Source organism: Erpetoichthys calabaricus, chromosome 6, assembly GCF_900747795.2.
Source record: "Erpetoichthys calabaricus chromosome 6, fErpCal1.3, whole genome shotgun sequence".
Lineage (NCBI taxonomy): Eukaryota > Metazoa > Chordata > Cladistia > Polypteriformes > Polypteridae > Erpetoichthys > Erpetoichthys calabaricus.
The window spans coordinates 115,191,216-115,263,304 of NC_041399.2; positions in this window are offsets into that span (position 1 = coordinate 115,191,216).

Sequence of the window (72,089 nt, forward strand, 5' to 3'; positions counted from 1 at the left end):
CTACAGCCAAATATTTCAAATTTTGATTCATCAGTCCAGAGCACCTGCTGCCATTTTTCTGCACCCCAGTTACTATGTTTTGGCGTTGGCCTTGTTTCCACGTCGGAGGTATGGCTTTTTGGCTGCAACTCTTCCATGAAGACCACTTCTGGCCAGACTTCTCCAGACAGTAGATGGGTGTACCTGGGTCCCACTGGTTTCTGCCAGCTCTGAGCTGATGGCACTGCTGGACATCTTCCGATTTCGAAGGGTAATAAGCTGGATGTGTCTTTCATCTACTGCACTAATGTCCTTGGCCGACCACTGTGTCTACGATCCTCAACGTTGCCCGTTTCTTTGTGCTTCTTCAAAAGAGCTTGAACAGCACATCTTGAAACCCCAGTCTGCTTTGAAATCTTTGTCTGGGAGAGACCTTGCTGATGCAATATAACTACCTTGTGTCTTGTTGCTGTGCTCAGTCTTTCCATGACATGAAACTGTCTTCCACAACCTCACCTTAGTAACAGAGTTTGGCTGTTCCACACCCAGTTTTAAGCCTCCTACACAGCTGTTTCCGTTTCAGTTAATGACTGTGTTTCAACCTACGTGTGACATTGATGATCATTAGCACCTGTTTGGTATAATTGGTTGATCATACACCTGACTATAATCCTACAAAATCCCTGACTTTGTGCAAGTGTACCTATAAGAATTGATGCTGGTTTGAAGGCAAAAGGTAGTAACACCAAATATTGATTTGATTTAGATTTTTCTTTTGTTTGCTTACTTTGCATTTTGTAAATTGATAACAATAAACAATCATTATTTATATTTCTGAAAGCATTCTTTGTTTACAGCATTTTTTCACACCTGCCTAAAACTTTTGCCCCCTACTCACTTCGCTTGCCCACCCCCCAACCAAACCCCCGCCCTCATCTCTGCCGCTCGTGTTGGGAAGGGGGGGACTGAACACACGCTAAGGTAATGCGAACGGATCAGCTGCTACCGAGAAGCGTGTTCTGCATATCGCACTGTGCGTTGATCATTTAAAAACCTGTACAGCAGCTGTCCTTTAAGCCAGCTGCTGCTTGTGCCTTGCTGCGTGATCTGCATGTCGCACTGTGCATCGATCATTTAAAAGCCTGTACAGAAGCTGTCCTTTTGTCTCACTTCCTTCTCTCGTGGGACGTTAAAGTGTCTTCGAGAAATTGTTTGTAAGTATTGCGTGATGTGCAAGTAGTCTCGCGGAACTTCAAAGTGTCTCTCTGAGATGATCATGTCTCGACCCAAGATTTTTTTATATAATAGATATATATATATTGTGAAGGACGGTTCAGTCCAGCCTGGACGTCCCTGAAAAGAAGAATGGAGGAAGGCAGCCTTTTCAGGGCACTGCCTCCCCTGGGATGCTAGGTGGCAGCTTCCCTGGACGGCAACGGTTCCCCCGATTCCCTCAGGGCATCCTGAGACATTGAGTTTGTTTCCTCAGCCCTGTTGGGTGCTGCCAGGGGGAGCTCACAAAGAACCTGGGGACTCCTAATGTTACTACAACCTGGAAGTACTTTGGAGTCACGAGGATGGAAGCCCGCAGTACTTCCGGGATACTTGAGGATGGAGGATGTGGTGTTTGACCCGGAAGAAGAGAAGGAACACTTCCGGGTCAGGGACTATTTAAAGGACTGCTGAAGACCCTGTAAGGAGAGCAGGAGTTGGGTGGTAGAGTGATGGAGCTGCTGGGTGGAGAGGAGGATTATAGTGATTATTGATTTATTGTATTATTATTGAGTATTGGAGAATTGTGGCGAGTGTGGTGCTTTGTGCAATTTATTGAAGAAAAATATTAAAATTCTTCTTGGTGCTTTTTACAAGTGTGTCTTGGATGTCTGTCTGGTGGGTTTCACGGGGCAACAGAGACCCCTAGCATCCACAATATATAAATAACCAAACACACTAAAAATAAAAGCAAAAAAGCACTGAAAACAAGTCAAGTATCTGGGGTGCATACATGAATCTTTGGTATTCTGTGAGTCAAACCTGGGCCACAAATTAAGTTACAGTGTAAAGAGTGTATTGTTACAATTCTTCCCGCTGCAGATTTGAATGTGAAGAAAATTAATCTTCAGACTCTTTTAGCATGTAATTACTGGAATATACAGGGTTGAATGCCAGCAGAGTCATATTTGACATCTTTCACACTACTACTTTACATAGTAGAACAAGTCAGTGCATAAGGAATCACTTAACATCATTGTTCCTACACTCTTCTGTTTCATCAGAATTACAAAAACAAAATGCAGTGCTTACCTGGGTGCATATAATATATCAAGGAAGGCAATATTGGTAGTCGTAGAATTTGCATAATACAATAATTTACAACACGCGTTTTACACAAATTCCACTAATTAACTGTTTTATGCATTTATTCTGCCAGGAGTATTCCTTCACACTGTCTCCCTTCGCAGCTACTGCTGAGTATTGCACATCATTTGGTGAATGTGTCATTAATCCTCATGTGCTACCACCATCTTCTCTTGCTTATCTGCTGTAAAGGTTGTTGCCCTTTGTTTCTAACACTTGCAGTCAAGATTTTTGTGAAATAATGAGACACTGACATTGCAGTGACTGAGGTGGTCTGAGCTTTGACATTGCAGCAACTTTTTACTTAAAAAACTTAACTACCAAGCAAAAATACTTTCAATTAAAGTTTTTTTTTTTTAGCATCTGTGCTTTATAATAAAGATTTAATTTAAATAGAGAATGGAGTTATGCCATCACTTACCTGTTCTACCTGTGAGGTTTGTCTTTGTTGAGACCGGAGGATTGCTGAATTAGATAAAAGAATATCAGTACTTTATCGCATTCAGGAGAATGAACAGCACCTTGATTCTGTAGTTGTGATGGATTCTGTGGATGTTGTTTCCAGAGATGAGTTTGATTCTACTGTTACCTGGCTTGGCCCTGACTCCAACTCTTTTTAGTGCCCAGAGGTTCCTCTGGCAAAGCCACATTAGTTCTGGAGTAAACTGGGATCTGGGCCCATACATTATCCAGTTTAACACCTTGCTTGCCTAACACTTTAATGATAGTAAGACACAGTAAGTTCTTCAGCCATCTGACCACTCCACTACAAGATAATCAACTGGAAAACAGATTAAGCACCCTGGACAAAGAGGCTTTACCTTCACCAACTAGTTCACCTGGCATTCTATTTCCTGGGGAATCGCAGATTTGATCACAAGGGGCAAGACGTTTCTCATGCCACTCCAGATCACAGGTACTGCTCCACTTGTGGCCATACAGTAGGTCACTCCAGTCTGTAGATAGGTACCTCTTACCTCCCTCAACCCTCTGCATCGTGTACCTCTCAGGTTCCCGTCTGGCCTGAAATGCAACTGCTAATTTCACGGATGCAAACCCAGTCTCCTACAATGCTGATAACTGCAGGCTCCATGATCAAGGCTATCAAATCTAGGCTAAGTGTGACTTTTTGTTTTACTGGTGCAAAAGTTAAAAATTAAATGCTAGAGCTTCCTTGTCTAAAAAGACAGTGGTACATGCAGGCGTTAATGACATTTTTCAGCATCAATCATCCATCCATTTTCCAACCCGCTGAATCCGAACACAGGGTCATGGGGGTCTAGAGCTAATGAAATGTGACTTTAAGAGTATTGGAAATGATAAAAATTAGCGGTAAGGAGATATTTCTCTTGAAGTCAATTCCTACATTGGGTCGTGGCTATGGATGTTTTAGTTGATTCCTCAGCCTACACAAATGGCTTCAAAAGCAAAGCAAAGACATATGCTTTGGTTTTGTGGACAATTTTAATCTGTTTTGGATACATTCCCGATTTTTTAAAAATGATGGTTTATACCCCTGTAGAAGCGGCAAGCGGATGCTGTCTGCAAACATACTTCATTCTATTCAAGTAAAACCGTGTTCTTGACAAGTGTGATGGATGGCCGGCGAGAGTTTCCGGCCCTCACCCCCAGGCCTCCAGGAAGAGCTCTCCTGACAGCATGGACGTGCCCCGAATTCCAGCAGGGCTTCATGGACTTTGTAGTTTTTATACACAGCCCTGCTGGATACCTTGGGGACCACTGGGAGTCGCTGTAGGGAGGTGCATGGACTCTTATGTGCCCTATAACCTGGAAGTACGTCCTGGTCACGTGAACAGGAGAAATGACGTACTTCCAGGTTGAAGAAAAGGAATTTTACCCTGACCCGGAAGTAATAAAGACTTGTGGACTCTTGGGAAGAAATAACTCCAGGTCAGGGAGTATATAAGGACTATGGGAAAACCCAGACACTGAGCTGAGCTGGGAGGTAGGGTGGCTAAGTGTCTGGGAGTGGAGGAATTGTGATTATTGTAGTTGATTGGTATTTATATGAGTAGTGTGGAGTGGAGGGTGCTTGGTGCACTGTATTATAAGAAAATAAAGAAGTCTTGGACTTTTACCTGGTGTTTGGAGTCGTACCTGAGGGTTCAAGAGGACGCTAAACTCCTCAACTGCTACACTGGCGTAGCTGGCAGGATTCTCTGGCCGTCCGTTGGCAGAAAACCTGTACTTAAAACAAATATTGTGTGGGCAGACAACCCTAGGAAGGTCATGCTTCAACACACGGAGGTGCAAACACTACTCACTACAGAGAGCGCTGCATTAGTGAACCTTGCTAGACCCCGGATTGCAATGGGGAAGAAGTCCGGGAAAAAGAATGGGCGTACTAATTGGGTGCAGACCCTAACCGAAGTCGAGAAGACCTGGACTTACCTGACTGGGAGTGAGGAGGAGCTGCATTAGTGAGCCTTTCTAGACCCCGGATTGCAATGGGGAAGAAGTCCGGGAAAAAGAATGGGCGTACTAATTGGGTGCAGACCGTAACCAAAGCCAAGAAGACCTGGACTTACATGACTGGGAGTGAGGAGGACCGGGCGCTGATAAAGGCTGAAAGAGCCCGAGCGACGCAACAGCAGGAACGCTGTCAGCCATCAGAAACGCCGGAATCCCTAAATAGATTGGGAACGCAGCTGCCAAGTTTGAAGGTATGTGCCGAGAAAACGACCGAAATGCCGGGGATTTTTATTTCCTGTTTTGCAGAGGCCTGCCTCCAGAAAGCAAACGGTGAGTCGGATGCCTGCCTCATACCTCGGCAAGATGGCCGCGATACCCAGAAGACAGGCCAGGCTAGGAGTCGGCAAGCGACGAGCCCATTCGAGGACAACAGCCATGTGACCTCGCACGATGGATGCCAGGACGGAGAAGGTCACTTTGGGTCCTTCGGTGAGGTCGTACGTTCCCCAACGGGTCCGAGCCTCCTAAAAGGGAAGGGGAAGGCAAGCGAAGCAGCACCGATACTACAAAAAGAGAAAGAGGAGCGGGATGTGACTGAATGGTCTGCCAACAAATTAGAAAAGGCAGATCGCAGTTGGCTGGTAGTGGCCACCCGATCCTCTTCGGACTCCAAGTCCCAGGAGCCTTTGCGTGACCCAGCAGAACACGTGCCAGGAGTGGACGTGCTCATTGGCTCCCGGCCGGCAGGTAAGGAGAAAGCGGAAGCAAAATTACCTCCGGCCGAATGAAATAACTTTGTGGACATGTGGGATCTCGAGAAGTTGCTCGAGCCCGTGAATCGTTTCTTTCAGGGATTTAAAGAGCTGAAGGAATGTGTGGAAGAGCTGGGAGCAACGGCCGAGGCGCCGCTGAAAGCATTAACAACGGACGGCCAGAGAATCCTGCCGACTACGCCAGTGTAGCAATTGAGGAGTTTAGCGTCCTCTTGAACCCTCAGGTACGACTCCAAACACCAGGTAAAAGTCCAAGGCTTCTTTATTTTCTTATAATATAGTGCACCAAGCACCCTCCACTCCACACTACTCATATAATCACAAACCAATCACAATACTCTCTCCTCCGCTCCCAGACACTTAGCCACCCTACCTCCCAGCTCAGCTCAGTGTCTGGGCTTTCCCAGAGTCCTTTTATACTCCCTGACCCAGAGGCGTTCCTCCTCAACAGTCCACAAGTCCTTATTACTTCCGGGTAAAAGTCCTTTTCTTCAACCTGGAAGTACGTAATTTCTCCTGCTCACGTGACCAGAATGTACTTCCAGGTTATAGGGCACATAAGAGTCCATGAGCCTCCCTACAGCGACTCCCGGTGGTCCCCAAGGTATCCAGCAGTGCTGTGCATAAAAACTACAAAGTCCATGAGGCCCTACTGGAATTCGGGGCACATCCATGGTGTCGGGAGAGCTCCTCCTGGCGGCCTGGGGGTGAGGGCCGGAATATGTAGCCGGCCATCCATCACACCTTCTTCAAAGACACTGCATAGAATTAATCACGGCATCCTTAAATCCCTGAATTATATTCCTCTTTAGTCTGTTTTGCAGCCTTTCAAAGATTCATTCTAATTTCTGTTAAACTCTCACCCCTTTACCTGTCCTAATGCAACTATTGAAATCTGAAAAATTTCAGAACTTTCTTATTAATAAAATTAACATGATAAGGACTATCACTCTTGACCCATCTGAGCCAAGGGTATGTCACAAGGTCTTGAACTGTTTTCAGCCTGTGCCTCTTGCCTTTTTTTTTTTTTTTTGCCTGACGCCTGTGGTGCTCCTTAGAAACTGACCACTAGCTCAGTGGACTTTATTCCATCATGATGGATGTAATACAACAGTTGCGCCTAGCATTCTCTCCATAATCATAACTAGTAAATGGTGTTGTTCCTTCTTATTTTAAGCATGCTTAGCCTCTTATAAAAACACCTAATTTAGATTCCTTAATTCCAAATAATTTTAGACCCATATGTAAATTGTCAATTTTATACTCGAAAAACATTCATTTTTTGTCAGTTTTCTTCATTCTTAACTAAATATTACATTTTCAAGGCTTTAGTAAAACTGAAGTTGTTATATTTGGTTCCCCAAATTCTATCAGCAATATCAATAATAATTTAGGACCTTGGTCAGCAAATGTGCACACCCATGTTAGTCGTAGTGTCGTCTTTGATCAATCTTTTGAATCTGACAAGCAAATTAACAGCGTGGTAAAAAGCAGCTTCTTGCCAAACTGAAATCTGTGCTTTTGTGTAAAAATTTAGAGATAGTTGTTCATGCATTTATTTATTCTAATCTTGATTATTGTGATTCGCTTTTTTTAGCATTAGTCAATCTTCTGTACTCAGTTTGCAGTTTGTCCAAAATAGAGCAGATTGTCTCCTAACTTGTACAAAGAAAATGGAAACTATTTCTCCACAGCTGGCCTCTCTTGTTTGACTGCCAGTAAAATACAAAATAGTAAGTAAGTAGGTAAGTAAGTAAGTAAGTAAAGTTTATTTATAAAGCGCCTTTCACAGACAAGAAGTCACAAAGTGCTGTACAATAAAAGAAAAGAAAAAGATGAAGCTAGGCAAGACATAGACACATTAAGATACACAATAGAGTAAAATCTAACAAATACATTAAGTAAATAGAAATAAAATACAAATAAAATTAATAACAATAAAACTAAAAACAAATAAAAACAAAAGCCTGTCTATCCTTTTGACCTTGATTTTGTCTGCTTCATAGACATTTTTATCTTCATGTCTATCTCTCATTATGTTCAATATCAGTGATTCTCAATCTGTGGCATGCGTACCATCGTTGCTACATGAAAATTACTGGGTGGTACACAAGAGAACATAAAAAAAATGGGGAGGGCTAAGGAGTAAAAGAAAGAGGGAGAGAGAGAGAGGAGCTCACTGTGCAAGACTGCAGTTATGTGCCAAGAAGAGCTTCTGAGGGTGCAGGTGCCTTTTACTTCAAAATTCTGTAAGGTTTAACTTAATAAAGCAGTAGAATCTTGCTAAATTCTCAAAGCAAAAAAAAAAACCAAACAAAACAAAGTGGAGATATTCACTTTTTAATAGAGCACCATATACTGTACAGCTGCAATAAAACAAGGGAATGTTACAAGGGAATATTATAAAAATGACTACACTTGTCAGTTCAGCTATTTATTTTCTGAGTGGCATATTTAGTTAAGGGTTGCTGGGAGTCAGTGCCTATCATGGCTGCAATTAAGAACAAGACAGAATTAAATTTTAGACATGCATCAACATCACACACATCCGGCTATATATTATTATAAAATAAAATGTATTTGATTAGTTCTTCAAAATTTCCATATTGACCAGATGTTTTTAATGTTTTGAAGCAGAAGGCAAATCCCTCTAACCATCCAACATGCAGTGTGTTAACGGAAGTACATAATCTCAAAAGACACGCCATTAGGAGAGGGGAGGTTGGGAGCATACGCTGATAGCGCGTTTCTGCACCCACCACACGATGAACCACCCAGATTGGAGTACAGGGAATGACACCTCAGCACCACACTGGAACAGTGTGAGGTTTTTTTATGGTGGCTGGAGTGCCAATCCTGCCACCAGTCCCCAACATTAGCAAAACCTAAATTTGTATCATTCTAAAACAAAGTAGTATTTATTAGTTTACGAGTATAAGAGCAAAAAGTTGACCAAAGCACATACAACACATATTTGAATAGCACAGGAGCAAACACAGTGCTGTCTCCATTTATGAGTAAGTTCTGCAGTCACAGTCTGTCCAATCCTTTGACAAATTCTGCACTAATACATAGGCATGAGCAACAACAAAATCTGATCTCTTATGCGAGATGCATTGAAAACAACGATAAAAAAGCTATTTCATGGGAATTCTGAAATAATCTTTAATTAACAAGTTTGATTTCACAAAGGTAGTCTTAAAGTTGGGATAAATCTAAAAAAGATAAGTACATTTAAAATTTGAAATAATTTGACCTGTATATTAAATATTACTCTTCAGCAAGTATTCTTAACCAGTGTGGCTGGGTAAAGGAAAGACATCTCCAATACTTTAGGTGTGCCAACCCAAGTCGTCCTGTATATTGTCCGGAGACAAAAAAAAAAAGCAAAACAAAACAAAAGTGCTCTTTGGTGTACTTCCCATTATGCAGTATAAATGAGGCAAAATGATAAGGTTGTTGGACTTGATAGTGTGGACACTTTTTGTGACTGAAGACAGAGAAGAAAATTAAAATTAGTCAAAACCTTTTATTAATACATACCAGGCAAGGGTAAAATGTCAGAGAAACACAGTCCTAGGACACCGCGCTTCATCTGCCTCGAGCGCAGATGTCCTTGTTCTTTTATACCTTTCTAATCTCCTGATCGTTGACCACGTAAGCAAAAATAGCATCCTGACTCATTGTACTTTTCCAATTTTGTAAAGTCATTACCCTAAAGGTATATTTTCTTGTCACACACATCATCAAAAGAAACTTCTAGAAAGTATACATGCTTTTTGTCACGTACGCAAAACACAAACAAGTTTCATCATTCTGTCCTATTTTCTATACACACATACATTTTGTTCAATTACATCTTTTTATGTTTTCACACTCCTCCCTTTTTGAACAAAAATGATGTGGGCCTATAAAATTCTATCTTGAAATGGTTGATGAAGGGGAAGGGGGAGAGAAAATGGAAGAAGCTATACGAGACATGCGCTCATCATGTAGCACATATGCCCTTTCCATAGAGGCGGTAAAGTACTTAGATATTATATAGCGAAACAAAGGGATAATACAACAACCAACCAGGAGGAGGAGACAAAATGTCACAACCAAAGAAATGAAAACAGATCTTATCCATTGTCCCCAGGATCCGAAGGAGGATGCAAACCACTGATCCCAGGGATTTGTAATGCCAGAATTAGTGGAAAGTTCTTTAGAGAGAGAGCAGTGAGGCCTGCCAATGCACGAGTTATTGATCCATCTGGCGCGGTATTATTTACAACAAGCATCACCAAACATAGCACAGACACCTCCCTTTTCGGCAAGTAACATGTCCAAGGCTAGACGATTTTGCCAAGTCATCAGAGAAGTACGATCAAGCTGTTCATGTATGCCTTCAATAGCGTCTTTGGTGAAGTTAAGGAAACGTTGTTGGTTATAATAAAGGTAATTAATCCAGTCTACATTCTTATTAATAGTAATTTGGGGTATGATAGATTCAAAACCGGCTGTGACTTGATCCCTAGCTTTAAATCTGTCTGGGACACCCCTAGGGACTCCAATAGCATCTATGTATACTCCAGGGCCATGTAAGGAGATATTAGTAGGCATATGGAAAAGAGAGCGGGTATGTATGTTGCATAGATAACCTTTAAGCACAACTTAAGACCAGTACTGGCAAACCCATCCAACATCAGAAATTGATCGAATCCCTTTTAGAAGTTATAACCAAACCATCGGAGCTAGCGATTGTTAAATGTCAAGCTCACAGAAAAGAGTATCTCGAACCAGGATCCAGGTGCCCAAAGGAATTGGTAAATCCTTGGAAAGGGGGCTAGTCCTCCAGGCTTGATTAACCTGCTGGTGGATTTCCTTCAACGAGGTTCGCAAACCTGCAAGACTAGAGAGAAAATCATTGGGAGAAAAGGTTTGTTAGTGTGTTTATGAGTCCAGACTCCATCAGAGAGGGACCCTTCTTTGGACCATTTTCTCCTTTCGATATCCGTGGCTGCATTCTGTAAAGAAATAATTTGATTATCAGGGTCCTGGTCATTTCTCTGTTGGAATAAAGAAATTGGTGTGTTATTATATGCAGCCTCTTTAGCAAAGTGGTCAGCTAAATCATTCCCTTTGCTAGCAGGATCCTGTTTTCTGTGCTCTTTAGTGTGAAAACATATAATTTCCTTCGTGAGTTTGAAACATAGGGGTATCCATGTGACGGGTGGGGGAAAAAAGAATAGATAGATTAGAACACTTTGAACTAGAGAGGGGTTTCTTGGAAGTAGTGAATAAATACAGAAGGCAGGGCAACCCCACGGGGTCAGAAATGTTAGATAATGGGAAAGGGACTGTAGCTAAATGGGGACGGGCTGCAGCGCACGCATAACAATGAGAACGATTAACTTGCTTAGCTGAATAGAGAACCCACTGCAACCATCTATTCTGATCCCCATAACCAGTTTCTACTGAAAAAGTGGATGAAAGGGTGGAAATATTCATAATCTTAACAGGAGAAAAATCTGAACCAAAAGTTGGGGAGATGGGTGTGTGTGCCAGAGAATGAGGGGTGTTAGTAACAGGATTGTCAATCTTAATTAGAAATCTCCCTAAAGGGTCTGTTCCAGATACATATGCCCCTAATACATAAATACCTGAGTTACAATGGTTGTCAGCACATACAATGAGAGGCATGTCCTTTTATGATAGAAAACCGATTTTTCAAACCGTATTTTTGGGCCTCAAAAGGTTGATAACCCCAGTCCTCAGTTCCAGTGTTAGCAAAAACCCATTGCCAGTTGTCGCAGTCACTTCCCCTCATACACACGTATTTGTCAGATCCGGTCCACTGGGCTTGTCGACCAGTCCCACAGTTGATAATAGAGCAGAAATCAAACTGCACTGATGTGGTGATTCCTAACGGGAAAGTCAAGGTGACCAGGGCAGTAGACAAGGGAAAAGAAAAACATAGTAGCACAGCAATCAAGGGTGCCATCTCTTGCAATGTGAGGCGTGAATCCAGGCAGGCAGTCCTTCAACTTTCACGGCGTGTGGTGTGGATAGAAGAATTTGGAATGACCCTCTCCACCTAGGCTGATGCCAGTGTTTCCTCCGAGTATCTCGAACCAGGATCCAGGTGCCCAAAGGAATTGGTAAATCCTTGGAAAGGGGGCTGGTCCTCCAGGCTTGATTAACCTGCTGGTGGATTTCCTTCAACGAGGTTCGCAAACCTGCAAGACTAGAGAGAAAATCATTGGGAGAAAAGGTTTGTTAGTGTGTTTATGAGTCCAGACTCCATCAGAGAGGGACCCTTCTTTGGACCATTTTCTCCTTTCGATATCCGTGGCTGCATTCTGTAAAGAAATAATTTGATTATCAGGGTCCTGGTCATTTCTCTGTTGGAATAAAGAAATTGGTGTGTTATTATATGCAGCCTCTTTAGCAAAGTGGTCAGCTAAATCATTCCCTTTGCTAGCAGGATCCTGTTTTCTGTGCTCTTTTCGGTTTATTTCCATACCACCCCGTTACTCGTCCCGTTAGCCTGTCCGCTCACATCCCCGGATTCCAGCTCAGGTGACTTCGTGTCCGATTCGGTTCAAGTCTCCATCACCTTAAGCAACCCGTTGAGATATGAGTATGACTAGACGGTCAACAGGAAACTCGCCCTCCCGTTATTTAGAAAATAAAAAATATTCGGAAATCCCCCGGTGCTTACCCCAGCCTGGAAGTGTGCAAGCTCTGTCTGGAAATCCGTTCAGTCACCGTGGATGTAGCAAAGAGGAGACCAGGGGCTCCTCACGCAAGAACTGTTTCAGGACAGGGCAGTCCTAACTTTTGCCGGAGCTGCATGCTCTGCTGCCGGATATCTCAAGTTAACGGCAGTCCGCTGTTAAGACGGATCACTGAAATGGTCTCGCTGGAGGAGTCGACCGGCCGTCTCTTGCCCCACGTCCGGGCGCCAAAAACTGTGGACACTTTTTGTGACTGAAGACAGAGAAGAAAATTAAAATTAGTCAAAACCTTTTATTAATACATACCAGGCAAGGGTAAAATGTCAGAGAAACACAGTCCTAGGACACCGCGCTTCATCTGCCTCGAGCGCAGATGTCCTTGTTCTTTTATACCTTTCTAATCTCCTGATCGTTGACCACGTAAGCAAAAATAGCATCCTGACTCATTGTACTTTTCCAATTTTGTAAAGTCATTACCCTAAAGGTATATTTTCTTGTCACACACATCATCAAAAGAAACTTCTAGAAAGTATACATGCTTTTTGTCACATACGCAAAACACAAACAAGTTTCATCATTCTGTCCTATTTTCTATACACACATACATTTTGTTCAATTACATCTTTTTATGTTTTCACAATAGCCAAGTCATATTTCTAGAGGAGCTTCATCCAGTGGGTCGCTCGAGCCAGTAATGATGCTTTTTTCTGGGATTCCCAGGTTTTACTCCAGCTGGACCAGGAGGGTTTAGGTCAGATGCACTCACTGAGCGGCTTCTCAGTATTATGGTGAAAGAAGAAGATGACAATGTTAGTGTTTGTGTCCACTCTTGTCTCGGTGGGTTATTACATACCTCGACTAAGCCTTTGAGGAGGTCCTCCAATGCATGACACCAGCTAATGTCTCTATGATAGCAGATATCATAAGCATGACAAAGTTATTTTCTGTCAAACCTGCTTTGAAAAGTATGTTTCTATAAAAGCAGGTTCAAACAATTTGTATATGTTTAAATTTTCTAAAATATTTTGATATGCATTGACTCACATGGCAATGCCATAGCATTGGTTGAATTTTTTAAAAATGTTTTAAGCAGCATATAAAGGACAGAATCTGTAAGTAAATAAATGTAGTACATACATTTAATAAGTTAAATCAGGTATTACATGATGATCATATCATTATTTATGAACCCCATGATGAAATCCCCAAAGAAAGTAAAAAGCCCCACTTTTTGTCATCACTGTGTGGAGAAATCCACTATCTGCTGCACATGAAATCCAAGGTCTGGACTATATATTTTTTGTAAAATGAAAGTAAAGCTGTAGGCCTACTAGGTTTTATTCCATATCAAACCCCACTATTATTAATACATTAAAAATAATTCACAGCAAAACACAAACATAAAAATTGAAAGGAACACACTAATGCAGAAAAACATTAATATAATGCATCATTAAATCCCCCAAATACAATATTGCCTTTAGTTTTACCTAATAACAATTTAGTACTTAAGCATTTTAGACAGGAAAAAGTGGTAGTACTTTAGAATATTTAAATTACTGGGGGTTGCATGCCAAGACAAAAGGGTGAGGTGCACAGCAGTGTTAGTGTAATTACTTGAAATATTGCACTTTTGTACTAAGGTGAGCATATGATTGGCAGTTTAAAAAATATTTTAAAAATTTAGTGAAGGAAAATGCTATTGATTTAAATACTTGATATTTTAGATTAGATTAGATTCAACTTTATTGCCTTTGAGCAGAGTACAAGTACCATGGCAATGAAATGCAGTTTTGCATCTGGCCAAAAGTGCAAATAGCAGTTAATTGTAAGTAATCAGATAACTATAAATACTGTATATGCAGCAGTGAGGGAATTGTACATACAAGAGTAAATGAAGAGTATATACACAATTACTAGTGACAGTTAAAATATGAATATAAATATACATGGTCCAAGGATGTACATGTATGGATTTAAGGTGAGGTGGGAAGGGTGAAAGTGACCTAGCATTTGAATTTTGGGTGACAGTTATAGGGTAGTTGTTCCTAAGCATGCTAGTGCTTGTCTTGTCTGAGAGCGAGCGTGTACTTACCATAACATATTGTAATACAATTGGTCAAAATGCTGTTGATGATGCAGTGGTAGAAGTTCATTATAATCTAATGAGATAATTGGACTTTTTGCAGCTTCCTCACAAAGTAATGATACTTCTGTGCCTTCTTGACTAGTGCTGAGGGTCAATTAAAGATGTGATTGCCCAGGAACGTAAAGTTGGAGACATACTTAACTATAGACAAATTGATGAAGATTGGGGTGCTCCTGCTGCCTAAGGGCTTCCTGTAGTCCATAGTGAGTTTCTTAGTCTTTGTGATGGTCAAGGCCAGGCTCTTAATTTATTGCTGGAACAACATGTCATTAGGTGCTAGACCTCTTCTCTGTAGGTTGACTCATCATTGTTACTGATGAAACCTTCTTTCTTGGGGCACACAGACCTGTCAGACACCAGAGTTCAGGATCAGGGTGGAGAATGTGTGGTGGTCTAACCTAACAGACTATGGTCCGTTTGTTAGAAAATTCAGAATCCAATTATAATTATACAGGGAGGTGTAAAAGCCAAACTCACTGAGCATTGTGAGCCTCCTCATGTAGGTGCCAGAGTTTTCCAGGTGGGTCAGAGCTGTGTGAAATGCTGTAGAGATAGCATCTTTGGTTGACCTGTTTGGATGATTTATTGAATTTATTAAAATCAAATAACATTCCATACAAGCAAGTCAAGTTTTACAAAACTAGGTTCAAAACAACTCGATCCCTACCCCTGAGAAAGAGAGCTAGGCCAACAGAATAAAACTTTAATAGTAGGAAAACTAAACAAACAAATGTTCTTGATCTATTCTGGTAATTTCACTGATTAGCTCTGATATCTTCTTGGTTTCCAATTTATTTTTGTGAGAAAGATATGAAATAATCTGTCCTCTTAAGAAAGCTTTCAGAGTTTTCCAGAGTATTCCTACAGAGACCTCTGAGGCTGTATCTGTCTATGAAAAAAATCTATTTGTTTGGATATAAATTCTGTACAGTTGTCGTCTGCTAATAAAAGTGGGTTAAAACGTATGTTAAGAGTATGTGGGGCATAATGATTTGAGCTCCATGATCAAAGGGGTGTGGTCGGAGGTAACAATAGTGTCGTACTTACAAGATTTAATCATAGGCAAAAAATTATTATCTATGAAGAAATAATCAATTCTTGAGTAGCAGTGATGCACTGGTGAGTAGAAGGAATATGCTTTTGAGTTTGAGTTTATAAATCTCCAGGGATCTGATAAGTTGTGATCAGTTACAAACTGTGTAATTGTCTTTGCAGTGTTAAGATTTTATCACCCCTGTGGCAGGAGACCTATCTAGGTCTGGATTTAAACCACAGTTAAAGTCCTCAGCCATTATAATTTTCTGTGTGTTCATATTGGGAATGGATGCAAATACATTTTGGATGAAGTACCTATCATCTACTGTACATTGGGTGCATAGATATTTATCAAATCACTTTACAGTTAAAAAAATTGCCCATGACATATCTCCCTTCAGAATCAGATATTACATCTGATACTACGAATGAGATTGCTCTATGTATAACAATTTCCACACCTCTAGTTTCCTTTGTGAAGCTGGAATGGAATATTTGGCCAGTCCAGACTCTGTGCAGCCGAAACTGATCCTTGCTTAATAAGTGAGTCTCCTATAAAACTACAATTTTAGCATTTAGACATGTTAGATGAAAAAATATTTTCTTTCTCTTTAATTTGTGATTGAGACCTTTAACATTCCAGCTTACAAAGTTAACTGTTTGGTCATAGAGACATTGCTTCTGAACGTTTGTTGTCATTTTGTAGTCTTTATTTAAGATAAGACAGCTTTGACCTTAATTTACCATTTTCCTAGGAATTATTGCCATAAACAACAACAACAACAACAACATTTATTTATATAGCACATTTTCATATAAATAATGCAGCTCAAAGTGTTTTACATGATGAAGAAAAGAGAAAAAAAGACAAAGTAAAAATTAAAATAAGACAACACTAATTAACATAGAGTAAGGTCCGATGGCCAGGGAGGACAGAAAAAACAAAAAAACTCCAGACAGCTGGAGAAAAAAAAAAAAATATCAGCAGGGGTTCCAGACCATGAGACCGCTCAGCTCCCTCTGGACATTCTACCTAACATAAATGAACAGTCCTCTTTGTATTTAGGGTTCTCATTGAAGGACTTTAAGATGATGGTCATGTAGACTTCTGACTTTTAATCCATCAATGTAGGAACATCATGGTGCTTTGATTAGGTGGTGGTGCACCACCACAGAAAACCGAGAAAAGAAACAGAAGAGAGAGTAGGGGTTAGTACGGATTTTAGAGCAACCATGAATAGTTATGATAATTAATTGAATATACAAAGCATCAGGATTAAACTAAATTGAAGTTATGAGAAAGCCATGTTAAAGTAATGCGTTTTTAGCAGTTTTTTAAAGTGCTCCACTGTATTAGACTGGCGAATTCCTATTGGCAGGCTATTCCAGATTTTAGGTGCATAACAGCAGAAGGCCGCCTCAAGACTTCTTTTAAGTTTAGCTCTTGGAATTCTAAGCAGACACTCATTTGAGGATCTAAGGTTCTGTTTTGGAGTATAAGGTGTCAGACATTCCGATATATAAGATGGAGAGAGATTATTTAAGGCTTTGTAAACAATAAGCAGTATTTTAAAGTCAATTCTGAATGACACAGGTAACCAGTGTAGTGACATCAAAACTGGAGAAATGTGCTCGGGTTTTCTTTTCTTAGTTAGGATTCTAGCAGCTGCATTCTGCACTAGTTGCAAACAATTTATGTCTTTTTTGGGTAGTCCTGAGAGGAGTGCGTTACAGTAATCTAGTCGACTTAAAACAAAAGCGTGAACTAATTTCTCAGCATTTTTCAGTGATATAAGAGGTCTAACTTTTGCTATGTTTCTTAAGTGAAAAAAAGCTGTCCTAGTGATCTGATTAATATGCGATTTAAAATTCAGGTTACAGTCAACAGTTACCCCTAAATTCTTTACCACCGTCTTGCCTTTTAATCCTAATGCCTCTAATGTGGTGCCTAAAAATTTTAAAGATGCTGTTGTGCAACCACTGCTGAAAAAAAACGGGTCTGGACCACTCTGTTATGTCTAACTTTAGGCCTATTTCCAAGCTACCTTTTTTGTCCAAACTCTTGGAAAAAGTCATCTATACCCAACTGAAGTCCTTTCTGGATGAACATGCAATTCTGGAAGTGTTCCAGTCTGGGTTTAAAACTCACCACAGCACTGAGTCCTCTTTGTTAAGGGTTTTTAATGATATTCTTTTGACAGTGGGCTCTGGTGACTGTGTACTACTTATGCTTTTGGATTTAACAGCTGCATTTGACACGATAGACCATGAGATCCTCATCTCTAGGCTGGAGCAGTGGGTGGGCATCACAGGTTTAGCTCTCCAATGGTTTAGGTCCTATCTTTCAGATAGAAGTTTTTGTGTCAGTATTGATGATTTTACTTCCACCTCTGTTGCCCTCCCCTGGGGGATACCACAGGGCTCCATCCTGGGACCTTTTCTGTTCTCCTTGTACCTGCTGCCACTCGGCGCTATTTTTCAGAAACACAGTATTTCCTTTCATCTTTATGCAGATGACTGTCAGGTGTATTTTCCTCTGAAGCGCAAAGGTCCATGTTCTGTCCAGCCCCTGCTTGATTGCCTTATTGACATAAGGAGTTGGATGGCATTACATTTTCTAAATTTTAATGAGAACAAAACAGAAGTCATGCTATTTAGGCCCAATAGCACCAGTGGGACCCCCTGCATCAACCTTTCCACTGTGGCTCAATTTGAGAAATCCATGATCACAAATTTAGGTGTAAAAATGGATTCCACTTTAAAACTTGATAGCCATGTGAACGCAGTGGTAAAATCTTGCTTTTTCCAGTTGAGGCGGCTGTCGAAAATCAAGCCTGTGTTGTCTAAGCGCAACCTTGAAACAGTGATACATGCTTTTATAACATCTCGTCTAGATTACTGCAATGCGCTTCATTTTGGAATTAGCCAAGCCTCCATGGCTCATCTACAGCTGGTGCAAAACACTGCTGCTCAATTTTTAACTGGCACAAGAAAGCATGAGCATGTTACCCCGATTTTGGCTTCCCTCCACTGGCTTCCAATTTGTTTTCGAATCCATTTTAAGATCCTTGTATTTGTTGTTAAATCTTTTAATGGGTGTGCCCCTCTTTATTTGTCGGAACTGCTGCACCCTTACGTACCGTCTCGCTCTCTCAGGTCAGCAGACCAGATGCTTTTACACGTTCCCAAGGCACGCTGCAAACTCCAAGGTGATCGAACTTTTTCAGTTGCAGCCCCAACACTCTAGAACGATTTGCCGTTGCACGTTAGGCAGGCTCCTTCGCTAGCTGCCTTTAAATCCTATTTAAAAACACATTTTTACTCTCTGGCTTTTAACCCTGTATAATGTGTTGGCTATTTGTATACTTTTTATACTTTCTATTAAGAATCTCTTCAGTTCTTATGTGTTTATGTGTTGTTTTTCTTTGTAAAGCACTTTGGTCAGCCTTGAGGCTATTTTTAAAGTGCTTTATAAATAAATAAAATTAAAATTAAATTAAATAATGCATCAAGTTTGTTTCTAATAACCTCATTATATCCATTATTGCAAATCACTAAAATTTCTGTTTTCTTTTTATTTAGCTTGAGAAAATTACAATTCATCCATTTAGAAACACAAATAAGACATTGTGTTGGTGAAACAACAGAGTCGGGGTCATCAGGCGCTATTGATAAATACAGCTGCGCGTCATCAGCATAGCTGTGGTAACCCACGTTATGCCCCGAGATAATCCGACCTAACGAAAGCATGTAGATCGAAAAGAGCAGCGGACCCAGGATAGAGCCTTGTGGAACACCATATAAAATATTGTTTCTTTGAGTTGTAATTACCACAACTAACAAAGAATTTTCTACCTGCCAGGTAGGATTCAAACCAATTTAAGACACTGCCAGAGAGGCCCACACATTGACTAAGGTGATTTCTAAGAATATTGTACTCAATGGTGTCAAATGCAGCACTCAGATCTAAGAGGATGAGAACAGATAAATGGCCTCTGTCTGCATTTACCCGCAGGTCATTTATTACTTTAACGAATGCAGTTTCTGTACTATGATTTGTTCTAAAACCCCACTGAAACTTATCAAGAATAGCATGTTTATTGAGGTGGTCATTTAGCTGCATAATGACTTCTCTAAAATGTTACTTAAGAAAGGCAGGTTAAAAATGGGTATAAAATTTTCAAAAGCAGAGGGGTCAAGATTATTTTTCTTGAGTAGGGGTTTAACTACAGCAGTCTTAAGACAGTCTGGGAAGACCCCCGTATCTAATGATGAGTTTACAATGTCAAGAATACTATCAATTAGCACGCCCGATACTTCTTTGAAGAAACTTGTTGGTATTGGGTCAAGGACGCAGGTGGAGGGTCTCAGTTGAGAAATTATTTTATGTAAATCAGGTAAATCTATCCTGGTGAAAGAGTTTAAAAAAAAAATAGAAATAGCCTCACAAGTTTCACTAGAAGCCTATTGTTGCATTGGCACTTATAGAGTTAAGTCCATAAATATTTGGACAGAGACAACTTTTTTCTAATTTTGGTTCTGTACATTACCACAATGAATTTTAAATGAAACAACTCAGATGCAGTTGAATTGCAGACTTTCAGCTTTAATTCAGTGGGGTGAACAAAACGATTGCATAAAAATGTGTGGCAACTAAAGCATTTTTTTTAACACAATCCCTTCATTTCAGGGGCTCAAAAGTAATTAGACAATTGACTCAAAGGCTATTTCATGGACAGGTGTCGGCAAGTCCGTCGTTATGTCATTATCAATGAAGCAGATAAAACGCCTGGAGTTGATCTGAGGTGTGGTGTTTGCATGTGGAAGATTTTGCTGTGAACAGACAACATGCGGTCAAAGGAGCTCTCCATGCAGGTGAAAGAAGCCATCCTTAAGCTGCGAAAACAGAAAAAAACTCATCCGAGAAATTGCTACAATATTACAAGTGGCAAAATCTACAGTTTGGTACATCCTCAGAAAGAAAGCAAGCACTGGTGAACTCAGCAACGAAAAAAGACCTGGACGTCCACGGAAGACAACAGTGGTGGATGATCGCAGAATCATTTCCATGGTGAAGAGAAACCCCTTCACAACAGCCAACCAAGTGAACAACACTCTCCAGGGGGTAGGCGTATTGATATCCAAGTCTACCATAAAGAGAAGACTGCATGAAAGTAAATACAGAGGGTACATTGCAAGGTGCAAGCCACTCATAAACCCCAAGAATAGAAAGGCTAGATTGGACTTTGCTAAAGAACATCTAAAAAAAGCCAGCACAGTTCTGGAAAAATATTCTTTGGACAGATGAAACCAAGATCAACCTCTACCAGAATGATGGCAAGAAAAAAGTGTGGAGAAGGTGTGAAACAGCTCATTATCCAAAGCATACCACATCATCTGTAAAACACGGTGGAGGCAGTATTATGGCTTGGGCGTGCATGGCTGCCAGTGGCACTGGGACACTAGTGTTTATTGATGATGTGACACAGGACAGAAGCAGCCGAATGAATTCTGAGGTGTTCAGAGACATACTGTGTGCTCAAATCATGCTAAATGCAGTCAAATTGATTGGGCGGCGTTTCATGATACAGATGGACAATGACCATACAGCCAAAGCAACCCAGGAGTTTATTAAAGCAAAGAAGTGGAAAATTCTTGAATGGCCAAGTCAGTCACCTGATCTTAACCCAATTGAGCATGCATTTCACTTGTTGAAGACTAAACTTCAGACAGAAAGGCCCACGGACAAACAACAACTGAAAGCCGCTGCAGTAAAGGCCTGGCAGAGCATTAAAGGAGGAAACCCAGCATCTGGTGATGTCCATGAGTTCAAGACTTCAGGCTGTCATTGCCAGCAAAGGGTTTTCAACCAAGTATTAGAAATGAACATTTTATTTCCAGTTATTTAATTTGTTCAGTTACTTTTGAGCCCCTGAAATGAAGGGATTGTGTTAAAAAATGCTTAAGTTTCCTCACATTTTTATGCAATCATTTTGTTCACCTCACTGAATTAAAGCTGAAAGTCTGCACTTCAACTGCATCTGAGTTGTTTCATTTAAAATTCATTGCGGTAATGAACAGAACCAAAATTAGAAAAAAGTTGTCTCTGTCCAAATATTTATGGACTTAACTGTAATTAAAAGGATTAAAAGGATAGATTAGAGATAGCTTGCTCTCTTTCTCTCCCCCCTAGTCCCCCTGTCCCACCATTTGTCCTCCCCACGTGAGGTTAGACCACACTTCACAAAGTCCCAGTCCTCTAACATACCTGGAGACACAAAACGTCCAAAACAAAACAAGGCCCCCAGCAGTGGCGTATAAGGATTAAAATAGAGATATCTATTGACAATACAGTCCAAATACTATAAGCATAAAATATAATCTTAAACAGTCTTGAGAGAGTAAACCCAGGGAATGATGTTGAACAGTTGCCCTGGATAAGCACAGTAAGCCCTAATACAATAAACCAAGGGTATGACATTAAACAGTCCCCTAAAAAAATTAGACATACATACACGCATATAATTGTAATTAAAACGTAAACAATAAGTGGCCGAGAAGGAAATAGAATGTATAATTACAGTACCAGTATCATTGCAAGCTGATCAAACAGCAGGTAAGATCTTCTTTGCCATGCCAGGACCGGATGCAACTCACAATTGTATTTCCAAAAAGTGTCAGGATCAGTTTTCATAGCTCCTTTTCTGCTTCCTCCGTAGAAGTAAAAATGTAGACCTTGCCTTGATTGTCCACTTTCAGTTTGGCAGGATATAAGAGGCAGTATCTGATCTCGGCTTTACATAAGCGCTGTTCAATGTTGTAAAATGTGGCACATTTAGCAGCTGTTGAGGGTGAGAAACCAGGGAAAATATGAATGGTTATTTTCAAATATGTTCTCTTGTTTCTGTGTGAGAAGTAATATTATATGTAATTTAAATTGTTATTTTTCAAAATACATGAGAGTCCTAGGTTTTGAGGTATTCAATCCACGTATGCAGTAAGCTGCTATCTTGGTGTCTGATTTGTAGTTTGTCTTGTCCATTACGGGACTTAGATGTCTGAAGTGGAACTCTGTTAGCAGCTCTGTTATTTTTTTCTCTTTTTTTTGTCATCCCAAGGTATCCTGTATTTACTCAACCCAAGGAGGTTCAATTACAGTTTATGCAAGCATATATAAACGCGAGTGGCAGAAAAGGGGCTCAGAAAGAAATGGAAAAGACAGTTAAAGCTTCATCCAAGCCTAGACAGGCATCAAGTCCAAGCTCAAGGTATGGCCTGCCAGAGACTGACCTGGATCAGATAGGTGAAAGCACAGATTTCTCGGGACTGACACTGCTGCATCGTCTCCAGCCGAAATCGAAAGTGGGAGTGAATGTGCAAGCGAGTCGGGCCAAGAGAACTTGTTAATTCCAGAAGATTAATTGAAACTGAAAATGGCCTTACTGTCTGCATTGTCATCTACTCCCCGCAAGCTGGGAACATTGATTCCAACTGGGCCTGCCACTTCACCCACAGAGCATGGAGGGGACCAAAACGATCTGTCCAAGCTGAAGGTAATGATCACTGCAATGGCCACCGCTCAAGACAAAAAACAGCTCAAGAATAATTTAAAGAAAGAAATAACTGATATAAGGAAAGAAATAAAGTACATACACAAGACAAATGAGAAGCTACTTCAGGATATTGAAGACCAGGAAACACATTTAAATAATCGCTTTGAGGCAACCTTTAACACTAGAATCCCTGAAGCCTACAAAAAAAATTGTAAACCCAGGCCACCTTAAATTCCTTCACACCTCTCCATCAGTGTCTTTTGTTTTGTAAATGTGTCGATCAGCACAAACAGCAAGCAGCCTGCTGTCCCATCCCCCCGCCCCTGATGCAGCTGAGGTCAGTCGCAAATTCTCACAGGTCAGGTCTCTTTATCTGGCAGTGAGGTGCCTGGAGTTGTATTGGGTAAATAATATATTGCTATTTGGAATATATCATCCCACATGTAACAAGGGTCTGGGTTGTTATGGAAATGTCCCTCAATAGTGATTGTGTTTACTTTTCTTGATGCCCCTCCTTAGGTTAGCTCTGAATAAGCTGCAGGCTTTTGCACTGCCAAATACAATGATGACATCACAGAACTGTTGAACCAGTGAATCCTTCAGTCCTTGAGAGGATCCCCACACTCCCCCAGGTTCCTGAACTGGATGAGTGTCCAACTCTCCACAAAGTCCAAACTGCCATCCAAGCCCTTACAAACAAGAAGGATGCTGGTGAAGACACTATACCTGGTGAAATATATAAATATGGGAACTTAATCTTTTTGTCAAATTGACAGATTTCTTCACTCTGTGCTGGAAGCTTGGGAATATTCCTGACTTGTGGAAACATTGTCACCATCTACAAGAAGAAGGGGATCGATCGGACTGTGGCAACAGTTGTGGTATCTCACTGTTGGACATTGCTAAGAAAATCCTTGGCTGTGTCATGCTTCTCCAGCTGCTTCATCATGTTGCAGACAGAGTACTCCCTGAGTCACAATCTGGATTTCATCCCATACGCAGTACAATTGACATGATCTTCGTCATCTGCCAACTCCTAGAGAAGGTTCGGGAACATCAGTGAGACATTAGCTTTACCTTCATTTAACTGCGGAAAGCATTTGACACAGTCAAACGTGAGATGCTTTGGGAAGTAAGTTTGGATGTCCCTCAAAATTCCTCGCTATGCTCCATCTCTTCCATGATGGAATGAGGATGAGGGTCCTTGTTGGTGGGGAAAAAAATCTGCTTCCTTCGAAATTGGTGTCAAGCAAGGCTGTGTCCTGGCTAAGGTGCTTTTCAACATTTACCTTCTCACTGTCACTCTTCTCTCCAGAAGTGCGTTGGATGCTACTGATGGAGTGTGGATCCGGTACCGACTGGATGGAGATTTGTTCAACCTCTGAAGATTATCAGCCCACTCAAAAACCTCCTCGACAATCATTTACGAGCTCCGGTATGTTGACAATGTTGCCTGTGTAGCTCTTCACCTGGAAAGCCTTCAAAGGACTATTGAGTCTTTACACTAAGCCTATTCTTGGATGGACCAGGAAATCAGCACCTCTTAACAGTGTTGCTATAAATGTGGTCTAAAGTATTCTCTGCTCTAGTGGGACAATTTTCAAGTTCACGTCTAGATGTACAGTTTTTTGTTTACTAATAGTTGGAATGTAGGCTGCAGTTATGACAGTTAAGGTGCTCTCTTGGAAGATAAAAAGGCCTGTATCTAATCATGAAGTACTCCAGATTGGCAGAACAGTGAACAGTGGCTCTCAGTTTGCATAGTGTATGTGCACCAGGTTTTATTTATATAGAAGCGTCTGCTTTCCTATCTACCCTGAAGACAAAATGGCCCTTTAGCACAATTATGCTCTCCAGAACACAGTTGTTAAGCCACATGTTCCATGAAAATCATGACTTTGTAATCCGTAATTTGTTTCTGAGAGGTTATCCAAAGTCAAAGCTCATCCATTTTATTGGCCAGGGGCTGGCAGGGAAAATGCTAAGTAGACATGGTCGATAAAAATTTAGCTCTAGCTTAGCTCTGATGCTTACTTTCCTACTTTACCTTTGTTTACACCTGCTTTGCTGTCTTCATGCTATTGCTGTCAAAAGAACAGATTTAGAACACTGCAGAGTCTTAGTGATCTCCTGTGGCAGCTGAACAAATTTATATACATTGTCAGTGCAACCCAATATCCAGGAGTGCTCATTGGCTGTATGAGATGTTCGCAAGGCTGTACTGAGTGAACAGACTAGAGACTAGTAAGTAAAGAAAACTACTAAATCGCAAGTTCTTAGGAAAATGCAATGCTTTGAATTGTACACACACAGCAATCATGATGTACAGTACAATAACATACTCATACTAATCAAGACATTACTTAATAAGGTAGTATATACAAATTCTAGGTGAAGCTAGATATTTGTGTAAACAAAGATTTTTAACCATGTAAATACTTGCTTTTAAAAATCTGAAGTATTGTACTTACTACTCGTCAGCTATCTGCGTCTTCTTTATTACATAAGCAGAGTAACAGCTGTTTATTTTTGGATATGTAATTTAGCCAATATAATGCCAAAAGCCCCTTAGTACATAAGGGGTTAACTAAATAAACTGCAGAGAGAGGCATTGATAGGCAATACATAAAAAAAGGTAAAGTCAAACTGTTGCAGAGAGAATTTGGTTCCTAAAGAGTTAAAAAACCAACTCACATAGGCAGCAGGAGGTACTGTTCATGCCAGTTTCATCTGTGCTGTGGGGCGTGATGAAGTAAATTTGCTCTGAAGAGCTACTGTCGTCCTTCTGTCTGTAAGTGTTAGTGTAGCATATTTTGCCTTTAAGGATGAAAGCGCAAACAAGCACAGGTGTACCTTTGATCGACAGACCAACTCTCTGCAACATTTTTTCCTTCAAACAGCTTTTTATGAAGTTATTAGCATATAAATGTGTGTCATTTTTTTCAAACAAAAGTTAATCTTTAATATGGAAAACATTATGCTATGGTAGTTTGCAATTAAATTTAAATGTACTTAATAGTTTAGCTCCAAAAAGCTCCACATGCTTTTTATGGGGATTATCATTTATAGTGTTGAGAGAATGTTGGTGTACCTCTCAAAATGCTGCATCATTTTATATATGCAAACATATTCACATCTAATCATTGATGCAAACATGTCAATAAACTGACCTGATATAATGAACAGCCCAGAAGGATTGCACACTTCGACTACTTATTTAATAAGATCTTTCTGGGGTGAAAAATGTAAGCACACCTCTAGTTTCTATATGCAGTGTTGCTCTGTTTGGCAGAAATAGCTGCTTAAAAATGTTTCTTTTAACTATATTTCATTTGCTTGCATTTAGTGAAATTTAACAATGTTTGAAGGGTTTATATTTTTTTAGAGTTTGTCTGCTACAAGACATATTTTCTGTTTACACTTCATTTTTTGAAAAATAACCCCACATTCTACTCAAATATTATGTGGTACCTTGTGGAGGTCCAGATTGATTCAATGACAACAAACTATCCAGATCCTGAAGTAGATCCAAACCAGAATGCATCCATTTAACAGCTGGTAATTTTTCTCACTTATAAACAGTTTATGTTTTAAATCAATTGTGAAATATTACAGTGTGGAAAAATAACTTCCACATTGTCTTGGCTGTCTAGAACACAAGGAAATCAATACTAAAACACAGTTACACTTTTATGTTATTTTTTGCGACCAGATGCTGATTCATTTGTGGTGTTCCATGTAGGCCAATTATGTGCACTGTCTTTCTGACAAGTGACACATGCGTCTTGACAGTGCTTGTGGCAAAAGACGCTTTTAGTTAAATTGAGGTGAACCTGGGATTGTGGTGACTGGAGATTGTTTGGAATGTATTTCAGTCAGTGAATGTACTGAAGTTGATGGGGAAGCCTGCTTTTTGTAGATTGGTTTTGACTGGTGATTTTCTCCATTTTTTGATAATGTGTTAAACTGCAGAAGAATTGCCTAGATTTAAATTTTTCAGAATTGCTTTGTTTTCCCACACATACCCGTGCTTCAATAATCTGTTGTCGATGTCTTGGAAGCTGTGTTTATCTTGACGTGTACAAACTGCGTTCACATTCAGGGATGATTAAGATGGGGTGTACTAGCTTTGTCCACACCAGGAAACTGCAGTTCTGTTGGCAGAATGATAGCAAAATGTGTTTCAGTGCTATTTGTTAGGTCACCTCACTCTATAGATATCAGTAAAATAAGTATCAGACTTTAAGCAAGGCAAAATATCACATGTATAATAGCACATCAATAGCCATGCTGTAAGATGTTGTACAGAATTTCACATTCCTGGGCATCACCATTTCCACCACTTTGTTATGGGAGATTAATATATTTATAATAGTCAAGAATGGTTAACAAAACATGTTCTTCCTGAAACAATAAAGAAGTTTGGGGAAACAATGACCATCATCTACAGGTCCATTATTGAAAGTGGTTTATCTTTTTCCATTACAGTTTGGTATGGTAATCTATTTGCAGAGCAAAAGAAGCAGTTAGAGATAGTGGTATGCACTGCTTTTAAAATCATTGGTCACTGCCAGCCAGCACACTGGGTTGAAATCCTTCTGTCAAATCATTGTCAGTATGGAATTTGCTTGTTCATCTAGTGTCTGCATGGGTTTTTCCCTAGATACTCCAACTTTGCTCCTACATCTTCACTAACGTGCAAGTTAGGTTAATTGACATTTTTTCACCGGGGTAAGTGTCTTGTCTGTGCAAGAGTGGGCCTTGCAATGGACTGTCTGTTTCCGGCCTTGTGCCAAGTGTTTGCTAGGGTAGGCTTCACCTCATGTGATTTGGATTAAACATGTTTTAGAGTTGTATGTTTTGTAATAAGTGTTCTTATGTATGACAAAAATGCATGTTAAATATTACATAGGAGGGATTTATAGCAGAGTAGTTATCAGCAGATTGTGACATGAAAGGGGTTGGCCAATGCCAAAACTGATTGCTGCATTGTGTTCATTTAAACATAACCTTCTGTCATTGCAAGTTACATTTGTTTTTTATTTAAAGTGATCTAATATTGAATCTAATCACTCTCATTTTTCTATTTTTATTTACCAGCCAAAAAACTACCAAATATTAAACCTGCTATAATGAACTTATCAACCATACCGTATATAATATTTCAAAAGAGTCAAGTCAACAATCTCTGAAGCCAATCCATAAACAGAAAGCTCTGCAACAGGAAAGAACAGATGTGATTCACTTATGAACTGTGCCCAGTCTGAAGATTCACCTCCAGCTATCCAAGAAAGGAGTGCTACTGACAAAGGTCAAGGATTTGTGTAGCTATAATTCAATGAATGCATAAGGCAGTTTATCATTTGAGTACAAGTGAGCAGAAAGAAAAGAGAAGGTGCCAGCTGAAAAAAACCTTTACAGAAACTAATGATACATCAAGCTAACCATTAGGGCATAGCACATTGGCTGCTCAGATACTAATGATGTGTAAAAATGAGCATGCTGGCTGCAATTCCTGTGAATAAGCTAAAGTCAGAACGACCTAACCTCAGAACTTTAAAGAGAGGGTGGAAAAAACAATAAAAAAAGATCATTATTTCTGAAATCACCAGAGGAAGAATTAGGGAAGAGAAATGTACAAGAGATAGGTACTGACTTGGAGGTTTTTAGTCTGTCATTATTTTCTATAGGACATTCACCATAATTCACTATAATAATAATACCATTCATTTAAATAAGAGGAAACCCTGTGCATATTGCCTCACTCAACTTGGTCAAGGAAGTATACCCTTAGGTCCATAAATATTTGGACAGAGACAACTTTTTTCTAATTTTGGTTCTGTACATTACCACAATGAATTTTAAATGAAACAACTCAGATGCAGTTGAAGTGCAGACTTTCAGCTTTAATTCAGTGGAGTGAAAAAAACGATTGCATAAAAATGTGAGGCAACTAAAGCATTTTTTTAACGCAATCCCTTCATTTCAGGGGCTCGAAAGTAATTGGACAAATTAAATAACTGGAAATAAAATGTTCATTTCTAATACTTGGTTGAAAACCCTTTGCTGGCAATGACAGCCTGAAGTCTTGAAATCATGGACATCACCAGATTCTGGGTTTCCTCCTTTTTAATGCTCTGCCAGGCCTTTACTGCAACGGCTTTTAGTTGCTGTTTGTTTGTGGGCCTTTCTGTCTGAAGTTTAGTCTTCAACAAGTGAAATGCATGCTCAGTTGGGTTAAGATCAGGTGACTGACTTGGCCATTCAAGAATTTTCCACTTCTTTGCTTTAATAAACTCTTAGGTTGCTTTGGCTGTATGTTTTGGGTCATTGTCCATCTGTATCATGAAATGCCGCCCAATCAATTTGACTGCATTTAGCATGATTTGAGCACACAGTATGTCTCTGAACACCTCAGAATTCATTCGGCTGCTTCTGTCCTGTGTCACATCATCAATAAACACTAGTGTCCCAGTGCCACTGGCAGCCATGCACGCCCAAGCCATAATACTGCCTCCACCGTGTTTTACAGATGATGTGGTATGCTTTGGATAATGAGCTGTTCCACGCCTTCTCCATACTTTTTTCTTGCCATCATTCTGGTAGAGGTTGATCTTGGTTTCATCTGTCCAAAGAATGTTTTTCCAGAACTGTGCTGGCTTTTTTAGATGTTCTTTAGCAAAGTCCAATCTAGCCTTTCTATTCTTGGGGTTTATGAGTGGCTTGCACCTTGCAGTGTACCCTCTGTATTTACTTTCATGCAGTCTTCTCTTTATGGTAGACTTGGATATCAATACGCCTACCCCCTGGAGAGTGTTGTTCACTTGGTTGGCTGTTGTGAAGGGGCTTCTCTTCACCATGGAAATGATTCTGCGATCATCCACCACTGTTGTCTTCCATGGACGTCCAGGTCTTTTTGCGTTGCTAAGTTCACCAGTGCTTGCTTTCTTTCTGAGGATGTACCAAACTGTAGATTTTGCCACTCGTAATATTGTAGCAATTTCTCAGATGGGTTTTTTCTGTTTTTGCAGCTTAAGGATGGCGTCTTTCACCTGCATGGAGAGCTCCTTTGACCACATGTTGTCTGTTCACAGCAAAGTCTTCCACATGCAAGCATCACACCTCAAATCAACTCCAGGCCTTTTATCTGCTTAATTGATAATGACATAACGACAGACTTGTCCACACCTGCCCATGAAATAGCGTTTGAGTCAGTTGTCCAATTACTTTTCAGCCCCTGAAATGAAAGGATTGTGTTAAAAAATGCTTTAGTTGCCTCACATTTTTATGCAATCGTTTTGTTCACCCCACTGAATTAAAGCTGAAAGTCTGCACTTCAACTGCATCTGAGTTGTTTCATTTAAAATTCATTGTGGTAATGTACAGAACCAAAATTAGAAAAAAGTTGCATCTGTCCAAATATTTATGGACCTAACTGTATAATATGCTTTCTTTGCATAAATTACACTAATTAAGAAATGCTCTTGAAATTGACCTGCAGATCCTTGCATATTTCCGAACTTCATTACCTCTAGTTTCTCATTTCTTCATATATTATATGCCTATGTAAAGTCACCATTTTGTTCAGCCTATCTATTGACTATCCTTATTGCCAAACGTGATAATATTTTCTCAGTGCTAGCTTCCCAGCTGTCTAATCATCCACCCACGACCATTAGTACTGTTCCTAATCTCTTGATATTCAGTTGTCTCTTGAAGACACACTTCTTTGCAAAGCATTTTGGGTTTCTTTAAGGCTTCTTAACCCACTGGTCTCTTCTTGAATATTTGCATAGTTGTTTGAGTGCTATTTGACAATAACCATACTTTTCGTGCATCACTATAAGTTTTGCTGCATTTTTAATAGTTACATTTATTTATTAGAATTGTGGGCAGCCAGTGCAAAAATCTGTCAGATGATCACATATCATGTTTTTCATTTTAACTGGTGTGCTAAGATTTTTTAACTGATAAACTGAATAGATAGATAGATAGATAGATAGATAGATAGATAGATAGATAGATAGATAGATAGATAGATAGATAGATAGATAGATAGATAGATAGATAGATAGATAGATAGATAGATAGATAGATAGATAGATACTTTATTAATCCCAAGGGGAAATTCACATTCTCCAGCAGCAGCATACTGATACAAAAAAACAATATTAAATTAAAGATTGGAGCAGGTTTTGCTGTTGATTGATGACATTTTGTCATGCACTGTTAGAATAAATAAACAGAAGACACAACGATTATGTGCTACCACACCTAGAGTAGCAGCAAAAATGATGAGACATGGCCGACTAACTGTACCTGCCTACTGGTCTCACACAGCAATACAAAAAAAAAATACAAATTGATAAGTGTAAGTGTAAATAAATTAATATTGTGATATGGACGCTATATAGTGCCCGACCCGACGCAGGCTCACACTGAGGCACGTGTAAAACACTAAGAAATTTTATTTTTTTTCACCTGTGGGGCACGTCTTCCCTGTGAACCCCACAGGCAGTACACAGTCCCAAAAGCACTTTAAGGCAGCACAAAACACTTTTCTGGCACCACCACCACCACCACCACCACCACTCCCACTCCCACTCCCACTCCCACTCCCACTCCCACTTCCACTCCCACTTCCACTTCCACTTCCACTTCCACTTCCACTTCCATCTAGCTTCATCCTCCACCTCCCGACTTTGGCCCTTGAGTAGTGGCTGCAGGCTCTTTTTGTAGGCCTCCCGGAAGTGCTCCAGGTGGTAATTGGCCTAATTAGGCTGCACTTCCGGGTGTGGCTGCATTCCAGCCCATAGAGGCTCGTTAAGCCGTGCAGCTCCTCCAGGTGGTGGCCACGAAGCCCAACAGGTGTGAGTCCTGAAGTCCCACACCTGTGGCCCCGATGTAACCGAGGAGGGCTGCCACTACGCATTCCGGGGGATGTAGAGTGCATCCCATGGTTGCTCCCCCGGATCCAGTGTTGAAGGGGCGTCCCGGCTGGGCATGGGACCCGGCTGCCTGTCATAATATATATTAAAAGGTAGAAAAACCAATACAAATCGTTATACAAATCTACAAACCCACCCATCCAGAAATATGTATTGATTTATACAAACAAGCAGTAATAATAAAAAAATGAAAGTCCAGCAACACTGTTTCAACTGGTTAGTACTTACAAACATCCCAGCAGAAAAATGGTCCAGTTTATGGTTAATGAATTATGAAAGGATGGTAGAGCGTACATTCAAATTTGATAAACAGACTGAATAGCCTAGCAGTAGATGTCTTCAGGCACTGTCCAAGCCCACTCCCAGCACCTCAACAAAGATCACAGATTTGGGATAACCTGAATGTCCTAAATAACTAGGTGCTCATCTTAGACTAAGTGATCATTTCTCTTGCTCCTTTTCCTCTAAATTGCCACTCTCCTTTTGAAAGAGAGCACTCTATGTAAACTTTACCATTTGCTACACTTGACCAATTCCATTCCAGTATTTTCAGTCTGCATCATCACCTTTACATCACCTGCATGTCCATAATTTCTCACTTATACCAGTCATTAAAGCAAATACAGTATGGTCCCAATATCCTCTGCACTCCCTTTTCGCCCACTTCATGATTTTTCCTACTTGTTAACTCAAAACTTGAAATCAGTGGCATCCTTATATGCAAGTCTGTCTAAGGCATCTTTTAGACCTCTAACTCATATTTTCAGTTTGGCAGTGAGACTTTCCTTCTTTTCCCCTCATCTTGTGGAATGTTACACTTAATAACATTTCTGCATACTTCAAAAACCCAAATTACCAGCACGCTCAGTTTAAATTTGTACATCAACTGTATCTCACTCCTCGTAAATTTAATGCTATGCATCTGGCTGCTGATCCCATCTGTCGCTTCTGTCCTTTAAATGCCCCTGGTATTTTTCCTCATGTATTTTGAGATGGTCCTTTAAATTCCATTTTCTGGACTGATGTATTTAATCTCCTGTCCGGTCTGTTAATGTTCCCCTTTTGATACTCTTATCCTGACTTTTATCCAGCACACGTCTGGGTACCAACTCAGCAAAACAAATTTTAGTCTCCCACTGGAAATTTCTAGACTCAATTTCTTTAAAAGTCCAGAAATCGTTTTTTAAATCTAATGTTACCTGAACCTTTGGCAGTCCAGATCATCCCCTCTTCTGATTCCAGAATGGACAGGCTGCTGTGTGTTTGCTGAAGAGCTGGTTGGCTTGGGGTCTGTGTAGTCCTACTAATGTTAATCCCTAATACTTCCCTGACTTCCGATTCTTTTCTCTCACCTTGAGCTCAGTGTGTCTGCTGGGCTTCTTTCAGTGGTCCACACAAGCATTAGAAACTTTCAATACTATAGGGGAAGGAGGTGGTCTTACTGTGGGTGTTGTCATTACCTACTGCTAAAACTACGTGTCTGTGGTTGCTGATTATTGTTTTTTTCTTATTAAGCTCAAAATAAAAAATCTGACCACAAAAAATAACACTTAAACAAAGAAAGATAAGGTTACAGCAACAGTAAGGGTTAAAAGGACACAGGCACTCATTACAACTTTAACTAAAAACAGAAAGCAGATGCAATGAGCAGTAATCAATATCTGACTGTAATGTGTGGTTCCAAAGGCTATAACTATACATATATTTTATATTTATAGATAGATGTACCTTGCATTTAGATACATAATAATGGAATTTTGCTTGCACTAGGAAAATAATATTATGTAATGCAGACACTATTTTAATGTCATTTCTACACATGTCCCTCTTTAAATATAAACACCCATAGAGGACCTCCATGACAAGACAGAGTTGAATGTAAGGTATAATTTTTTTTTTACTATCCTAGACTTAAAAATTGTATTCTCCATTGTTCAAAGGTTTTATTCTTTTGTTGCCTATTTTTTGTGCATGCATGGGAAAATTAGGCATTTTGTCAAGGCTACAAGATAAAAGAACCTACTTTTCAGAGATGTGTGACCCCTTCAACATACTTAAGGTGCTTTTATCCTCTTATTGCACGTCTTCTCTGTATGACTCAGTTAAGAGAAATCTAAAGAAATATAATGTGAGGTCAACACAGGCTCACAAACACACATATACTGTATTTACACCAAATGTAGATTGTTAAAGATTGAATTTAGAGGATAGAAATGATGTATTTCTGCTTTTAGTATTAAAATATATTTTCTAGAGGCAATATAATATTACTGAATAGTTTAGTTAAATAGTGTGGTGTCAGGGATAAAGCAATACACTGTAGAGTTGATAGTTCAATCCTAATTTCAGCTTCTCTGTGAAAAAGTCAGCTAATGTGACTGGGCTCACATTATAGAAATGTATAAACAGTTGTACTTTACTGTTCCTACAGTATTTAGAATTTTGTGATACAGTAGAAAAATATCCATCTATTTTTACAATAACATTATCCATTTCTGAGTCATAGGAATGGAGTTCATCGTGGCAGTGTCTGTCACAAAGCATTAACCAATACCAGTATATTACAGGGCATATTCAATCACACACCCACGTGGACACATACAGCCTTAGTTTAGAGGTTAGGTAAACGTAACATGCATGTCTTTGGGTTGTGAGAGGAAACCCTACACAGACACAAACAGATATGCATCTGCACAAACACAGTGACCTGGTTAGGATTCAAGCTCAGGGGGGTATTTTCCGTACGTGGATTACTCATTTAGCCGGATGTAATTGTTGACGATTTGGCATGATCCTGGATCTGTCGGTTTTTCGAAACTCTTGCTGGAAGTGTTGTCACAGCAGCACATCCAAATCCTCAAACCTGCTCGGAGCAGGTTTGTTCTGTGTAAACAATGATTAGCTTACACACTTAATCAGTGCTCGTGCATGGAATTTGTTCAGTCATGGCTTCACCGTTCATGAATGAGCAACCAATTGATATCGGTGCGCAAATTATAAAAAGAGAATTTCATATAGAGAGGGTTTTGCGCAATTGGCAAGATCCTTTATTGCTCCTGGAGGAAATTCTTTCCGAAAGATACCGCTTTAGCCGAGGGGGAATATTGTACCTCAAAAATTTATTACCACTTTATATTCGAAGTCAAACTCGGCGAAGTCGGACTCTCACAACCACACAGACAGTATGCATTGCTTTGAGTTTTTTTGCAAGCGGCACTTTTTTTTATATACTGTAGGCGATGCGGAAAATCTATCTAAAAGTGCAGTTTGCCAGGCAATTCGTAAAGTCTGTTTGGCTCTGAAATATTTCCTTCGGGTTTTCATAGTGTATCCTGGACACATGCGTGTGCAGACAATAAATGAGGCGTTTCATGCCATTGCAGGTAGGTAATACACAGGCAAAAACGCCCACAGTTCCATGAAGAATCCCACAATCAGCCTAACATTCTCATTACCCAGGATTTCCAAATATGATTGGGGCACATGGGACTGATCAGAGTGGAGTTTGATCAAACATTATTTGGAAAATGTACCTCTCCTCCTGATGAATAATCAGTCTTCATCAAATATTTGACCTTCGTCAATATCTCGTTGGTCAGACACAAGTTCTAGGGTTATGACATTCCCTGCAACTGACCCAACAAAAAAAGAGGGCTATATGGAACATACCAATGGCACATATTGAGGACAAATATATGCAATGACCATCCTTTACCTGAAATGAAGTGACCACTGCATCCTGCCACTGGTTCTGAGGAGGAGCTTCCCCCTGGAATGCCCTCAGAAACAGGGCAATGGGCATTTCGCTGGATAGCCAACTCTTCTGCAGGGGTTAGGTCTGGACCGCGTGGACCTTCACCAGTTTTTTGCTTGTCTGTCTTATTAGCTTTAAAATTAATGTTTTTTTATATTATATATGATTATTTATGTCAACAATTCTTTAAATAGTTATATACCTATATTTACCAGTTTGAAGTATATTTTTGTACTTCACTTTAATCTGTTCCCATGTTCTCCTTGTGCTCGCGTTTGATCTGGAATTATGACATACTAGCTGACGCCCACTGTAGCATACGGCGGTGTAAGTATAGGAACGGAAAACGGTGAGAAAGGAATTCAGAAATCAAGAAGAAATAAATACTTCTTGAAAGACGCAGTGTGCATGTAGAATTTCCAGCCAAGCAGGATTACATGTGAAAAATAAATCAGGCTTTCCAAATTTACGTACTATGGCCATGGCATCCTGATAGTTTTGTTGCATGTATCTTGGACTTCTTGGAAATGTGGACAGTAATATGATCATTTTGCCTACACGTATGTTGTTATTTTCAGCATTTGCTTGCAGTGTGTCTGATAGGCCTTTGTATTGTTCCACACACAGATCTTGTTAATGTAATCTGAGATAGTTGAGACGCGCACCCTCTGTTTTAACATACGCATCTACGACATACTGTTGGAATAGTTTGCCGCTGAAGTGCAAAATACTAAATGTATTCCTCATTGCTAATCTTCACGTGTAAAATTGGCATTGAGTAAGCCTTATTCGCTTGTTGCTTCTTTTATCAGGAACATGTTGTAAAAATTTGTGCCAGCCAATGTCTCCGTAAGGGAATAAAAGTGGGTAATAAAAGTGGGTAAACCATTGGATCGCAATTCATATTGAGCGTGGAAATCTGTTTACTGGTGTCCCAATGATCCTAGGAGCTCTGTTGTCCGGGGCTTTATGCCCCTGGTAGGGCCACCCAAGGCAAACTGGTCCTAGGTGAGGGATGAGACAAAGAGCGGTTAAACAAAAACCTCCTATGATGAAAAACAATTTTGGACGGTGTTTTCCCTTGCCCAGACGCGGGTCACCGGGGTCCCCCTCTGGAGCCAGGCCTGGAGGTGGGGCTCGATGGCGAGCGCCTGGTGGCCGGGCTTGCACCCATGGGGCTCGGCCGGGCACAGCCCGAAGAGGCAATGTGGGTCCCCCTTCCCATGGGCTCACCACCTATGGGAGGGGCCAAGGAGGTCGGGGTGCAGTGTGAGTTGGGTGGTGGCCGAAGGCGGGGACCTTGGCGGTCCGATCCTCGGCTACAGAAGCTGGCTCTTGGGACGTGGAATGTCCACCTCTCTGAAGGGGGAAGGAGCCTGAGCTAGTGCGCGAAGTTGAGAGGTTCCGGCTAGATATAGTCGGACTCACCTCGACGCACAGCTTGGACTCTGGAACCAATCTCCTTGAGAGGGGCTGGACTCTGTACCACTCTGGAGTTGGCCCTGGTGAGAGGCGCCGAGCGGGTGTGGGGTATACTTATTGCCCCCCGACTTGGAGCCTGTACATTGGGGTTTACCCCGGTGGACGAGAGGGTAGCCTCCCTTCGCCTTCGGGTGGGGGGACGGGTCCTAACTGTTGTTTGTGCGTATGCACCGAACAGCAGTTCAGAGTACCCACCCTTTTTGGAGTCCCTGGAGGGGGTGCTAGAGGGCATACCTTCTGGGGACTCCCTCATTCTGCTGGGAGACTTCAATGCTCACGTGGGCAATGACAGTGAGACCTGGAAGGGCGTGATTGGGAGGAATGGCCCCCCCGATCTGAACCCGAGCGGTGTTTTGTTATTGGACTTCTGTGCTTGTCACGGATTGTCCATAACGAACACCATGTTCAAGCATAGGGGTGTTCATATGTGCACTTGGCACCAGGACACCCTAGGCCTCAGTTCGATGATCGACTTTGTGGTCGTGTCGTCGGACTTGCGGCCACATGTCTTGGACACTCGGGTGAAGAGAGGGGCGGAGCTGTCAACTGATCACCACCTGGTGGTGAGTTGGCTTCGATGGTGGGGGAGGATGCCGGTCAGGCATGGTAGGCCGAAACGTGTTGTGAGGGTCTGCTGGGAACGTCTGGCAGAGCCCCCTGTCAGAAGAAGCTTCAACTCCCACCTCCGGCAGAACTTCGACCATGTCCCGAGGGAGGTGGGGGACATTGAGTCCGAATGGACCATGTTCCGTGCCTCTATTGTTGAGGCAGCTGACCGGAGATGTGGCCGTAAGGTGGTCGGTGCCTGTCGTGGCGGCAATCCCCGAACCCGTTGGTGGACACCGGCGGTGAAGGATGCCGTCAAGCAGAAGAAGGAATCCTACAGGACCCTTTTGTCCTGTGGGACCCTGGAGGCAGCTGATAGGTACCAGCAGGCCAAGCGGAATGCGGCTTTGGTGGTTGCTGAGGCAAAAACTCGGGCGTGGGAGGAGTTTGGGGAGGCCATGGAGAACGACTTTCGGACGGCTTCGAGGAGATTCTGGTCCACCATCCGGCGTCTCAGGAAGGGGAAGCAGTGCAGTGTCAACACTGTATATGGTGGGGATGGTGCGCTGCTGACCTCGACTCAGGACGTTGTGGGTCGGTGGGGGGAGTACTTCGAAGACCTCCTCAATCCCATTAACATGCCTTCCAATGAGGAAGCAGAGCCTGGGGACTCAGAGGTGGGCTCCCCCATCTCTGGGACTGAGGTCACCGAGGTGGTCAAAAAACTCCTTGGTGGCAGGGCCCCAGGGGTGGATGAGATACGCCCAGAGTTCCTCAAGGCTCTGGATGTTGTAGGACTGTCTTAGTTGACATGCCTCTGCAACATCGCATGGACATCAGGGACAGTGCCTCTGGATTGGCAGACCGGGGTGGTAGTCCCCCTCTTTATGAAGGGGGATCGGAGGGTGTGTTCCAACTACAGAGGGATCACACTCCTCAGCCTCCCTGGAAAAGTCTATTCAGGGGTCTTGGAGAGGAGGGTCCGTTGGATAGTCGAGCCTCGGATTCAGGAGGAACAGTGTGGTTTTCGTCCTGGTCGCGGAACAGTGGACCAGCTCTATACCCTTAGCAGGGTCCTGGACGGTGCATGGGAGTTTGCCCAACCAGTCTACATGTGTTTTGTGGACTTGGAAAAGGCATTCGACCGTGTCCCTCGGGGAATCCTGTGGGGGGTACTCCGAGAGTATGGGGTACCGGCCCCCCTGATAAGGGCTGTTCGGTCCCTGTACGATCGGTGCCAGAGCTTGGTCCGCATTGCCGGCAGTAAGTTGAACCCGTTTCCAGTGAGAGTTGGACTCCGCCAGGGCTGCCCTTTGTCACCGATTCTGTTCATAACTTTTATGGACAGAATTTCTAGGCGCAGCCAGGGCATTGAGGGGGTCAGGTTTGGTGGGCTCAGGATTGGGTCACTGCCTTTTGCAGATGATGTTGTCCTGTTTGCTTCATCAGGCCGTGATCTTCAGCTCTCTCTGGATCGGTTCGCAGCCGAGTGTGAAGCGGCTGGGATGAGAATCAGCACCTCCAAATCCGAGACCATGGTCCTCAGCCGGAAAAGGGTGGAGTGCCCTCTCAGGGTTGGTAGCGAGATCCTGCCCCAAGTGGAGGAGTTCAAGTATCTCGGGGTCTTGTTCACGAGTGAGTGAAGAATGGAGCGTGAGATCGACAGGCGGATCAGTGCGGCATCCGCAGTAATGCGGGCTCTGCATCGGTCTGTCGTGGTGAAAAAGGAGCTGAGCCGCAAGGCGAAGCTCTCAATTTACCAGTCAATCTATGTTCCTACCCTCACCTATGGTCATGAGCTATGGGTAGTGACCGAAAGAACGAGATCGCAAATACAAGCGGCTGAAATGAGTTTCCTCCGCAGGGTGTCTGGGCTTTCCCTTAAAGATAGGGTGAGAAGCTCAGTCATCCGGGAGGGGCTCAGAGTAGAGCCGCTGCTCCTCCGTATCGAGAGGAGTCAGATGAGGTGGCTCGGACATCTGATCAGGATGCCTCCTGGACGCCTCCCTGGTGAGGTGTTCCGGGCATGTCTAACCGGGAGGAGGCCCCGGGGAAGACCCAGGACACATTGGAGGGACTATGTCTCTCGACTGGCCTGGGAACGCCTTGGGATTCTCCCGGAAGAGCTAGAAGAAGTGGCCAGGGAGAGGGAAGTCTGGGCATCTCTGCTCAAGCTGCTGCCCCCGCGACCCGACCTCGGATAAGCGGGAGACAATGGATGGATGGATGGATGGATGGAGTTGCCTATGGGATAGATGCAAATGTCCCTTTCGGCAGGCGTTCGCCATCTTCTCCAACGAAAATAGCTGCAATGTCGGGGCATTGTATCGTTGTAAATCCTGCCTAGGGTTTTCCTTGAAAACCATTCGTACAGATGCTGTTGGATTGGACTGAGCAATTTCATACATGTGTTTGCATGATTTAGCGAAGGGGTTGATGGTTCTGAGCATGGAATCTAGCTGGAGAAGTACATTTTCACTGCATGCAGAGTTTGCTTTATTTTGCAAGCGTACTTCAGTAGCTTGCGCTGTGTCAAAAACATACAACTGTCCATATCCTGGAGAGGTAGAAGTGTTAGCGTATAGTGGAGAGATTTGGTGATAAATTTGCCTGTGTATTTTAAAACAGTATGGTCCGTGGCCAGAAGGTTGAGTTATCTGTGCACCCATGAAAGCAAACGCTAGAGAAGAGTTGTATTCTCAAATGTGATAACGATAATTTTTAGCTTCTAATGTTTGCTGTGTAAAAAGCTGTTGTAAAGACACAGGTGGCTCCCGCAAAGGTGGTAATGCTACTTTACCGCTGTGGCAGCACCTCGAGTACTTGTTGGATGTATTACGCTCAGCAGGCCAGTATAGTGCATGACATGGAAGAGGACGAATAGGAATCGAGAAATGCCGTGTCAGCTGCGTGTGGGCGGGACCGGTTTTGAAGTGGAAACAGGACGAACCAGAAGAGAAATATATATAAGAGATTAAATAATAAACAATCTGACACATAGGAAATGAAACGCTGCATTCAGTAAATACAATGCACACCACTTACGCGTTTAATTTGTCGGCCACTTTTTGCCAACCGACTCAGTATATATGGGCTTTTCAATCGGCGCACGCATTCATCTCGGATGTTTGGATCCAGTTAGACTAATCTACTACACGGCTGCATTTGAAAAACCGACTTATCCCGGATGAGTTTCACCGCCATTAACTCATCCAAGATGAAGCATCTGATCTTGGATGATTTAAGCGACGTATGGAAAATACCCCCCAGGATTCAAGTGCTGTAAGGATTTTTAGATAGGTGCTATATAAAATAAAGTTTGATAATTTATATATTGGAATCTTTGAAGGGTCAACAACCATCTCCATCCCACTTAACCAAAACTCTCTAATCACCACTGGTTCCTTCAAAGGTGCTCATTGAACAAACTGTACAATGTGTTTATCTTTTCTACTGAATGTATTTGAAGAAGGGGTATGCTATCAAGAAAACAGACATTATGGAATTGGTACATTTTCTTTTATTGAAAAATTGTACAAATGTAAAAAAAAAAACATTGAAAAAGAGACAAGATAGGCAAAAAAGACAGTAAGAAGACAATTACGAATGTTGGGGAGCTTTGATATTCAAACCCATATCAGGTAGATAATTAAAAAAATGCAATATTTTGAAAGGAATTGAAAGTGTGTAAATGAAAGAATAAACATAGAGCCCAAGGATTTGCACCAGTAAACGTGAATCTTGTCTAGGCATGGTGGTGACATATATATAAATGTATTATGCATTATAAACTGTCCTAATGAGGTGTAAAAGCTAAGTGTAACTCATACTCTTGCTTAATAATTGAAGCTATCCTTCTTGTGTTTTGCCTTGTCTCTTGGGCTGTTCTACTTTCAGGCTTCTATGCAGTCAATAAATATCACAAATGGAAAGAAATGTAATCTAAACTTATCAATAAAACTCTTCTAAGGCTTTATTTAAATTAATAATTGTTTGCAATCTGATCAAAATACATTAAGACACAATGCAGACAATTAAATACACATATACAGGTAGCTGACAAACCAAAGTAAATGAAGAAAACAAACGGTATTGAAAGTGAGTGATTCTGCACAGGTGGTGATTGGGATAATTAAGCAACTAACAATCCGTAATACTTACTTTTCTCCACAAATATCCTAAGCAGATCCAGCTGCTCATTATATGGGCTGTCATGGATTAGGGATTTTGAGAAAGTTGGGGCATGATAGGAAATAGCTTCAGTATAAACTGTTCATCTTACCTGTGCTTGTAAGACAAAAATGATAATGGTTGTGGCATTAAAGTCAGGGAAAAATTGTCACCAGCTAGAAGTGAGTCCTGTGGAAAGCTTATACTCCTTGAATGTGCCTTATGTGCACTGATTCAAGATGATCACTTGGCTACTGATATCAGTCAAATATCATATTATTATATATGTAGTGGTGATATTGCATGAAGATTAATGATATGTCCCAAGTTAATAGGAATATACAGTCATTCTGCAATGGATCACAGAAGTGTGCAGAAAACATCTACTGGATAAACACTTACTTTTAATTGCTGGATTATTTAAACTGTGATTGAAGCAAGAAATGTAACACCACAGGGAAGAGGGGTATATCAGAAACCTTGTTGGTAAGACTATATAGTTCATTTCCATCTGTGGGGAGCTGTTTGAATGGTCAAGTAGCCTTCTGGACAGTCAGCGTTTCATAACAACTAAGTTATAAGTATAACCATAAGTTATTTCTGAACCACTAAAAGCATCTAATGCACTTATTGTTTATAATAGTATGAAACTGTTGTTACAGGTGTTGATGTAAAGTTACTATGCATTAGTATTGGTAATGAAATACCATCTCTTGGGGTAGAAGGTGGGCTGATTGTTGGAGATGTTTCTTTTGTAAAACCATAGCTGCCCCTATAATGGAAGTACATTTTTTCAATCCTTGCAGGAGTATTCAGATTTTTGGAGTTTTATGTAACTGCTTGTTTAATATTTGTTTTGTTTTCTTCTCAGCTGTCCTAGGTAAGCCACGTTCTAATCTGGATTACTCCATGGGCAAAGATTACAAGATCAGTTAAAAATAAAAGTTGAAAAAATGCATATCATTTGTAGTGACCCATTCACTCAGTAGGAGATCAAATGGCACCACAGATGCTGGGTGGGGTTTGCGAAATGAAGAAAATGGGAAAGACATAGTAATGGCTAATCACAGTAATTAGTACAGTTAATTAAAAAGCAGTATGAGAAAGACAGTATGAGCCTCAGCAGCAGCTGTGAGAAGTGCTTAGTGTGAATGGCCTTCATTTATATCCTGAGATTGGCTGGGCTTCTGTAATATTGAGAGGGAGATTATTTCAAACTTTAGGTGCCCTATATCTACTGCGCCGCTGTTTCCTACCATTGGAGTTTTCAGCATGCCTGCATCTTCAGATCACAATGTGTGCCATGGAGTATAGGCACTTTAAGTAACTTTCTAAACTTCCTTGGAAACCAGAGAACTGACTTAACTAACAACTGGAGTTACAGTGCATCCAGAAAGTATTCACAGCGCATCACTTTTTCCACCTTTTGTTATGTTACAGCCTTATTCCAAAATGGATTAAATTCATTTTTTTTTCCTCAGAATTCTACACACAACACCCCATAATGACAACGTGAAAAAAGTTTACTTGAGGTTTTTGCAAATTTATTAAAAATAAAAAAACTTAGAAATCACATGTACATAAGTATTCACAGCCTTTGCTCAATACTTTGTCGATGCACCTTTGGTAGCAATTATAGCCTCAAGTCTTTTTGAATATGATGCCACAAGCTTGGCACACCTATCCTTGGCCAGTTTCGCCCATTCCTCTTTGCAGCACCTCTCAAGCTCCATCAGGTTGGATGGGAAGCGTCGGTGCACAGCCATTTTAAGATCTCTCCAGAGATGTTCAATCGGATTCAAGTCTGGGCTCTGGCTGGGTCACTCAAGGACATTCACAGAGTTGTCCTGAAGCCACTCCTTTGATATTTTGGCTGTGTGCTTAGGGTCGTTGTCCTGCTGAAAGATGAACCGTCGTCCCAGTCTGAGATCAAGAGCGCTCTGGAGCAGGTTTTCATCCAGGATGTCTCTGTACATTTCTACAGTCATCTTTCCCTTTATCCTGACTAGTCTCCCAGTTCCTGCCACTGGAAAACATCCCCACAGCATGATGCTGCCACCACCATGCTTTACTGTAGGGATGGTGCCAGGTTTCCTCCAAACGTGATGCCTGGCATTCACACCAAAGAGTTCAATCTTTGTCTCATCAGACCAGAGAATTTTCTTTCTCATGGTCTGAGAGTCCTTCAGGTGCCTTTTGGCAAACTCCAGGCGGGCTGCCATGTGCCTTTTACTAAGGAGTGGCTTCTGTCTGGCCACTCTACCATACAGGCCTGATTGGTGGATTGCTGTAGAGATGGTTGTCCTTTTGGAAGGTTCTCCTCTCTCCACAGAGGACCTCTGGAGCTCTGACAGAGTGACCATCGGGTTTCTTGGTCACCTCCCCTGACTAAGGCCCTTCTCCCCCGATCGCTCAGTTTAGATGGCCGGCCAGCTCTAGGAAGAGTCCTGGTGGTTTCGAACTTCTTCCACTTACGGATGATGGAGGCCACTGTGCTCATTGGGACCTTCAAAGCAGCAGAAATTTTTCTGTAACCTTCCCCAGATTTGTGCCTCGAGACAATCCAGTCTCGGAGGTCTACAGACAATTCCTTTGACTTCATGCTTGGTTTCTGCTCTGACATGAACTGTCAACTGTGGGACCTTCTATAGACAGGTGTGTGCCTTTCCAAATCATGTCCAACCAACTGAATTTACCACAGGTGGACTCCAATTAAGCTGCAGAAACATCTCAAAGATGATCAGGGGAAACAGGATGCACCTGAGCTCAATTTCGAGCTTCACGGCAAAGGCTGTGAATACTTATGTACATGTGCTTTCTCAATTTTTTTGTTTTTAATAAATTTGCAAAAACTTCAAGTTAACATTTTTCACGTTGTCATTATGGGGTGTTGTGTGCAGAATTCTGAGGAAAAAAATGAATTTAATCCATTTTGGAATAAGGCTGTAACATAACAAAATGTGGAAAAAGTGATGCGCTGTGAATACTTTGCGGATGCACTGTATATGGTTGTACTTTTAGTTCTATTAAGAGTATGGCCATTGTTGTTGAGTTTCAATAAACTGCAGAGTAGTAAGTGAATGATTTGAATAGCCTAACCAGCAAGCATTATATTGCTAATTGTATCTGAAAAAAATATGTGCAGTGCTTTTCTAGTTTTAAGATATTTTTAGTTTTATTTTTTATTTAGTTTTTCATTTTTTTTAGTTTTAGTTTTTTTGCCATTTTCTACTTTTAGTTTTAGCCCCTTTTTAATTTAGAATTAATTTTTCATCAGTCAAGTTTTAGTTTTTTTTTTTTATATATTTCATTAGTTTTTTATGAAAAATGTCCACACAGACACTATTTTGCAAGTGTAAAGCACTTTATAGTTGTCAAATTATATATCATTCCTGTTGTACCTATCAACTTAATCCATACAATTTCCTTGTCTGTGACAGAACTTCATTGTCTCCTGATATTGTGACTATTTGTTTTGTTTTTGAGATACCCTTTGTGAGTTGTAAGATTACTGCACACATACAGTATACTTGTATTTTATATTTATTTTTGATATCCTCTGATGTGGACTGTATGTCATCTGCCCGTTTCAAAACTTTGAAAGTGTATTTTTTAGGAAATTCTTACTTTGCTTTCTTTTTGAATGCTGTTAAAGTCACTGCCTGAACTGTGTTAATAACAGTAATAGCAGAGACTGAGATTTTTCCATGTATATAGTACACCTCTGCAATCATATCATTTTCATTAAATACTGACATCTGTTATAGTAACATCTCAGATCATTCACTTATTAAGCAATGTGCAAAACCTGGGGAGCTCTCTGTGACCCTAAACTGGGAGGATGTCATTTAACAACACATGTAGGAATAAACAGATTTTTGTAATTGAGAGTGCTTAATGACACACTTCTAATATCCAACTATTAAACAATATTTGACATTACGCACACTCCGTTCCCTTACACATGGGGAGAACATGCAGACTCTATATAGATACTGACCAGGTTATAAATTAAACTTGAACCCTGTTTAGTAATAATAATAATAATAATAATAATAATAATAATAATAATAAGAAGAAGAAGAAGAAGAAGAAGAAGAAGAAGAAGGTATTTTATTTATACAGCAATTTTCAAATTCTCAAAGCGATTCACAAATAGCCAAAGCAATACAATAGAAATAAAAGCAATGTTGATGTTATTAACAGAGGATACAAACATATTAAACTTTAATAATATTTGAAAGTCGATGTTTTGAATTAGATTAAGAAACAAGCGGGAAAAAAGATGAAAGCCATTAACAAATAGCAACACAATTTCTGTATGCTACTTTAAATATAAATGCTGATGTTACAATCACCCATGACAATAAGGATATGGAACATGAATAGGATAAAAGGGGATTTCATTATCAGCTTTATAGCCATACGCTGGACGAACATCGACCATTCAATGGCTATTCATTTGCTAGACCTCTGTGCCGTTGCAAAGAAAACACTCAGACAGAGATCACATGTTAAAAACTTTGCAATACTGTGTTATTATAAATATACTAAGATTTTTACAGTTCAGCCATGTGCTATTGATAGATTGTGTAACATCAAGAAGTTCATCATGATGGTGTGACAGGAATAAGCTCTGACACACTGCACCGTCCATGCTGAAAAATAAGCACTAATAACCTGACTAAAACTGAACATAAACATGTAACGTCGGATTGGTTGATAACATTGATTGCATGATACACATGTGATTAGTCAATGTAAAGGTGTTATCACTAAACAAGAAATATATTAGGGAAATAAGATGAAATGGCTGGAAGTCCTACCTTCTTTGGCATATAAAGACAGCATTTTTTTCAGTCTAAATCAGGGGTCTCCAACTCCAGTCCTGGAGAGGTACTGTGGCTGCAGGTTTTCATTGTAACTTTTTTTGTAATTAGTGACCAGATTTTGCTGCTAATTAACTATTTCCCTTTATTTTGATTGACTTTTCTTGAGACTCTGACTGCTGAATTGATTCTTTTTTCCTTAAACAGCACCTAAACATAAATTTGATGTGAAGTGAGCCAACAGATAACCAACTAGATTGGGGCCTCAAACTCCAACGTTCATTCAGTTTCTTAACTTGAAGTCAATTCTCGTTGCTAATTAAACCCGTTATTTAACTCCATGGTGCTCATTCTGCCATGGCAGACATTTCCAATACGGTTGATGTCAAAATGTTTTGTGGAGCTGAGTAGATCAATATTACTGAGGCCTTCACCTTTCTTTATTATCAGTTATTGTGTGATGGACACACGTTGTTGTTTATGTGTTGGTTCATTTTGTGTCTTAATATTGTTTGGTTGCTAATTAAGGAAAAAGAAATAATTAAGGGGCCTGAGTCTTAAGTTGTGCATCAATTGAAATTAAGGCAAGAGTTAATTAGCAGTAAAATCTGGTCACTAATTGAGAGAAGGGTTAGAATGAAAACCTGCAGCGACAGTAGCTCTCCAGGACTTGAGTTGGAGACTCCTGGTCTAAATACTAACTGAATTTGACACATGGGGTTGGCTATTTAAACTTGACAAACCCTCCATATCTTTAATTTTCAAACTAGATGTATTTTCCAAAGTAATGTGTGACTTGTTTTAATTTAAGTGCATTTTCATTGAAGTTCATGGTAAGTTACCTTCCTTTAGCTGACAATGCAACACATGTGACTGATGGTCAGTTATGGCCAATGAAATCCACAGAATAATTAATGGACAAGTGATGATGCTTTGGTATCCACTCTCAGTTCTAAAAGGGAAAGTTGACTGATGGATGAAATGACTAATGAAATCCACAGATTCAGATGCCAGCAGCAAGGGATAATTGCGTTCTAAGTAATATGCAATAAATATATTGGCATATACATTATACACAAAGAATAGTGTGGTGAACATCAAAGTTAAAATTAAAAAAACAGTTTTGCTTTCATTTGTATTTTCCCATTTTCATTTAGTTTTAATTTTCAGACAGTTTTTTATTTTAGTTTTAGTTAGTGACATGATTATATTTTGGTAAACAACATATTTGATTTTAGTTTTAGTTAACAGGAATAACACTAAAAATGCAAATACTCACTTTTCAAAATTCTACACCTTAAGAAGCTGTCTTTATTTGCAGTGTTTTTAAATTGAGAAAGTAGTTTTTAGAAAGTGCAAGAATGTGACAACTTAAATTTAAATATAAGTTAAAGACAACACCTACATTTTAGATGTATTCGGACAAACAAAATATTTAAGACTTTTGACTTATAGGATAAGTTCAGAATTTTCCAAGTCAAAGTAGTCATATATGCATTTGCCACAAAAATTGTGTTCTAAAATTGTGCGCTTTCTATAAATTAAAAAAAATATCTTTCCTACACTGGAACTATACATTGTAGTCTATAGGGCACAGAGGAAAAGAGCAAATACATCCATTTTTTAAGGTAAGACAGTTGTTGAGTATTGACCTGCGCCTTGCAATTGCATACACAATGTAAAATAATTTATACATTTCATTTCTGAAAAAAAAAAATAGTACCAGGAATATGCGATAAAATGATTAATTCCAGATCCCTTTTGATATAACAAACATAATTCGGAAACACGTAAAACGTGGATAAGTACTTTGCATATTTCATTTCAATAATGTAATTAATTACTTTTGAACTGAAAGAAGTATTATTTGGATTAAATGATAATTTCAGCTGAGAGTCAAAAGCATAAGAATGAAAGTTAATACTGTGTTTCCAAATTACACCTTGAACACGGAACTTATTAACAGAAAGACTCAATGTCCAAAAGAAATGAACAAATATTGTCTTCAGATTTTTACATTTATTGAAAACAATTAGATTTATAGTATATGAAGTAGGCCAACTAAGAACAGTACCTGATAGGCCAAATACATTCTGAAGACGATGTACAAGAATGCTATGATCAAGTGTATGAAAACTTGTAGTTAGGTTTAAAAAAAACAATTCTCTCATTTCCTACACTGAAGGAGATTAAAACATCATTTGCAACATACATCAGCTCCTATGATGTGACTCGGGTAAAATCTAGACTGGAATTTCTCATAAATATTACATTTTTTAAGATAATTTTAGGAAGAAAAGCTAAACTGGAAAGTAGATTATAATTTTTATGTACGTTCAGGCCAAACACTGATTTAGGTAGAAAACTATAATGATTTAAGAACTACATCCAGTACAGGTTGTACAAGTAACAGATCTTTTCAATATATTAGATGGGACTAAGTTTAAATAAAAAGTGTCAGGTTTAATACTGTAAATGAAAAAATATAATTGACTGTTATCAGTTCTAATAGAATTAAATGACTCAGGAAGTCTCAAAAAGAGTTGGGGAATGACCCTGTATAATGTCCGTGGACAACATGCAAAAAAATAGCGAGATATGGATCAAAAAACCAAAGTATTTGATACAGAGCAGTGAAAACAAGGTGTTTTTATAACAAAATGGTGGAAGTGATGTCATCATGGCTGACCGGAAGTGACGTCATCATGGTGCAACCCAGACATGACGTCATCATGGTAGAGCCAGAAGTGACGTCATTTCAGGGGAATTGGAAGTGACGTCACTGGAGGAATATGAATCTGGGGTTGTGGAATGGTAGTCATTTTGGATGACCAAAAGTACTCAAGGTAAGTTATTATTTTTCAACTTTAGTTCTGTTGATGGAGAGAGAGAGACATTAGTACATACAATTGACCCTTTGCCTCTTGTAACATCACTCACCTTAGGGCTTGCTGGCTGCCTCCTAAGCGCACGTGTGTGACACTGTTTAAATTTATTTAAGTGGTCAGTTCAAAGAGTGAACTTACTACTAGTTCCAAAATCTGTAATGTTATGTTGTTGATTTTATTATTAAATACTTTAATAAAGTCTTTCTACTGATATTAGGAAATATTACAGTATATCAGAAATTTCAGATTTCTTATTTGTCTGAGTAGTATATTATGACTAACTGTTTTGTCTGTTATTCAGAAATAGTAGTCAGAAGGTGCCTTGAAGAGAGCTTCCTTATAGATGTTTGTTCTTTCATCACATGCAGACTGATAAATTGGCAGCTTTGATTTCAATCTACAATCGAATGTATGTCTTTCGATTTAAGGCAACAGATGTATTCATTAAACAATGCAGAATCCCTTTTAACTTTGATTTGAGAGGAGCAGCTTTATTAGTACCCCTTTTGTATGCAGCTGTTTAATAGATGACTTGTATTATTATTAGTTTGTAAGTTGTAAATTAAAATATAATTTTTTTAGGCCTATAACAAAACGTTCAGCTCATAATAAACCTGTGTTTGCCTCCCTGCATTGGTTGTCAGTGAATTTTAGGATTGATTTTAATGTTCTACTAATTATCTATAAGGCTTTATTTGGTATCCCCCAGAGTATGCTAATGAGACGATGCACCCTTATGTAACTTAAATATCTCTCAGGTATCAGATAAGGCCTTTCTGATTGTCCCAAGGTCAAGGTAAAAGTCTAAAGAGGTAGGGCATTCACGATTAAGGCCAGGACTATGGAATAACCTGTCTTTTAGCGTTTTGATCATCCAGTTCATTTTCTGTTTCTAAGCCATATGTACAGGTGGTGCAGTGGTAGTGCTGCTGCTTTGCAGTAAGGAGACTGTGGAAGATTGTTGGTTCCTCCCTATGTGGATAACGCTTTGAGTACTGAGAAAAGCGCTATATAAATGTAATGAATTATTATTATTATTAAATACTTATCTCTCTATTGTATAAAAAATCCTGCAATGAGACGAGACTTTATGGAAGATTTTTTCAAGTCCTGCGAGTTGAGACCTTGGCCATGAGATTTTTTCAAGTCATTTCCTCCTCTCAATCAATTTCAACCACTCATACAGTAATATTACCTCTCATTCATGTGAATGCTTTTGACAGACACAGTTTCTGCTTTTTCAGCTCTTATAAATTTTAACGTTTTCTTCACTTTAAGTTCCCAATTAAAGAAGACGTATTATGTCCAAATCTTATTGACGAATTTCATCACGAAGGGTTATCAACAGAAAAAATTAGTACACGGGCAATCCTAGCACAGAGAAACGATGAAGTCAAATGAATTAACGCCAAAAATGGCGATCGTTTACATGGCAAATTGGTTAAATGCGTATCAATAGTCTATGCTGAAACAGTTGGTGGTGATCGTGTGGAAGATGAAAACATCAACTTACAATATCCCAAAGAATATTTACAACCGTTAACACCGTCTGGTCTTCCACCACACGAATTACTGTAGAAAGAAGGATGTATCCAAGAAAGGTAATGTAGTACATCTTCCGCAAATAACATTACACAACAATATGCCATTCGTATTAAAATGTTAACAGTTTCCCATTAGAATAGTTTTTGCAAAGACAATTAACAAATCTCACAGCCAAACATTCAAAAAAGTCGTTTTTATTTAATAGACAGAAAGAAACGAAATTCAATCACAGGGCAGTTATACATTGTGTTTTCACAATGAAAGTGCAAACACAGAATCAAAATTCAATGTGATATTGAAGAAAATTTAATTAAAAAAATTGTAAGTTTAAAAAGTTAATTTCAATGCCAAACAGAATGAAATCATATTATGTCACGAATCACTCTAATGCAACATGAAACATAATTTACTTTCAAATTGTTACATTTTACTCTTTTTTAATATTGTTAATTACTCACTGTAATGTAAAATAGTTCTATTATGCATATGTAACAATTTCCATGAAAATAAAAATCTGTTTAAATTGTACAACCGCATCCCCATATGCAAGCAGCAGTACCACAAAGAGGCTAGCGCGTAGTGCAGGCACAGGGGGTTGTCAAGCGAAGTGAGCAGGGGGCAAAGCCCCCTAATTTATATAAAATTTCTTTTAGTATTGCAAAGGTTTATCATTTTTACTTTATATACCATTTTACTGTTTTTGTGCAAACTGCTTGAAAGGTGTTATATGAAAAAATTTAGTATTATTATTTTTATTACTGATAGCAGTAGTAGCACTATGTCTCATATATTTGGTTTTAAATAGAACGTATAAAGGCAAGGGAAGGAGCAAAATAAAGGTAATCAACAAGCAGTACAGAATTCATTGAGTATATGAAGAGATTTAAGGGTTTTGGAATGCTTAGAATACAGTTTTGTATTTAATCTTTATTTTTATGTGCACTTATAATATATACCAGTGACTCATGAACAAAAACACTATTTCCTGTTTAGCTAAAAAGATGAATTTTGGCAGGGTGGTAGATCTAGAGCAGTAGGTGTCTACTAAGAAGGAGCATTCAATATATCAATATTTATGGGTAACCCCCCTAAATAGAAAAACTAAATACCCCAAATCTCTTGTTGATATTTGTCACTAATAATGCTCTAGTGACTGGAACTTTCTAACACAATGACAGCGATTTCACATAGAAATAGAACATTGACTTATGCAAATGAAGGATGTCTGAAGAAGAGCAGTGAAAGGAGCAAAGTTCGGCAAAGCTCAAGGAAGACATGTTAAGAAAGTGCTTGATAGGCACTGTGGCTGTAAATGTAGTCAATCAGGTTAGGAAAGTATTTAGTTTATACTGTATTATCCATCCATCCATCCATCCATGTTCCAACCCGCTGAATCCTAACACAGGGTCACGGGGGTCTGCTGGAGCCAATCCCAGCCAACACAGGGCACAAGGCAGGGAACCAATCCTGGGCAGGGTGCCAACCCACCGCAGGACACACACAAACACACCCACACACCAAGCACACACTAAGGCCAATTTAGAATCGTCAATCCACCTAACCTGCATGTCTTTGGACTGTGGGAGGAAACCGGAGCGCCCGGAGGAAACCCACGCAGACACGGGGAGAACATGCAAACTCCACGCAGGGAGGACCCGGGAATCGAACCCAGGTCCCCAGATCTCCCAACTACGAGGCAGCAGCGCTACCCACTGCGCCACCGTGCTGCCACTGTATTATCCTCTATTCTAATTTACAACCTTGTACAAATATGAAAGTGGGGACTACAATCCCCATCAGCCAGTGCACTGCTCCAGACAAACTTTATATAAGAACTTGTCATCAAAGATAGCAACTGCTGGATTTTTGTCTCAGCTACTTTGAGATAATAATTTCATTGTCTTGTTGCATTACATTGTTTGTCTTGGAGCAGTGTTTCTCAGCCTTTGTGGTTTTGGGACTCAATTTTACCTTTTTAATTTCCTTAATGACCCACAGGCAGCATTTGAAGAGAATGTGGGGGTCTTCCCAATTCATGAATATGAGTGCAATTAGAGGGTGGGGGAACCCTCCTGAAAGGAATGCAGTTAGAAATAGGGTCAAATATGTGACAATTAAGTGTTTTTTGAAGCTAAAAAAAACAAAGAGAAACAAACAGCAAATTAACCGATGGAACTGAGCCATGAATGAACAGAATGAAGTGCTAATTTTTATATAGCTGATGGAAATGCTGTTTTTCAGAAGATGATAAGAAGAGAAGAGGACGGTGCTTTTGAGTGAGTAAAAGTGATCAGTAGCGTTTGTTTTTTGGGTTGGTACAAATTTATTCAAATTCATTGTATACTGAAGCAGTGTAAATTTTAGACTTTGATGCTATTGAAGAGTCAAGATTTTTAGTTGCTTTTAGCTCTGAATGAATCAACATTTGTAATGTTACTGAAGACCACTATAACATGGAGTTCTGCTGCAATATTTTCCACACCAACCCCACCAAGGACTGTATGCAGCATGTTCAACAGTAAGCAGCTCAAGTTATCTAATATCTAATAACCCTGGTGTAAAAAAATATAAATATTGTATACAGAATAGTACTTAATTTTATAGCACTTCTGATACATTAGATTAACCATAGGCCTTACTGACTTAGAACATTATCCGGGTGAAGCCAGCTAACACAGCTAGTAAGACTTCACTGCTGTACCACTTTGTATTGAATTTTGGGTTGTAGTCTCCTCAATTTACAGCTTTCCCAAGAGCCTGCAGGCATTCTGTGGTTAGCAACAAATCTGGTTGCTACCTTGTGGACGTTAGACATTAGACGTGTGACGTCATCAGCGCACCCCAATTTAATCAACATCATGGTAAGTAGGTAAGTAGACTATTATCCCAGAGTGAATTTGTTTGCAGCAGGATAGTATAAAAAACAACTTATTGTTACACAAGTACAATAAAATAATACAAAAAATAACAGCTGACAACTGGTGCTATCATTAAGTATACACACTCATGATTAGTACAAAGATGAATAATTACCTTTAGCAGTACACAACATTATAATTCAGAATTTAGTATTTAGCAGCATCCCTACAATTAGCAGAATTCAAAATGTTTATAGTTCTTGGAATAAAAGAGTTCTTACGTCTGCTGCTCTTTACCCTCGGTAACCTAAATCTATACTTGATGCCAACAGATAGAAATTTAGAGAAAAAAGGTTGGCTACTTTCTGACAGAATTGACTCAGCCATCTTTTTAACCTGTTTACAATGCAGTTCAGTGACAGAGGTCTGCTGCAAACCAATCATTTTACTCCTAGTTTTTACAGTGTTGTTAAGTTTATATTCTTAATGCTCAGATTACCAAAACCAACAAATAAAAGCAAATGTGACATATTCAATAAAGGACTTTTCAGAAAGTGTCATTAGGGCTTTCTTCACTTCAAAACTATTAAGATTCCTATGAAAGGAAAGCCATGTCTGCGTCTTCTTACAATTTTCTTCTGTTATCAATGATTCTCTCTAGATATTTGTAGTGCTCTACCATCTCCACTGTCTCACCTTTAGAAAACACTGAGACAATGGGAGGAGCGTAGCACCTGAGGTCTACAACTATATCCTTTGTCTTAGAAATATTTCACTGTAAAAAGCTACATCATCACATCATTGAACAAACTCATTAACGACAGGTCTGTGGCTGTCCTCCTTATCTTAGAGACTCAAAATGACAGAGTCATCTGCTAAATTTTAGGATATATCTGTCCTTGTGTGTACTCCTGCAATCATTTGTATATAAGATAAACAAAAGAAGTGAAAAGCAGCACCAGGTACCAAAAGATACATTTAGAGTATGAGAAAAACAGCCATTAACACCCACTCTTTGTGTTCTGCTAGGTAAAAAGCCCAGGATCCACCTCACCAAGTGAGAGTTGCAAACAGAATTGATTAATCAGTTTATTAACTAAAATGTGGGGATGCATTGTATTTATAGTTGATGAGAAATCTTTAAACAGCAATCTTGCATGTTCTTTTTTGATCTTTCCAAATGTTCAAACACTAAATTCAGAAGTGTTGCTGTAGCATTCTCCACCCCTCTCTTTGTATGTATACAAATTGGTAAGGGTCCAGATTAGCTTGTGTTTTGTTAAGTATTTGTTTAATTAACTTCTCAGATGATTTCATGATATTAGAAGTTAAGGTCACCAGTCTGAAGTCAGTTAATGTTTTGGGTTGTGTTGTTTTTTTTAGTGGAATGCTAGACAAAGAAAGACTGACTTCTGGATCCAGTCCCGAGTCTGTTCTTTTGCTGAATTCCAAAGTAAAAATGTACGTCTCAAATCTTGAATAGAATTAACATTATTAAGGTAAGCACTACAGTCAGATTGATTGTTTAGAATATTATCAAACCCTAAAGCTGTAGATGTATCAAAATATTTCTTAACAATACGTTTCTCATTAGTTGTAGTGTGGACACTGCATTAAACTCTGCTTGAGGCAGTGCTACATTCTCAACCAGGTGAAGGCACTGCACCCTTTTCCAGCTGAGAACAATGACCTTGGACTTAAAGGTGCTGATCCTCATCATGGTTGTTTTATACTTTGCTGCAGACCAAGTGCACATCTTAGGTCACAGCATGATGAAGCCAATAGGACGATATCACTCTCCATAAGTAGAGATGTGATCCTGAGGACATTGAACTGGATACCCTCCTCCTCTTTGGCTGCACCTAGAAATTCTGTCCATAAATATTACAAAGGGCAGCCCTGGTGGAGTCCCACATCCACCAGGAACTAGCCTTTTGTGTTGACAATGCTAACCAAGCTTTCACTTCGATTATACAGAGACTGAATAGCCTTCAACAGCAGGCCTCTTTGTGAGGGTGAAAAACTGATCCTCCACACAGTGTTGAAGAAAAATGTTAGTCAAGATTGCCCAACAACATCCATAGCCTTTATGAACTCAGCCCGAATATCATCCACCCCCAATGCCTTGCTACTAAGGAGTTTTTTTATCTACTTATGCAACCTCAGCTCCAGTTATGGGTGAGTCCTCCTAAGGCCGGGTTTATACTTCACTCGATGTGACATGTACGCCTGAGGGCGCTGCTTACTTCACAAGCGGTGTACTGTTTATACTTGTGAGCATACGTTATGTAAATCTGGAGGATTCCACCGGGTGGCAGTGCAAGATATCATCATGGTGAAAAAACAATGTTCAGCTTCACTGTGCTGTGAATTACCCAAAACATCCATTAAATTCAGGGCACCTTGCCACAGTATCTCTGAAAAGGATGGATTTTTAATGATTAAATCCATTCCAGCAAGTATTGGGCACGAGGCAGAAACAATCCCTGGATGAGTCATCAGCTCATTGCAAGGTGAACACAAGCATACACATACACTAATATTATAGCATCACCAAATCTCCAAACTTGCATGTCCTTGGAAAGAAACTGAAGCACACTGTGGAAACTTACCAGGAAAACATGCAAACTGCAGGCAGGGAACACCAGGGACGTGACACCCTGCGAGGCAGCAGCGCTATCGCTCTGCCACTGTGCTGCCCCACATGTGTAATTATTAACAGTATTCATTATTTAAATGGTTAATTTATCTGTAAAATGTAATGTACATATTTCAATGCATTTCATCATGAAAGTGATATCAAGTATAAATCGAAGAATTCTAAGTGTGCAGAGAGCTGGAATATCATAAATTTAATGTGTTCTGTGTGGCAATTGCTGCATGCCGCTGCTGTCAGCACAGGAGGAAGCCGCAGAAGTATTTAGCGATTAACATATTGGTCGGTTTTAAGATGATGTTTACGACAGTCTACTTTAATAACAAAATAAAATATGAGATTAAAGTGGAAATTTCAAGATTAAAGCTGAAATTTCCACTTTAATCACAAAATGTCCATAATTTTTTTCTCTATGGCTTAAATATGCTTCCATACATTCTGATGCTGTTGTGAAGGTGCAAAAAAAATACGGCACAGAAGATGGTATGTGAGACCTTTAAAATGATTGTGTCATTGCAATGTGGAATATGTGATGCTTGAAAAGAAAAGCACTACAAATACATTTGTATGTCAGCATTTTGCTTCACCGCATTGAACCATTCATGAAACATCGAAGCACGCACATCGATCCCTTAGGATAAGCAAAGCGGCTTGCTGTCACATGTTGATAATAAACAGAGACTCTGACATCACATTCCAAATTGATCACACTACTCCTCCCGAGTTTTTGCTGGTAGTACAACTCGTGCACGCATCACGTTAATTTCTGAGGATGTATTCAGAGGACGCGTCAAATGAACGCTGGGAACTTGTGGCAGCCATAATGCGTGCACGTACGTGTTCTGAGTGAGAAGTATAAACTTGCCCCTCACTCTGCTTCCTCAGAGGAAGGCATTTTGGTGGGATTTAGGAGGTCATCAAAGTGTTCTTTCAAACCAACCGACTATATCCCCAGGTGAGGTCAGTAGCACTCCATCCCTGCTATAAACCGCATGGGCAAAGTACTGCTTCTACCTCCTGAGTCACCTAACAGTTTAACAGAACATGTTTGACACCAAATGAAACTCATTTTCCATGGCTTCACCAAACTCCTCCCACACCCGAGTTTTTACTTTTACAACTGTCATCACTGTGCTGCGCTTGGCCTCTCAGTACCCTTCAACAGCCTCTGTAGTCCCACAAGCTAACTAAGTTCAAAGGCTTCCTTCTTCAGTCTGACGACTCACTTTACCACTGGCATCCACTACCAGATATGTGATTATCGCTGTGACAGGTACTAATTACCTTATGGCCACAAATGTGTGCAGCTGCCTCAGAAGTGGTGTCAAGGAAAATGGCCCATTCAGATTCAATGACCCCAGCTTCCCTTGGAATACAGGAGAAGCTTGTCTGAAGGAGCGAGATGAAGATATCCCAGATGGGGGCATCTATCAAATGTTCTCAGCACACCCTAACTATACATTTGAGTCTCCCTAGTCTGTGTGGTATCTTCCCCCACCATCTGTGCTAACACACAACCAGGTGATAATCAATTGGCAGCTCAGCCTCTCTTTTCACCATGAATGTCCAAGACATATGGTGATAGATCTAATGACATGACTATGAAATTGATCATCAACCTATGTCCTAGGGTGCTTTTGTGCCAAGTGCACTTATGAATACCCTTATGCTGAATCATGGTGTTCGTTATGGATAAACTGTGACTAGCACAGAAGTCCAATAATGAAACATGGCTCAGGTTCAAATCACATAGGCCGTTGTCCTAATCACACCTTTCTATGTTTCATTGTTGTTACCCACATGAGTGTTACAGTCCCAGAGTAGAACAATAGAGTCCTCAGATGGAGCAGCTTCCAACACTCCCCCCGAGATCTCCAAGAAAGCTGAATACTCTGAACCAATTGTCAGCGCATAAGCACAGACAAGAATTAGAGACCTCCCCATCTCGAGGTCGCAGGGAGGACACCCTCTTGTCCCCGGGGTAAACTCCAGTGTACATGCACCAAACCTGGGGGGCTATAAGTAAGCCCACACTCACCTGCCACACACCCTGTGCAACTCCTGAGTAGAATAAAGTCCAGACCCTCTCCAGGAGTTTGGTTCTAGAGCTCTGCATTAAGGATAACCTGACTATATCTAGATGGTACGTCTTTACATCCTGCACTAGCTCAGGTTCTTTTCTGATGAGAGAGGTTAGATTCTGTGTTCCTAGAGTCAGTTTTAGTAATTGGGGATCGGTGCGACAAGACGTTTGCTTTTGACTTTTGCTCAATCCACAAAACATTGGATCCTTATGGTTCCAGGTGGTGTGCCCAATGGGGGATGGAGCCATGTTGATTCTTCAGGCCGTGCCTGGCCGGGTACCATGGGAAAAGGCCTAACCAGCAAGTGCTTGCCGATGAGCTAAGTAACACAGTGTAGCTGTCAGAGGCATTTCAGAAAGGATATTTCATCACTAGGTGCCTAGAGTTTGTTGTACATGTATAGATTCTGATTTCCTAGAAATGTACAGTTTGAATAAGTTTGTAAGTCAATGGATAGTTTCATTATACATTGCAAAACTAGTGCCACTGCAGCCAAAGATCAAACCAAATGGTTACTGCTGATTCATGCATTTTCAGGCACTGGTATACTATAAATACACACACAAATGAACCCTGGTGGAACAATAAAGACTGGTATTGACTCTGAGGTTGTGTTTTCAGGGTACACATTTGGGTATCATTTAATATATGCAGAGCAATATTTGAGTATTTGAGCATAATTGGTGCATGTCTCCACAACAGCAGCAGTTTACATGTCAAAATGGTCTTTTTCAGGAGGTTAATGTTTTATGCCGTAAACATAAATATTTCCTGGAACTGTGCCAGAGGAAAAACTGTGAACTCATCCTAAAGAGATAGTATAGACGATGAAGCCAACAGATCTCAGTTGAGAACCAGCATAAGTAAGTGTATGTCAGTAATCAATTTAACTCAGAAAAGCTGTCTTTCTATTTGAGTGCTTGTATGTGATGTGTGATTTGTGCTAATTTGTCTTGTTTCATACTGGTCTTCTGCACAAATTCTGCAAAATAGCATGTCCTCTTCACTGCAGATATCACAAATGGTTATGGTAGTGTTAAACTAATCTTTCTCACTAAATCCACATAGACTTTTAAATGTATATTTTAAAAAGTTAATTGAATTTATATATCAATATACTGTACTACATAATAGTATATTCTATGTTTGTGCTGAGTGTGTTTTGTTTTCATTGTCTGTTATGTGTGCATCAGTGAATGTTGTTGAAGGCTGATGGAGAGAGACCGCAGTCCCGAGATGGAAATCACCTGTTTACACACCAGATACATCCAGGACATTTTACATTTAAAAAAGAGAAGCGAAGGTGAAAGAAAAAGGTGAGAGGCGAAGAGAGAGAGAGAGAAGAAGACAATTTAACCATCCATCTACAAACTCATCACTGCTATTTATTGCTTTATTCCACTACCTGCTTTTTCAATTACCAATCCTACATCACGACAGCCAGAGCGGGTTTGAATTCATTCCAACCATTGCCAGGACTTTTACAGTGAGTTCATTTAGTTGTCAGGAGGAAGCACAATATCACTACAGCCAGTTTCAATACCGCCGGACTTTATTTAGGACACTTCTTTCACCACATTTTCAACTGCTGTGTTTATCAAATCCATGTTTGTATTTTTTGTTATGTGCTTTTGTTTATTGTTTAGGGGCAAGGGAGGGTTAATGTAAATATTTGTATATTCGCCTCTTATATATAGTAATTAGTCACTGGTGTTTTTGGGATAGTGGTGTTTTGTGCACATTGTGGAACAAGCCCCGGACACAGACAGATGGACATCGTGTTTGCACCCAACACACGTTTATTTACAATATTTACAATTATAATTCAAAGTACAAACCCCAGTGCCACAGCACCAATCACCCCAGTCCAGGCCAACACCACAGTATGCCTTTCTCTTTTCTTCAGACCGCCTCCTTCTCTCTCTCTCTCTCTCCTCAGACCTTGTCCTCTTCCACCCAACTATAGCCACTCTATGAAGGGAGGCGGCCCCTTTTCTATGCACCCGGATATGCTCCAGGTGCTGCCTGGCAATCTTCCACCGGCACTCCCCAGTGTGGCAGAAGTGCCGGCTGCGTACCCAGAAGCACTCCGGGTGTTCCCACTTCTCTTCCCCCCAGCATTTCTGGGTGTGGCGGAACTGCTGAGGTCCAGGGCTATCCAGGTATGGGGGTGCCCCCTGGCGGTGACCACAGGCCCCTACAGGGTTGAGCTTCCCAGCTCTGTACCCGTGGCCCCCAAAGGAACCAGGGCAGTCGCCCCCTCGTGGTCTGGAGGAGGCATAAGCCCTCCTCCGGTCTTCCTGGGCATCTAATACCAACGTGCCACTACATATATATTTATTATTGAATATTTATCTGTCTTTCAAGTTACAATATATATTAGTGTTTAATTTTACATATCTGTTTACTGTTTCTGGTTATTTCGTCGTATCAGGAAAAATAAGACAACTTGTAAGGAGTATGGCTTGTTATTAGATCAAGAAGCCTCAGGTAATCCAAAGAATAAGTCTTGGTAGTGTAGTGGCCAGTCTGGGTAAAACGTCTGCCGTTACAATTTTGTATTTCAAAAGTTATTTAGAAAAATGTTGCATGTTATGATGTGCCTGCTATACACATTCAAAATGTACCTCCATTTTTATGTTATGCCTCAGCAACATATCCTCCTAGGCTTTTCTATATATTGCTATAAAATTTACAATTTTTTGGATCAATAATGAATAAGGATTGCCAAAATTAATAACAGTAATTTTTTGTCATCTAGTACATGTTACAAGAAGTTAAAATCAGTGCTTTTGCAATGTATTCTTTTAAAAGTGTTATTACCATCATTATGTGGTCCATGAATGCAAAGTTGTTAATATATTATCGTCTAATTTCATAATAATGTGACACTAATATCACCAATGAGGTTTTGTTAAGTATTTGTATACTTTAAAAAAAATTATTAAATATCATTTTTATATTGAAAATGTCCCAAACCACTTGTAAATTAAGACCCTTCCAGTCTTGACGAAATATGACACTAATAATTCACATGATCTGAAGGAATATTAAAAGATTACACTAAATTAGCTGTACACACGTAATTTTCAAATGGACTTCCTAATGATGCACTAATAGATGGCAAAGCAGCCAATCAAGTTGGAATAATTGACTCAAATTATTAAATTGTAAAGTACCCCAAAGAATATATTCAAAAGACATTGAATTCTTTAATGCATCATTCTTAAGCCATCTATAATGACTTTTAATGATGTCCCCTGTAGTGAAGCAGTTAACTAATGATGGCTCAGATTATACACTAAGGGGAGTTTTTATAACTTATGCTATAATAAACATTTAAATGAATATTATCTAATTTTTGTTATTATAATTGAGGCTACAATAGTTGTGTTTTAGTGTTATATTATGCCAAATTTACAGTTTTTACCGCATCATAGTGCTGCTAAGTTTACAAAATAATGAATATTCAACTTTACACAACTTTTCTCAAGCCAAATATATTCTTGTGTAGAAATAATATAAATCAGTTATGGTTCATATCACAGACTGAATTGCATTACTTTCTCAGTCTCCTGCATGTTTAGAAAACATCTTAATCTTCCAAAATTTTGGATAGTTTTATATTATGTGTTTTAAATGACATGCTAGCATCAAAGATAAAACCTAAATTACATGCTGATTCATAACAGTGAAAATTCATTTTGTTTTCTAATGATAGTTCCCAGTGGAAGCATGTAAAGTAAAAAAAAATAAAGGGCTGTATAATGATGGAGTACTTTTAGCATGTTTCTGTATGTACTGGAATCAATTTGAAAAATATGAACTAAACCATGCAAGCACAGTGCCTGTGAGCCCAATGTAATTTTCCAACCACTGTAATAAAAATGAACGGTCAATGGTATCAAATACTGCACGCACATCTAACAGCATAATAACTGTGGAATTTCCTTCATCAAAGGATATAAGGATGTCATTTACAACACGTGTTAGTGCTATTTCTGTACTATGACTAGTGCAGAAGCCAGACTGGTATTTCTCAAATGAAGTGTAATGTGTAAGGTGAGACTAAATCTGGGGAATGACTACATTTTCAAGTATTTTAGAGAGAAAGGGTAAATTTGGAACTGTGCCATTCAGTGTATATACAGTATATATAATAATGGGTGCAACCAGAACATCTATTGAGCTTTTCATTGATTTTTTTTTCATTGAGATCTAATGTGTTTTCAAAGTGTTCCTTTAATTTTTTTCAGCAGTTTTAAATATATCTCTCTATTATAAAAAAATAATCTTGGGACAAGATGAGAGTTTTTATCCTGCAAAGAGACATCATCTTTTGAAGAGAGACACTTTCACGGCCCACAAGATGGTCAGTTCACGTCATACTTACAATCTTTGGAAGCAAGTCCCATGAGACGGTGACTTTTGCAAGTCACACCCTACTTACAACTATTTTCAAACAAGCCCACGGTCATCTAACCTCTTTTGGCAGATACACTTCCTGTGCTCTCAACTCTTAAAAAGTTTTTATGTTCTAAATGACATGTCAACTACTAAGCAAAGAAGAAAGAGCAGCACATCAAAAAGAGACCCAAAAGCGTTATTATTATCCATCCATCCATTTTTCAACCTGCTGAATCCGAACACAGGGGTCTGCTGGAGCCAATCCCAGCCAACGCAGGGCAGGAACCAATCCCAGGCAGGGTGCCAACCCACCGCAGGACACACACAAACACACCAAGCACACACTAGGGCCAATTTAGAATTGCCAATCCACCTAACCAGCATGTCTTTGGAATGTGGGAGGAAACCAGAGCGCCCGGAGGAAACCCACGCAGACACAGGGAGAACATGCAAACTCCACGCAGGGAGGACCTGGGAAGCAAACCCAGGTCCCCAGGTCTCCCAACTGTGAGGCAGCAGCGCTACCCACTGCACCACCGTGCCGCCTCGCGTTATTATTATTTTCATTAATATTATTTATTTATTTATAAAAGCACATTTAAAACAACAGAGGTTGCGCCAAAGTGCTATACAAAAAAGCATTAAAATAAACACAATACAAACAATCATGCAAAAGCAGATTAATAAAACAACCAATTGTAACATCCACCACAATCCCATCATACACAATGAAAGACAGATGAAAACAAGTAGGTCTTAAGCCAACTTTTAAAAACCTCGATTGAGGATGAAGACCTGATGTGCAGAGGCAAGTCATTCCAAAGCCGAGGAGCAACAACTGAAAAAGCTCTGTCTCCCCTAGACTTCAGCCGAGATCTTGGCACTACAATCGTCCAGATGACCTCAGTGCTCTTGGTGGCACATAGGGGTGAAGGAGGTCACACATATATTTTGGAGCGAGACCACGCAAGGCTTTAAAAACAAACAACAAGATTTTAAAATCAATGCGACACCTCACTGGTAGCCAATGGAGAGAGGCTAAAATGGGGGAGATGTAATACCTTTATCTTGACCCAATCAAAAATGTAGCTGCAGCGTTCTGAACCAACTGAAGGCGCGACAGAGCTGATTTTGGCAGACCTGCATATAAGGAATTACAATAATTTAGTTGAGATGTAATAAAGGCATGAATGACTGTTTCCAAGTCTTTCTGTGACAGAAAGGATTTTAGTTTAGAAATTTGCCTCAGTTGGTAAAAACTGGACTTTACTACCGTGGAGATTTGTTTTTCAAAACTTAGTGATGACTAAAAGATGATACCTAGGTTTCTGATGTCATTATGAATCATTGCTGCCAAAAGTCCTAAATTCATGCCGATTTCAACTGCAGATGTGGTAGGACCAAAAATAATGACTTTTGTTTTATTTTCATTTAATTGCAAGAAATTATGTGCTATCCAATATTTAATATCCTCAAAGTATTTCAACAGCTTTTTTACAGGTGAAGTGATGTCAGAACTAACTTTGAGGTACAGCTGCATATCATCAGCATAACAATGATATGTGAAATCATGTTTGCAAAAGATGGCCTTCAAGGGGAGCAGATAAAGGGAAAATAGAAGGGGAGCCAGGATAGAACCTTGAGGGACGCCTTGTGTGAGAGGAGCTGACTGAGAGAATTTCCCATCTATGTTAACAGACATAGATCTGCCTTTCAGGTAGGACACGAACCATTTCAGTGCACAGCCTTGAATGCCTACTTCATCCTCAAGCCGTTTTAACAGAACTCCATGGTCCATTGTGTCAAATGCCGCACTGAGATCCAGCAAGACCAAGATTGCAGAAGAGCCAGAGTCCAAAGTTAATAGAGTAAAATTTCTTACCTTCAGCTTCAGTTTCTTAAAACCTGACTGAAACACATCACATACATTGTTATCCTCCAGATATGAAATTAACTGCAAAGAAACCACTTTCTCCACAATTTTGGACAGAAATGGGAGCTTAGAATTAGACCTATAGTTTGAAAGATCTGTAGGATCAAGTGTGGGCTTCTTCAGCAAAGGCTGAACAATTGCATGTTTAAAGTTGTCTGGCATTATACTGGATTTGAGACAGTTGTTAATAATAGCCAACACAATTGGACTAAACTCTCTAAAAGTATCTTTTAATAGGCGTGCAGGTAAGATATCTAGCAGATAATTGGAAGGTTTCATATGCAGAATCATATCAGCTAGCTGAGAAGAAGAAATAGGTTGAAAGGAAGTAAACTGGCTGTTCACTGGCCTTAGAGTGATTGGTGTCTTCCCACAGTAAGCATTGTAGAGAAAAGAATGCAAAAAAGAACCAAAATAATCTATGTGCAAATTCTGAAAAGTAAGAAAGTAATAATCAGACTGTCCCGCAAAGATTTTGTGCCAAGAGATACAACACCCGGGGCTGGAAAAAGACAAAGTAGAACATCGTAAAGAATTCAAAAACGTAGTGCTATTCACATGCAGAGCAGGTTAGAGATAATGGAAGTAGGAAAATTTGAAAGTCTCAAAAAAATGATAGTAACGATCACATTAGCACAAACAAACGGAAAATATTACTCTGTGAAATAACGGAATAGTGAAAAGAGATCAAATAGTGTTTGAGGATGTCTGAGGGAGAAGAGAGACAAGGCAGTGAGACAAAAAGACAGCTGCTGTACAGGCTTTTAAACATTCGAAGCGCCATATAAGATGCAGATCATGTGGCACAGCAGAAGCAGCAATCCAGCAGCTGATCGAGCAAAGAGGAGGTAAAAAAAAAAGAGGGGTTTAAGAGGGTTTTTGGAGGAGCAACCGTATCTCCGTGGGGTGGATTCAGCCCCCCTCTTCACAGCAGTGCATAGCGCAAGTGGGGGCAAAGCCCCCTAGTATACATATAGCTTAAATAAACTGCTGATAATGCTAAGAATGGGTGCTACCAGAACATCTTTTGAGCTTTTCACTTGTTTACTTGGGACTGGGTCTAAGGAACAAGTAGCAGGTTTCATTTTAGAAATTAAAGTTATGACTCTGTGTTCTGTTACAAAATAAAAATGAGTGATGTGTGCAAGATGAAACAAAGTTTGTGCAATCTAGTATTAAGTTTGCAAGGTGATGTTGAAATCTAGAATCTTATATCCATTTTCTAACCCGCTGAATCCGAACACAGGGTCACGGGGGTCTGCTGGAGCCAATCCCAGCCAACACAGGGCACAAGGCAGGAAACAATCCTGGGCAGGGTGCCAACCCACCACAGAGAATCTTATATTGTCAATTTTAACATTAAGTGAGTTAATAATATCTGCAATGCTAATGTCTGTAGGTATTTTGCATTGTAGTAAACCCCTGCCGAAGAAGTGTAATAAAAAAACAGCAACTCCATTTAAAAATGGGAATAGCTATGGAGGAAAAGGAAGAAGAATTTCAGAATTACCATTTGTTAGATTAGTCACTGTTCTAGATAGATAGATAGATAGATAGATAGATAGATAGATAGATAGATAGATAGATAGATAGATAGATAGATAGATAGATAGATAGATAGATAGATAGATAGATAGATAGATAGATAGATAGATAGATAGATAGATACTTTATTAATCCCAAGGGGAAATTCACATACTCCAGCAGCAGCATACTGATACAAAAAACAATATTAAATTAAAGATTGATAATAATGCAGGTAAAAACAGACAATAACTATGTATAATGTTAATGTTTACCCCCCCCCCACGGGTGGAATTGAAGAGTCGCATACTTAGGGGGAGGAATGATTTTTTCAGTCTGTCAGTGGAGCAGGACAGTGATAGCAGTCTGTCGCTGAAGCTGCTCTTCTGTCTGGAGATGACACTGTTTAGTGGATGCAGTGGATTTTCCATAATTGATAGGAGCCTGCTGAGCGCCTGTCACTCTGCCACAGATGTCAAACTGTCCAGCTCCATGCCAACAATAGAGCCTGCCTTCCTCACCAGTTTGTCCAGACGTGAGGCGTCTTTCTTCTTAATATTGCCTCCCCAGCACACCACCGCGTAGAAGAGGGCGCTCGCCACAACCATCTGATAGAACATCTGCAGCATCTTATTGCAGATGTTGAAGGACGCCAGCCTTCTAAGGAAGTATAACCGGCTCTGTCCTTTCTTACACAGAGCATCAGTATTGGCAGTGCAGTCTCATTTATCATCCAGCTGCACTCTCAGGTATTTATAGGTCTGCACCATCTGCACACAGTAACCTCTGATGATCACGGGGTCCATGAGGGGTCTGGGCCTCCTAAAATCCACCACCAGCTCCTTGGTTTTGCTGGTGTTCAGGTGTAGTAAACAGTAGATGAGGATTATTACTGTTGTTATGTATTCATTTAGAACAGGGGTTCTCAAACTCGATCCCGGGGACCCACTGAGGCTGCAGGTTTTTGTTCCAACCAGCTTCTGTTTTGAATTGTACTCCTGATCTAATTAAGTGAACTGTTATTTACCAGATTCTGTGCTTTGGTATGAATACAGAAATTAGAAAACTAAGTTTGGTAAAAACTGTTTATTAATTAATTGTTTGTCATTATTGAGATACAATGAAGGGAAGAAACTGCACTGAGATAGGGCAAAATATAACGAAATCAACAAAAGAGAGTTAATCATTTAAATCGCAAAAATAGAAATATTTCTAAATATCTTATAAATGTAAAATCATGTCGCTGTGCTTTTCTGAATGTAGAATAAGAGAAAAGAAAAAAAAAACAGCTGAGATCAGTGCTATCAGTTGTTGTCACTGATTATGAATCTGGTTAAAACAAAAAACTGAAGCCACAGTGGGCCCCCAGGACCGACTTTGAGAACCCTTGATCTAGAATATTAGTCAGGGTGGGCTATGAAGAGGACTTTTTTTATACTTTTTAACATTTTCTGTCCATTTCAGTTTGGAAGACCTGCTCTTTATCTATGCTATAGTTTTCAACATTCTAATATAAGATCTTGAGTATTCTCATTAAACCAGGGTGAGTTTCTCTGTGCTTTAATCACTTTTGTTTTGATGGGAGCTATTGTATCCAAAGCCTCTTTCAAAGTCACTAAGTTTGTTGTTAGCTGAGCCAATTCTTTTTCAACAATTATGCTTGTGTTTCTCAAAATATCTACAAATTTTGATGCAGAATAATAATCTAGATGTTGTACTGTCCTTTTTTAATTTGTTTAACAAATAAGTAAAACATTTGCTGAAAGAGTCAGTTTCCACATCAATTTGTATACATTTGTAAAATCCAACATCAACACTACACAATTAAAATTTATGGCTATATTGGATAAAACACTGCCAAATTCAGTCATGAACATTGAATATGGCCCTAGTGGCCTACAGACTGGATTTAAGATCACACAGCTGCGGCCTGGATTGTGCTCTGATCAAATACTGAGGCAGATTTAAAACAAAAGATCACCTGCAGTTTGGATGAAGACCTTCTTTCTTGAAAAATCCAGGCCTTTCCAAAAAATCATTCCAATTATTCACAAAGGCTATGCTTTTATTTGCATATCAAGTTTTTTTTTATTTTATTGATTTTTTTTTTTAATTATTATTTTATTGATTTTATTAAAATAACCCAGGCACAGGGGATGCACAAACCAGTGTGTTTCTTCGTGCTGGTCCCAAGCCCGGATAAATGGGGAGGGTTATGTCAGGAAAGGCATCCACTGTAAAATTTTGCCAAATCAATATGCGGACAACAATACAAATTTCCATACTGGATCGGTCGAGCCCCAGGTTAACCATGACCACCACCAGTACTGTTAGTCAACAGGGTGCTGGCGGAAATTGGGCTACTGTTGGCTGAAGAAGAAGAAGAAGAAGAAGAGGGGGGAGACGTGTCCAGAGGAAGGAGGAGAGGAGGAAGGTAAACAGAGTGGGACTGAGGGTAGGAACTTTGAATGTTGACAGTATGACTGGTAAGGGGAGAAAGTTAACAGATATGATGGGGAGGAGAAAAGAGTGTCATACAGAGTAATGATTATGAACAACAACAACAACAACAACATTTATTTATATAGCACATTTTCATACAAAAAGTAGCTCAAAGTGCTTTACATAATGAAGAGAAGAAAAATAAAAGACAAAATAAGAAATTAAAATAAGACAACATTAGTTAACATAGAAAGGAGTAAGGTCCGATGGCCAGGGTGGACAGAAAAAAACAAAAAAAAACTCCAGAAGGCTGGAGAAAAAAATAAAATCTGTAGGGGTTCCAGGCCACGAGACCACCCAGTCCCCTCTGGGCATTCTACCTAACATAAATGAAATAGTCCTCTTTGTAGTTTGGGTTTTTCACGGAGTCACTTGATGCCGATGGTCATACAGACTTCTGGCTTTTAATCCATCCATCATTGTTGGAACATCATGGTGCTTTGGGTAGATGGTGGTGGCGCACGCCACCACCAACAGGACACCGGAAAAGGAAACAGAAGAGAGAGTAGGGGTTAGTACAGATTTTGAATGAATAGTTATTATAATGAATTGGATATACAGAGTATCAGGAATAAATTACAGTGAAGTTATGAGAAGGCCATGTTAAAATAATGTGTTTTCAGTAGTTTTTTAAAGTGCTCCACTGTATTAGCCTGGCGAATTCCTACTGGCAGGCTATTCCAGATTTTAGGTGCATAACAGCAGAAGGCCGCCTCACCACTTCTTTTAAGTTTTGCTCTTGGAATTTTAAGGAGACACTCAGTTGAGGATCTGAGGTTACGATTTGGAATATAAGGTGTCAGACATTCCGATATATAAGCCGGGGCGAGATTATTTAAAGCTTTATAAACCATAAGCAGAATTTTAAAGTCATTTCTGAATGACACAAGTAACCAGTGTAGTGACATCAAAACTGGAGAAATGTGTTCGGATTTTCTTTTTCTGGTAAGGATTCTAGCAGCTGCATTCTGCACTAGTTGCAAACGATTGATGTCTTTTTTGAGTAGACCTGAGAGGAGTGCGTTACAGTAATCTAGCCGACTGAAAACAAACGCATGAACTAATTTCTCTGCATCTTTCGATGATATAAGAGGTCTAACTTTTGCTATGTTTCTTAGGTGAAAAAATGCTGTCCTAGTGATCTGATTAATATGCGATTTAAAATTCAGATTACAATCAACAGTTACCCCTAAGCTTTTTACCTCCGATTTGACTTTTAATCCTAATGCATCCAGTTTATTTCTAATAGCCTCATTGTATCCATTATTGCCAATCACTAAGATTTCGGTTTTTTCTTTTATTTAATTTGAGAAAGTTACTATTCATCCATTCTGAGATACAAGTTAGACATTGTGTTAGCGAATCAAGAGATTTGGGGTCATCAGGTGCTATTGATAAATACAGCTGTGTGTCATCAGCATAGCTGTGGTAGCTCACGTTGTGCCCTGAGATAATCTGACCTAATGGAAGCATGTAGATTGAGAAGAGCAGTGGACCCAGGATAGAGCCTTGTGGAACACCATATAGAATATCATGTGTCTTTGAGTTATAATTACCACAACTAACAAAGAATTTTCTCCCTGCCAGGTAGGATTCAAACCAATTTAAGACACTGCCAGAGAGGCCCACCCATTGACTAAGGTGATTCTTAAGAATATTATGATCAATGGTGTCAAATGCGGCACTCAGATCTCAGAGGATGAGAACAGATAAATGGCCTCTGTCTGCATTTACCCGCAAGTCATTTACTACTTTAATGAGTGCAGTTTCTGTGCTGTGATTTGTTCTAAAACCTGACTGAAATTTATCAAGAATAGCATGTTTATTGAGGTGCTCATTTAACTGTATAATGACTGCCTTCTCTAGAATTTTACTTAAGAAAGGCAGGTTAGAGATGGGTCTATAATTTTCAAGAGCAGAGGGATCGAGATTATTTTTTCTTAAGTAGGGGTTTAACTACCGCAGTCTTAAGACAGTCTGGGAAGACCCCCGTATCTAATGACGAATTTACTATGTCAAGAACATTATCAATAACCACGCCCGATACTTCTTTGAAAAAATTTGTTGGTATTGGGTCAAGGGCACAGGTGGAGTGTTTCATTTGAGAAATTATTTTATGTAAATCAGGCAAATCTATCCTAGTGAAAGACTTTAATTTGTTTATTATGGGGTACTGGGGTTTAGGAGGATCCTTAGTGTTGGGGAGATATACTATGTTATTTCTAATATCATTAATTTTTTGATTGAAAAATACAGCGATAGCCTCACAGGTTTTACTGGAAGTACTTAGGAGGCATTCCTTTGAGTTACCTGGGTTTAACAGATGATCAATCGTCGAAAATAAGACTCTGGGATTACTAGCATTGTTATTTAGAATCTTAGAGAAATAGCAGCGCCTCTCAAGACGGACTGTGTTATTGTATTCTGTTATTTTAACTTTTAATATTTCATAGTCAATAGTTAGTTTAGTTTTCCTCCATTTACGCTCAGCTCTACGGCATGTTCTCTTTAAATCAGACACTCTTTGGGTCTTCCATGGTATAACAATGCTAGAAGATTTTTTAACTGTCTTTTCAGGTGCAACTAAGTCAACAGCAGCCCTCACTTTAGTATTAAATCTTTCCACCTTACTATTTACATTCTCCTCGCTATTATAGTTGGCACTATAAACGGACTGATTGGTTTGAAAGTTTTAAAGCTGCTGAGGAGTCAAAGAAGCATTTTTTAACAATATGCTTCTCATGAATGTTTTCTATCATTATTTCTATATTAAAGAGTAGAAGAAAATGGTCTGATAGACCAATATCAATGACCTGCTTTATATCAACTTTTAGTCCTTTAGTAATTACTAAGTCTAACGTATGACCTGCTTTATGTGTAGGCTGATTAACGAGCTGTCTCAAATCAAAAGAGTCCAGGAGGTTCATAAATTCTTTTACTTTTTGGTCACATTGATTATCTATA